Source organism: Calypte anna, chromosome 1 (assembly GCF_003957555.1).
Source record: "Calypte anna isolate BGI_N300 chromosome 1, bCalAnn1_v1.p, whole genome shotgun sequence".
Taxonomy (NCBI): domain Eukaryota; kingdom Metazoa; phylum Chordata; class Aves; order Apodiformes; family Trochilidae; genus Calypte; species Calypte anna.
In genome coordinates, this window is record NC_044244.1 from 184,443,048 (window position 1) to 184,515,136 (window position 72,089).

The 72,089-nt window shown below is 38.9% G+C and overlaps 1 protein-coding gene across 1 annotated transcript; it reads right to left on the reverse strand.

Moving 5' to 3' along the window:
- Nucleotides 1–10,730: 10,730 nt before the first annotated feature.
- CEP126 (centrosomal protein 126) lies at nucleotides 10,731–49,672 on the reverse strand. The gene is made up of 11 exons (XM_030463252.1): nucleotides 49,578–49,672; nucleotides 48,371–48,496; nucleotides 38,673–38,818; nucleotides 37,243–37,363; nucleotides 32,927–33,125; nucleotides 19,964–22,076; nucleotides 15,908–16,026; nucleotides 15,544–15,631; nucleotides 14,811–15,020; nucleotides 12,393–12,457; nucleotides 10,731–10,955 (listed from the first exon to the last, which is right to left on the reverse strand). The coding sequence occupies exons 1-11, from the start codon at nucleotides 49,670–49,672 to the stop codon at nucleotides 10,878–10,880; spliced, it is 3,360 nt and encodes a 1,119-aa protein (XP_030319112.1). The 3' UTR covers nucleotides 10,731–10,877.
- Between the last annotated feature and the right edge of the window lie 22,417 nt (nucleotides 49,673–72,089).

Sequence of the window (72,089 nt, forward strand, 5' to 3'; positions counted from 1 at the left end):
TTTTGGTCAGAGAAGTCCCTCAGAGGATGAATTTGCCATAAAAATTTGCCCTTACCAATAGAAGCCTTTCTGTCAAATTTATCGTTTTTAAAATCAAAGAACATGGATCTAATAATGCAGCTCTTATAATTCTGATTGAATGTGTGAATACCATATGCAATTAAAGAAAACACACTGAGAAGCTTGATTCCAAAGCTAACACCAGAAGCTTTTGCATAGCATCTGTCTGCATAAAACTCAGCTCTGCTTTTCCCACTCTGGGGCTAGGTCCTTTCTCAGAAATATGCAGTTTTTCAGAGGAGAGTCTGGATGATCCTGTTTGTAAATACTGCAGTAGGAAGGTGTGAGTGGTGCTGAGAGCTTTTCAAGAAGGGAAACATGGAAGACAATAGAAAATGTTTTTTTTGTGCAAAGATTTAACATGGGATTAATTTCTTTGAGCATTCATTTGAGCAAGATCACTGTGGTAGAGCTTTAGTAGCTGGAGTTGAGCAGACTCTCTGGATTGTCTCTTCCAGCTCTTCATAGAGCTCTTCATACTAAAGGAAGTTTAAAATGGTAGAAATGATTGCACTTGGATAGGAAACTTGTAAAGGAGAACTTCATTGATGGAAAACAAAATTTATGGGAAGTGTGGCTGTTGTGGGAGGTAAAGAACAGTTAATGCATTTAGGAGAAAAAAAAGGAAAAGTTCAAGTTTTTCTGTGGACTTAAAATCAAATGTTCAGACAAAGGAAAAAAAGGTACTAATTAAGTGGAAAGCTGCCAAAGTAGTTAAAGCTTATCATCCTCATTGCCTAAAAGATGTCATTCATTTCTAGCCTATTTATTCCATATTTGGGCTGTCTGGTATTCAGTGAACAAGTCATTAGCAAGATGGAAAAGCTGCTATTGCAGTGCAGTCTGAACTCTCAAATGCATGCAAAACAATGAATAGCAGAGAAAAAGTGAGCAAGATGTTCCTATTTTTCCAGGCTTACCACAGAGCAAAGGTACATGTTAGGCAGCTGAGATAACTTGAAAGCATTTCAAAATCTGTTTACAAAATAAAAGTTAAAAATACTCTTCTTAATCCCCTACTATAAACAGTGAGGACAGGAGCTGACTGAGAGGGTGTTGCATTGTTTCTTTTAATTTCTACCAGCAGTTCAGACAGAGCACATAAAAGGAAGGTCTAGCTACAATCCCACAATAGGATGGATGATCTCTGTTGGTAATCAACATGCAAAGACTCAGGGTTGTGTCTTCACAGGGAAGAAACATGTCCTATTTTCACAGCACAAGCTGAAGATACCAAAGATGTCACTGCTGATCTTCAAAGCTCCCACGTTCCTCCATGCCCCTGTGCTGCATAGTGTTATTTCCTTCTTCCTTTGTGTGGTGTGGCTGATCCATGTTCTTTGCAACAGCAAAAGCTATTTAGCAGCAGTTTTCCATGATGTGAAGCTGGCTGCCTTCTGAAGATTCACCTGACGTATTTCTGTTCCTTGTCTCCCCACCTACTTTCATCTGTTCAGTATATGCAAACTTCGTCCTTGAATTAGGATTTGAGTGGGCCTCTCATCTGACATGTTCCTCAGCTGTCTGGGAGAATACAGCTTATAGGAGTGTTACTACACTTGTAGGAGTGTGCCAGGGCTGTGGATGATGGGCTAATTGCACTCTGTGCTGTACCAGCAGCAGCACAGAAGTCAGTGGAGGTGGAATTGGGAAGTCACATGTCTCGATAATGATAAACTGTCGGTGTTTCACAGGAGTATGAAAAAATTGGCACTGTGTGGGCACTTTATTACTTTTGAAGCCAGGATGCCTGCCTGTATTTCCAGATTTCACTGTCCTTTAATCTCTTTAAGAGCCGTGCTGGATTCTCTGTGCTCTGTGTTGACTTCATCCCTTGCTGTGACACTCCGAGACAGCCCTCCTGCTGAGCTGGCAGAATTGGTTTGCAGACTTTGAGCTGTGCTGTCAACACCACAAGGCTGGGGCAGGCTATTTTCTGTCTTGGGAGACTGGAAAAGGACTTCCATTTTTCTCCTTACTGGTGGCCAGGGCAAACTGCCTGTCAGCATTATTGAAATATTAATTAATGTGCTCTGCATCCTCTTCTCCATGCACAATGACTACTTGACTGTCAGCAAGAGCAGGTTCCGGGCCATGTCTTTATGACCTTCCCATTTAGCAGAAAGGCTCTGGGGGTGGCAGGAGGGAATGTAGCTCTCGGGATATTGTTGTTATTCCACCTCCTAATGGTTCTTTCTGCACTGGAAGAACATTCTTTTGGTGATTATGTATGATTTGCAAATAATAAGCTATCTTAGAGTGACTCAACTGTGAACAAACATAAATATGTGAAAAGGCACTTTAAGCCATGTCTCCACAAATTTTTACATGTAATAAGCTTCAGTGTGACGTTTGATCCAGTAATCATTCTGAGACTTATTAAGGCCAGAAACTAAGCCCATAATAAGTGCAGATTGAGGCCACTCTGTGTTGACTAGCTATTTCCTGGGAATTTTTCTGACCGAAGTGTGTGACAGAAGCTTTTTTTTTAATATATATAACTTCATTGAATGCTTGCTGGCATGGCAAACCCAAAGAAGAAGACACAATAGCTCTTGGTATAAATCTCTGTTAATGAGATCAGGGACTAGAAATCTCATTGTTCAGCTCACATTCTGTCTGAACACAATCTGCTTCTCAAATTATTAAATCAGAGGCAAGACACGTGTACCATTGTGTAACCCTACACCCTGGCTCTGGAATGTTTCCTAGTCACAAGAGGATTGTCATCATTTCATTTACAAGGGAACTATCAAACAGGCTTGGACCATACTTTGGTCTACAACTTCCCCCTCAATGGAAGGGCAAATCTCGTCCCCTGCAGGCAGGGTATTTTTGTAGCAGCAGCAGCACAGAAACATGCATGTAGTTGTGCCACGTTTTGAAATCTAAGAACAAAAGTTATTGTCTGTCCACTCTCAGAAGCAGTGCTCATTACTAAGGATAAAGAATTTATTTACATATGCTCTATATCTCTCCATCCCTCTAGAAAACCGACACAGAGATGTGTAATAAAGATCGTTGAATTGGAAAGTTTAGTTCTGTCTGCAAAGCACATTGGTGTGTGCAAAGCCTCTGCCATCCCACACACCTTAAAGCACATTCTGCTGCAGAAAGCAGAAACCTTCTGGCAGTCTCAGTCAGAGAGAGGGACTTCATCATGAGTGCAGGTGGTGCAGCACTTTTGAAAGGTCTGAAGGACAAAATTATTCTCACCTTTTCATCCAGCTTTCTAATAACCCAAGAACAAGAGGAAAGACTTTTATATTTTTTACTGGTTTAGGAGATGTCTGGGAAATCCTGAGCTAACTCTTCAGCTCCACCAAATGTAGCTCCTTATGCACTAAGCTAAACATACAGTGTCTCTGGTCAGCCTTCTGCTCCTGGTAAGACTCAGTCTTCAGGAAGGGAAAGAGGTCTTAGCAACCTGTGGTCTTTTTTTACTAGTTTTCTGCTGCTAAGAGCAATATCATGAAAGGTATTAAATATTTATTCCTTCCCCTGGCTATCTGAAAGCTCCCTGTGCTCTTTAGTTACTTAGTGTTGGTGCTGCCACAGCAGCCATGCAGAGCAGCACCACAAAGCTCTGCTCTCCAGAGGGAGATGGTGGCCTTGGGATGGCTACAAAAACAGAGATAAGTGAAGCATGGGAATAAACTCCAGCAAACTCACCATATGATCTCTGAAGTCTGTGTTCAGTGCCAAACCCTGTGCCTGCAGTTGAGAACAGGGTTCAGATGTCTTTAATAGATGGTGCAAATAATTTTTGCTTTTTATTAGGTGGCCAAAGTGAGAAATCAGAAGGGCAAATAATTTCCACTGGCAAGAAATTACCAAAATATTCAAATAGATCTGGAACTAAACATTTCACATAACTTTTGACTAATCTTATTAAGATAAATGCAGCCTCAAAACCTTATCTTGAAGAGAAAAGCCATACTTTTAAATATAAGTAGAAGTATTTCAACTGTAGTGATTTTTTTTCTTTGATCAAAACACTGTGCTGAATAAGAAATATTTCAGGATCATTTCATTCTTTAGTAAAAAATGTTTTAATTAATTTTCAGTTTTTTCTCTTCTCCTCATTCCCCTTTTTCTTCCTGCTGCTCCTGCTCCTGCTCCTGCTCCTGCTCCTGCTCCTGCTCCTGCTCCTGCTCCTGCTCCTCCTGCTCCTGCTCCTGCTCCTGCTCCTGCTCCTGCTCCTGCTCCTGCTCCTGCTCCTCCTCCTCCTCCTGCTCCTGCTCCTCCTCCTCCTCCTCCTCCTCCTCCTCCCTTCCTCTCTCCTCACCTCTCCTCTGTGCCCGCTTTCTGCTGCTTCTGCTGCTTCTGCTGCTTCTTCTTTTCCTGCCACTCTGAAAGAGCATGAACTGCTGGATACAGATTAAATAAAAATGTTGAACAATTCCTTCCTTCTCAAAATGAACACAAAATTAATATACAATAATAGACACTTTATATGTAGATTTGTGTCATCCACAGCCACTTCTGTGACCTGGATCATTGCCACCATTGTTGCTGGCTTGGGATTTATATTCAATATTGAAAGAATCCTGCGGCTATGATTTGAAATACAATTCCAAAACCACTGTGGAGTCATCTCTAGTTATATGGGGTCAAATTCAGTCTGAGTGAATTCTCTTGTATAAAAGCAGTGGTATTAGAGCAGGAATCATTCTGAGCCAGACTACTATGAGTATTATGATGAAGATGATTAAAGGATATGGGACTGTCTGCTCGATTGAGCAGATTTCAGTGTTTCAGAGTATCTGATGACAAGTGAGTCTGATTAATCCCACACACCAACAGCCATGTTTTAGGAGCCACTCCATGTAATCACTCTGCCTGTATTTTGCTGATTTCTTTTCTAATGTGCATTGTCATTCCTGCTTTGTCTGCAGAATTTGACAGCATCAGAAGCTTGTGGACCAAAAGCTTAAGATGAGCTGTCAGTGTGCACTTGCAGCCCAGAAATCCAGCCAGGTCCTGGGCTGCATGAAAAGAAGCACAGACTGCTTCTGGGAGGTGAATCTGCCTCTCTACTCTGCTCTTGTGAGACCTCACCTGGAGTACTGTGTCCAGTTCTGGAGTGTCCCAACATGTCCGGGGAGAGGCACTAAAATGATCAGAGGGCTGGAGCACCTCCCTTTTGAAGACAGGCTGAAGAACTTGGGGTTGTTGAGCCTAGAGAAGAGGCTCTGAAGGGGGGGCCTCTATCTGAAGGGGGCCTACAAGAAAACTGTGGTAGGGCTTTTTACATGGGTGTGTAGTGAGAGAACAAGGGGAAATGGTTTAAAAGTTGAAAAGGGGAGATTTAGATTAAACATTAGGAAGAAATTCTTTCCTGTGATGGTAGTGAGACACTGGCACAGGTTGCCCAAGGAAGTTGTGGATGCCCCCTCCCTGGAAGTCTTCAAGACCAGGTTGGGTGGGGCCTTGAGCAACCTGGTCTGGTGAGAGGTGTCCCTGCCCATGCAGGGGGGTTGAACTATGTGATCTTTAAGGTCCCTTCCGACCCAAACCTTTCTATAATTCTATGATCAGTGAGATTCTCCTCCCACCAGGATTTTTACCATAGTTTCTGCCACACAACACAAGACTCATGTACTAAATACTAATAGAGGTAAATCCATATTTCAAGGGTGCCTTTTAGTCTCAAATGCTTAGAGGTACCCTCAGTCCCAATGGGCTGTGGCTGTGTAGAACAACAGTGTTCACTGCTGCCATTGTGCAAACATTAGCTTCCCCAAAGCCCTGCCATAAAGGTTTGGTTGTGCCACTTCTGGCTGCAGAACACAGTGTTCAGACATTGGAGACATGGAGTCCAGCTGTCAGTAGTGGCTCAGTAGAGCCTTTCAACCCTTCACCAGGCTGCAGTTATCCTGTAAATCAGGTAGCTACGGAAAATACTTTTTCCCCATGAAAGCAAATTGCCCAAGAACAGTGCCTTGAGGAGGAAGGTCCCTGGTCTCTCCCAGTTTTGCTTTTCCCTCCCAGTACCACACAGCTCTTGGCACCACGAAGAATTTATCAACCAGAATTATCAAGGACCCTGCTGCCTGATGTCCCTGATTGGCAGAAAGCTCTAGAAGAGGATAGATAGTTAGTCTTGCCAGCACTGAGGACATGGCAGAGTCCCCATGTGGCTACAGCTTCACCCATCCCTCACATCCAGAGCATCTTCATGCCTGTCACTGCTGCTTGCAGTGCCAAGAGCAGGCAAGGGCCCTTTTTGCCCTGGTTAGGAGACCTCAGGTCCTTCTGCTACCGTGAGCCCCACCTGCAGGTGCTGGAGTGGGTGGAGGCTCTTGGCCTGTGCTGCCCTCCCAGATGCAGAGGTAGGTAATATTCTTCCTGGCATTGGAGACAAGCATAGGAGATTGAGAAGGAGGTTGACCTTGGCAGAGGTGCTTTCACACCCTGCAAACCCCTGATGAGCCCATAAGGATTTTGTAAACATTATCCCTTTCTAAACTCAGCCTTCTGGCCATGACTGGGCTTGGCAGAGCCACCCTTATCTGGCTCTGCTCCACTGCTCTTTGCAGCCCATTTGTGACCTTCCTGGCTGCTGCCTTGTATTTGTTGATGGGCTAAAGACAATTGCTGTGTCTACACCATTATTGTTACTTTTCCTGAGTAAAGCTGTAACAGCATTACACACCCTCTACTGCCACAGAGGGCTTGCAGAGATGCCATCTCAGGAGAAAATCTTGCCTTCATTTGAGCCTGGACTCTTACTGCTTGTTTGCAGGCATCACATTTCTAGTGTTGCAATCAAGTTTGCCTGGGCATTGCAGTAATATGAGTAAAATATTATGCCATTGTAATATTAAGTAAAATAGTATTTAAAAAATTTATTTTATAAAGCATGATTTATAGATGGGCCAGTTTGCTCAGAGTGTTGCAGCTCAAGTAGCAAATTAGACTATGGGTGAAGCTAAGTGTTCAGCAGCAAATTTCCTTCCAAGAAGAACACATTTCTTCTCCTGAAATATGAAAGTTAGTATTATAAATGAAAATTAATTTTGTGTGCTGGCTCATGCAACTTGTGACAACTTCATGCAACATGTGACAACCTCATGGTCTTTAACCTTTTGCTTAAGGTATACTGCATCACATGGGAAAGAACATGTGAGGACATGTGGCTACTTTTGGGACCATTTGGATGTCATTCTCTTCAAAAGTACTGAAACCATACGTGTGGATGTTCAATCAAATGAAAATCAGGAACATAGGTGCACATTTAAAAATTTTGTGGGTGTTTTGTATTTAGGCTTGTACTGGGTACTAAATTTAACCTGGCTTTCATGTTTTCTTTTCATACCAAAATTTTTTTGTAAAATATAGACTAGTTTTCTTTAAAAAGCATAAAAAAAAAAAAAAAAAGTAGGCAGAGTGAAGAGTTTTTTAAAGATTCTAAGGGACACAAATTTTAGTGTGTTCTTGTCTGAGCCAAACCTGTTGATTTTATCATAGCTACCTTGCTCCATACTTGAAAAATAAAATTAAGCCTTTTTAATTTTTCTTTTATTTCTGCAGTGAGGAGAATAACCACCAACTCATGGGAACAAAAGACCTTGTTGGCTATTCAGGAGTGCTCAGAATCCAGCAACTGCCTCTAGGTCCACTCACTCCAGCAGTACCGCACATTCCTGGTGCCTGAAAGTCACACTGTTAAGACACTTAAAAAACCTCCTATACTTTAGTATTGTCAAAAGAGCCAAAGTGATCTAGAAGCCAGTGTTACTCTTAGGAGCTGAAGTTGTAACCCTAAATCAAATGACTTGTTTGAAAATACTTTCCTAGAAACGTAAATGCAGGCACTTGTTTTTGAAAAAATTCTCTCCCTGTAATTAAGAGAGGAAGCTGACTCATGGACTTTGCTCTTGCCATCTAAACCGATTAATAGGAGAAGAAACCTGGTTCAGCTGGTGCTCTGGTGTGCTGACTGGCTGGGTTGGTTTTGATCTACGGCCTCTGGTATTTTGAATTATTTGCTTTCCTCTCTCATAATCTCTGTGGGGAAACTTTCCCTCGTTATTTAAACATTAAATCCTCGCCATACTGGAATGTCACAGTGTACTGCATGCAAACAGAGATGGAAGGGCTCAGTCTTCTCAGTGCAAACTAATTTGGAGTTCCAACTCAGAAGGCCTTTGTTCATTTTCTCTGAGGATACGTGCATGTCTTTTGCTGGGAATTCTATATGTGTTTGAGCACCAGAGAGCCAGAAGGTCCTGACACACATCAGAACCCTGTGGACTGCAGCTATACCTTCCCCCATCTGTCAGAACAGGGGACAACAGCAACTATAAAACATCAAATTTCTACACTTTTGATGTTTAAATACACTTTGTCTTAACATGCTGAAGTCAGCCCCTTTAAGCCTACCAGATTATTCCTACAAAGGTGCTGCAATGCCTAGCCAAGAGAAGAAAGGTAGCAGTATTCCATTCTTCAAAATTACTGTTTTGATAAAATTAATCTCCTTAAACCTCTTTTGTAAGACTGCAGTTGCTGACTTGCTGACTCCATTTTGCAGCTCCCCTTGGTCTTGGCTGACACCAAGCACCAGCAGGTAGCTCTAATCCCCTGATAAATTGTTGTGATGGGCATGTTTCTTCTCTTCTCTTCTCTTCTCTTCTCTTCTCTTCTCTTCTCTTCTCTTCTCTTCTCTTCTCTTCTCTCTTCTCTTCTCTTCTCTTCTCTTCTCTTCTCTTCTCTTCTCTTCTCTTCTCTCTTCTCTTCTCTTCTCTTCTCTTCTCTTCTCTCTTCTCTCTTCTCTCTTCTCTCTTCTCTTCTCTCTTCTCTTCTCTCTTCTCTTCTCTTCTCTTCTCTTCTCTTCTCTTCTCTTCTCTTCTCTTCTCTTCTCTTCTCTTCTCTTCTCTTCTCTTCTCTCTTCTCTTTCTCTTCTCTCTTTCTCTTCTCTTCTCTTCTCTTCTTTCTTCTTCTCTTCTCTTCTCTTCTCTCCTTTTTACAGGCTGGTTCTCTGCTAAGCAGTAACAGCACTTACAAAAGATAAAGGTATGATGGAGATCATACAAAATTTTAAAAATACTTTTCCAAAATACTGATTTCTTCTTTTGGGAAGATGCATTCCAAAGAATGGAATCCCTCTGGGCTGCACTTGTACAGCATTGGGCCTGCTCCTGACATACAGCTCTCCTAAACTCCCGTACACATTAGCAACAATACTTTGTGGGGTTCAGACATATCTCTGGTGGAAATGCCATAGTGTTTAAATCCTCAGACTATCTCCACGATTCTTTCTGTATTGATACGAACATGTATCTAACAGGGATTGTTATCTAAACAGGGATTGAATCTAATCCAGAGACTTAATATATTCATTTATTGCTTCTTGCACTTATTTGCCATACTAGACTTGTTGTCAGATTCTGGGCATTGTCTATACCTTCCACAGCTTTTTTCAGTATTTGTGTACCTTTCACTGAAACAGCAGAGGAAAAGCAAAGAGAGAAGTTAAAAAGTTACCACCCTTAGTAATTAACTAACTTCCCAGATTTTAGGTATCATGCTAATTAACTAACAAAAGGCCTTTAAACTGCCATAACAATTGCAGATAGTTTTATCACCACATATGTCAAATCTGTTAACATGTTAATCATCATGATACAGATGAATTTAAGTGTATAGAATGTATTAGCTGCCCAATCCAAGGTTGCAAAACCCAACCTGCCTCTCCAAAACAAGCACTTGTAAAGTGGCAAGTGCACCTACCCCATGCAGAAAGACACTTAGACATCTACTTAGACTATATATGCCCCTAGGCAGAATATACTAATATTTGGCTCCATCTGGGCCCCTTAAAAAAGGAAATTGAATCCTCATCTCCAGGTCTGTTGTTCCCACTTTGCTTCCTTTCATGTAGAGGTTCTGCAATATGGATTACAAAGGTAAAACCAATCAGGAAAATTAGAACCAGCTTTTCTTTTGCTGAAGAGCTAGCTGAATGCTTATGGTTTTATGTTTCTGCAATAATTGTTTTAGCCTTAAGCTGATACTGATGTAGAAAGGTTTCCCCACATGCTTCAGTTAAAGTGCATCTACATACCATTACTTGTAGACTTCTCTCTGAAGCACCTTGCTTTCTATTTTCTGACAGTTTCAGCCTGAGGTTCTTTACATGAGGAAATGAGGAAGGATTGCTCTTCAAGTGAAAGTGCTGATAAACAATGTTGGGAACATCTGGACTGAAGGAATCTCCAACAAATTGAACAAGACCTGCAGGAGTGTGTGCTAGAAATATGATGTTGAGAGCACAGTCAGTTTTAGAGCCATCAGATGTAGCTACTGAATAAGGGTACCACATAGTCTGCAATAATTCATAATACATCTACCACTATGAAGGTAAAAGGTGAAACTCTGTTTATTATTTCCTGATAATCAAATAACTTTTAAAATATATCTTTCACAATCATAGTAAAATCTAGTAGTGAATCTTAAAAAAACTGAAGAAGTTAGGAAAGTTTGCATGTAATCTAAGTAGCAAATATTCATTTTCCTTTCATTTTAATCATAGGTACAGGAAATATACACAACCAATACAAACATTAAAAATGTGAAACATTTAAAATCTTTTGATTTTACAATACAGAGCATAATAAAATTAACTTAATTCTTCTAAAAAATTTTTCTTACAAGTCAAATGGCATTAATTGTTTGAGCTATTGCTTTAATCTTTAGTTTGTTGCTGATTTTATAGTGTCAAGTGGTAGACACATTACTTGTAAAGTCATAAGGCTGTAATATCCTGGAGCAGATAATGTCAGTATCTCCTGTACAACTGCAAAGGCTTTTTAGCTGAGGCATTCTGGTGCAGGTGGGAGGCAACTGTACTGTTTCCCCAAAGGTGAGGATACACACTGCTGAATACTCTGTAATAAAATTGAGGAATAATGAGATGTACGTGTGTATAAAAAGAAATGTGATTACGTATATTATAACATCCAAGAAACGTGATTTAATGATATAATGTGATCTGTTTTCCATTACATAAACAACTATGCACCTTCACCTGGATTTAGAGATTGGTATTACAGGGTACATTGTAATTTACATGAATTACTGAGAGAATATCCAGACTTGATTTAAATGTTCTGAACTAGGAGACCTGAAACAGGTTGTTCTCTTGTTAATTAAAAAATTAAAATCCCATTGCTTGGGATTTTATATATAACAGAGAAGTAACAAAGGAGCAGAGGCAAAGGTAAATGCAGAAGATTGTGATTAAATCTCAGTCATCTGTACTTCTTCTGTAGCTGGGAACTTGCATGACAATTGTTCATTCTTTATAATCAAGAATTCCTAAGCTACTGCCTGAGATCTGAAGGGTACTCCTACAGCTGGACACATGTATAAATATTTAAGTATATACTTGTAGGGAAAGAAGGTTCAGGAGAAGACAGGAGGCAGAAGAGAGGAATCTGAGGCTCCAAGTCACACCTACTGTTCACAAGAATAGAGTTAGTGATGTGCTCTGGGTTCTTTTCATATCTTGACTTGGAGAACAGGCAATCATTTCTGTGTTTTTCCAGTCTACACTCAACAAGCAGCAGAAGACTTCTGACTAAATAGAGTACTTTCCCTAAAATTCCTAGTAACAGTTTATCCAGTAAAGTATATGAAGTAGGTGGAAGTATGTAAAGTATGTGAGGTATATGGAAACTTGTCTATATTTTTTCCTCAGTACAAATATATAGTAAAGTAGGAGAATGATAATACAGAATAATAAATACTTAACTGGTACTAACATATGATATGTAAATTTTGTACTTAGGATACTCATCTGCCCATTCAGTTATTTATATTCCAGGTATCATTGTTATTTTGTTTTAAACTGACAAGATCTAGAATATATGAAACAAAACACACTTACTGAGGAAAGCTAATAGCTGGCATTTATAGAACATGGCATATTTGCAGGCCAAAGTAAGAATTCATTACTTTATGCACTAGCAGGCATAATTCCCACTTTCATCTCTATGTTATTAAGAAATACAAATTAATTAAGAGCTATATATAGTTCAGTTGCTAAACTACTGTTCTTGGAACTTCCTAAACTTTGCAAGTGTCTTCAGATTCCAAAGGAAAAATGAAGCCAGAGGATGAGTCAGTCTGATATAAACTTTTAAAATCTGTTTACAGTACTATGAAGTTCATATGTGTATTTTTTTTATATAAACAGAAATCTGAAAATCTGGCAAGACAGTTAAATGCATTTATGTAAATGTTTTAAATTATATTTTTGCTATAAAATAAGCTACAAGGTCAGTTTTTAGGAATGAAAGCTGAACTTAAAATTAAATACTTACTAAAGGGGTGATTATCTGCAAAACATCTGAAGCAGCTGGGTTTCTGGTAATGGCTTCTTGAACATCTAAAAGTAGCATCAAAGTATATAATAAATATTATGGAAACCAAATACTACAATAGGAATGTGATTCACAATAAAACACAAGGCTTCTCAAAGACTGTGCAAACACAGTTTAGTAGCAGTGTTCTTTTTCCCCCTATCCACAGCTGCTGAAGTATAACTGTACCTGTCTTTCTAAAATTTGCAGCTAGATATTATTATCTGGTAAAAAAATAGTGTCAATAAGGAAATCTAAAGCTGAGGAAAAGAATGCCAGCTACTCTAACCTGGAAACAAAAATTCCAATCCTAGTGACTAACAATCTTTAAAAAGCTGGCAAGGAAGGTACACAGTTTTAGTCACTTAATTTGGTAACACGTGAAAAGAAAGCCAAGAAAAAGGGTTCAGAGAGGTCACAGTTTAAAAAAGCAATGCCCTTACATGACATTGAAGTACTTACAACATTTCCCTTACTTCTTTACTTACTTATTGGTACATACTTACATGTACTTGCATGTCCTGTAAGTCTACCTGTAAAATTTTGCAGTTTCTTATTACCATTTTAATCCCCAGATAATTAGGCATGCTAATTACAGTTTAAAGATATATTTATGTACTACATTAATTTTCAGTTCCTTCATTTACAATCAATTAACTCCTATGATTCTTCCATTGTTTCTATCATATTCCTTATGTACTTTACATACAGTTTTCACACTTGGCAATGTTCAGCTTTCTTGCTCTCCATTTCTTTGCTGCATTTACCTTTGCCTCTGTTCCTTTGTTACTTCTCTGTTATATATAAAGCAATGTTTTTTTCTCTTTTCTTGTATTTCTCTTTTCATATTTACTTCCTTAGCCTGAGCACATGGTACTAAAACTCCTCTCTGGCAAAAGACAGAATTCTTCACTCTCTTGGCCTGGAAGCAATAGCCATGAGGTTTACATGTAATGAAATTCTCAGCCACTGTTTGTTTGATGGGAGCAGGAATTGTAAACTACAATTGCAGGTAGTGTGGAAGTGGTTGTGAAGACCTTTTTTTTTTTTTTTTTTTCCTATTGCAATTTACAAGAAATGGAAACATTTTTCCTCAAATTCAAGCAATCCACCATTTGATGTAGTAATACATGGACAGTGTGCAGAAGTTTAATAAGCCCTGGTTTCATTTGATTCTGGTCAATAGTGGTGCAGGTCACATGGAAAAGACAGAGAACAGTAAGATAAAATCAATGGACTTTGAGGAAGCAGAGTGTGATAAATCAGCAGCATGTAAAAAATTATATGAAAAAAGTCCAAGGAAAACATCAAATTCAGGAGAGCTGGCAGTCCCAAAAGCAGCAAAAATGGGAAGCAGAAGCCATTGCAATGACATGAAAAGCCAAGCAGTCCATTGAGCATGGAGCAAGGCTCAAGGTCCTCATTGATTTCAAATACAGGGCAGAGAACACAGAATGCAGGAATTATGGCAAACTAATGAGATTTTTTATGGTAGACCTGTATGATCATGTAGGTCAAAGCAAATATTAACCATTAGATACAGCAGCAAGAGCCCCAAAAGATAAGTTCGTTCTATGATTATATTAGTTATAATAGGATGACAAATGAAAGTGCTGGCTAACTAATCACTGGAGAGAAAAAAAAATCAAGAACAAATGCAGACTTTTTGCCTGCATTCTTTAATAAAATTTCTGTTGTGATGGGAAAAGTCATATGAAAAGCATCAGTATAAAGCAGGCAAGAAGTCAGCCTGGCAGAGAGAAAGAGTGGGATAGAGAACACAGATAAGTTTGAGATTAAAATACTTGTGCAAGTGATGTTCCCATAAACATTCAGATTTTGTTGCAGTCATCTCAGAATCATATTTGTGATTCTTTAAATATTGATGGAGAAGAGGAACATCCTAAAAGACTAGAAGAGGGGAAATTAAATGCCAATTAAAATAAAGGGTTATGTTTGCAAAATTGTAGGTTTTATAAAGAGTAATTATTTGCAAAAATAATTGCAAAAAAAAATTTAGATGAATAAACACTTCACAGATTCCTAAATAAGGACTGTGTCTGTCCACCTTAAATAACAGTTTTGAAAAACATCTGATAGAAACAACAGCTATAGATGGGCTGGGACAGTCCTGCAGGTGTCCTGCAGTCATAGTTTAAATGTTTTGGGTTTTTTTAAACCAAGGCAAAGTCACCATTATTTTTAATTATTTTCATTGACCCTAAGAAAGGTCTCATAATTTTGATCTCCTGTTTGCTACATTTAGTAAAGAAAACAAGACAATACAGATTTATGCCACAGGATTCATGTTTTTAATCCATGACAACAACATGTAAAGTTAATTATTTGATGAAGGATTCTGTTTATTATCCAACTTACTTTGTAGCCTTTGGTTGAGGTGATCAAGATACTGGAAGATCTTCTGTTCTTCTATTGAAAGTGCACTCCTGGGTAGCCCTGGAGCCCTGGAGGGCAGGGGGAGCTGGCAGGCTGGTTGCACTCTCTCCATAGCTGCCAGGATTTCATCCTCTGCAGCTGCTGTACTTGCTAGTTTTTCTGCCATAAGAAACTGAGCAGTGCTTTCTGAAACTGGAGAGATTACAAGGGTAACTTCAAAATGAGAAGATCTCATGATATTTAAATATGCTGCTTGCTTTCACTACTACAGGTCTGTGAAACACACCAGATTCACATTAAAAGGTAAAAACCATGTCAAAGTCAAGAAGCATGATACGTGATAAAATTACATAATTAAGATCACTAATGCATTGCACAGCTGGCACTGCAGCAAGTTCTAGTGACATCAAAAATATATGATAATAGCAAGCAATACCCACACATATCATAGTTACACATACAGCTGTCATGCAGTTAAATACAAACAGGAATGCAATGAAACCTGACTATATGTTGTAACGCATTTATAAAATCATCAGTATTACAACACATGATGCTATATCTTACATTTTTGTAAAAAAAATGAGGTCTACACAACGAACTACCCTTTCTTCCTTAGAATCACTGATGACAAAAGAGAGAAGTTATGTGGTGGATTTATTAAGCCATTACTTTTATGTATAATTAAGGATTGAAGTGAGATGTGTTACTGTACCTTCATCAGAGTTATAGGTGTTACTCATGCTTTGTACGGGATCAAACGCAGATTGAACAGGACTCAGCTGGACAGCACGTAACATACTCTATCAAAAACATTATAAGAATATTTTAAGTGTAATTTAAGGTAGCTAGTCTACTTCCTGAACATCTTTATTTATTATTTCATATTACTAAATGTTTCCAAGTGCAGAAATACTAGGGTATACGAATGCAGTAGATGTAGTCTATTTGATTTTATGAGTTTCATAAACAGTGACAGCAAGCTAGGAACAATGATTTAAAATTCTGTGACACTAAACTTTTTATATTCTTGAAACTCCATCTTGAGGTTTTTTTAAAAAACAGTACTTAGTATTTACCTGTGCATGATGAGCAGGCTTCCATCTTTTAGAGACTACAATTTGCCTTCTCTGTTCTGAGATGTGTTCATTTTCCCTGTTATCAAAAACCTGCTTTTGTCTTGTAACATGAACAACACCTTAAATTAAATGCATGAAAAAATAAATAAAAAATGTCAGAAAACATGATAAAGCTACTTGTTGCAAAACTAGTAATGCTGAGTAAATTCCTTTTTCTGAATTTACATGTTTACCTTGTGCATGCCTATATCTGGTCTCATTAAATATATTTTTTACAGTGAAAAGAGAGAAACAGGCACATACAGGGAATATTTGATTTCATGTTAGGACAGGATAATAAAATCCAGATATGGATTCATGTAGGTATTTATAAGCACACTAAGTGAAGCCCCAATTTGAATCCCAGTGGATGCACAAAGATACAAGGTGGTCTTACAAAGTAAGAGGGAGAATGAACAGACAGTAAACTGTGATATAACAAATACCAACTAATTTGCCAAAAAGTAATGTTTTAGAAAATCAGTTGCATTTAGAGAATAATCCCAAAGTCTAATTGCCCAGCACAGGAAATATCTGTTGCCAAGTTGCTATATCTTTCATCTTAATGGATTCAACATTTTTAAAGAGTATTGGAATAATAGAACAGTTTGGGTTGGAAGGGACCTTTAAAGGTTACCTGCTCCAAGCCCCTGCAGGAAGCAGGGACAGCTCAGAGCCCTGTCCAACCTGACCTTGAAGAGTTCATAGTGCCATACAAAAACCATGTAATAGTTCACAGGGTTTATTTGGTTGATGGAATCACAGAGCAGTTGAAGTTGGAAGGGACCTCCTGAGGTCATCTGGTCCACTCCCCATTCTACAGAAGGGCCACCTAGAGCTGGTTGCCCAGAATGACATCCAGATAACTTAAATATCTCCAAGGAGAGACTCCACAATCTCCCTGAGCAACCTGTTTATGTGCTCAGTATTTATATACATTGATGAGATCCCCCTGTGCCTTCTCTTCTCTAGGCTGAACAGTCCCAGCTCTCTCAGCCTTTCCTCAAAGGAGAGAGGCACCAATCCCTTCATCAGCTCCCTGGCCCTTTGTTGGACTCCCCAGTATGTCCATGTCTCCTACTGAGGAGCTCAAAAGTGGACACAGTCCTGCAGGTGTGGCCTCACAGGTGTGATTCAAATGTAAAGTCATGGGTCAAAAAGTTCTACAGTTTGAGATGCTGTAGTTAATCTTACTAATTTATACAAATATCTACTCATTTCAGTGAAGAGAGTACTGCTGGATAGTATTTTCCCTCTGCTAGAGTGGCCGAACCAGACATTGTACCTCAGATTTATCTCCGTTTTCTCTGGTGGAATAATAAATTTTCAAAATGAAAGCAACAAGTTTCATAAAGTAAGTTCTTAATTAAACTTTCATGCATACAAACTGGAGATGCAAATCAGAATTTTCATGTGCAAGTCAGGAATCTACATATCAGAGGATGAATTCTCTTTTGTAAACACAGTTACTTGATTTGTAAATGCAATTATGTGATTTATAATTGGGAAGATAAATTACTGATTGATTTATATAATGAGTATTTACACTGGAAGTTCATTATTGTGCCAAGAGGTCTTTTCATGATTTAACAGAATTTTATAACAGTTAATTAATAACAGTTGTTATTGCGGTGATATTTAACAAAGAAGAATTCTTCCTAATTGCAGAAAAAGAAAACAATTCATTGGTACTAGGAGATTTGTAACTACTCATCTGGCTGCTGCCCTCAGCAGTAACGGGGACATGTTGGCTTTAAAAGGTTGCCAGTTATATGAGAATTATTGTAATGTGACAGGTGCTGAATAGCACCTGAAAAGAAAAGGAAATGTTATAGTGTAATAGATGAAAAATTAAAAAGAAGCAGAGTAAAACCATTTTTTCTGTAGTAGTAGGCACATACCCCTTTTTGTGATTCTGAAAAATGAAATCCAAAGTTGCTCTGTCAAAATGCACCAACATCTAATTCAATTAGTTACAAAGACACACTAGATCTATAGCAAGGAAAAGACTCCTTTGGGAATTTTAAGAAAAAAAAAAAAAAAAAAAGAAACAATAATTTCTTTACAGGCATGAGATATTGAGCAATCTACCACTGTTTGAGCCTGTGAATGAGCCCTGTACCTGTCACAGGCTAAATGTTCCACACATTTTGAAGCATTTTACTGACTGAACATCAAAGGACTTAAAATAACTAAATTATCTAGCTAGGGAGAATAATATGAGTTGGCCAGAAGATAACACCACTTGAAGCCTGGAAGCCCAATTAAAGAATGATCCTCAGGGACCAAAATTTTATTTAATCATCTTGTTCTCACTTATTCTTCCTGTACCATACATTTGGCCAAACATGTCAACAGATCCCATTTTCTCAGTGTCCTCACAGACCTTCCTGAGCTCTGTACTAGTGCAGCAGGCACTTCACTCAAGAGCAATGCAGTATTTAGTGTCTCCCAGCAAGCACTGCAGAACAAAGACTGTGGTGATCTGAGTGCATTTGCAGGCAATAGAAAAATCAACAGCAAGTCAGGAAGACTTTATCTAGAGTACATAAAATAAAGGAGACAAAACACAAAATCTAAACAGATACAACAGATACTGAGCTGGTGACCCACCCAAATGATAAAAAGAGGACACAGCTTTTCACCTAAAAGATCTGGAGCTCTTTTGTGTGACACGGGGGATGTAGCATTTAAAGTTTTAGCATAATCAGGGCACACAACTTTGGACCAGCAAATTTCCTGATTCATTGATGTCATGTGCAAACAGGGACATCAAGAGGCAAGTATCTCTGCTGGAGGCAAGGGATGGTAATGCATTGTTTTCCCATGCAAAATAAAATAGGTGAACTTAAATCACACATATCTTTAGCTCATTTGTTTGACTTTGAACTGGGATGGACAAGCAGATAAGATTTCTCATTTCCCACCTCTGCTTTAGGCCAAGAATATTCACCTACCTCTGCTGTTACACAACAGGGCTGTTAGGAATCACTCCACAGTTAAAACTCAGTATTACTGTAGATATAACTAGAAATGTTGGGATTTTAAGTTATGGGAATTATTTTGTTTTGGAGCTGTGTAGCTGATCTTCGGGGTTATCCAGGTACCTTATAAGCTCTTTGGGTACTGCTTTTGTCTGGAGCAGGGTTTACACCTTCAGCAGCTTTGCCTCCAGATGCAGCCCTCAATAGGAAGCAAACCAGCATGCAGGATACAAATTAAAGCCCAAGGGTGCCAGCAGTGCTGAAGGCATAGAATATAGCCAGGTGGTGGAGGAGAAAAAAAATCAAAAAACATGGAACATATTTTGAAATGTAAAAAAGAGGAGATTGAAGTTGGTTTGGTTTTTTTTTTTTTCCTGCCTGAATTTCTTATGCATCTTTTATCTGTCTTACCAATCAATCTCTGCCTCATGTTGGCCCCAAGGTAAGTTTTTAATAGGATGTAGGATTGGTCCTAAAATTAAAATACTCTATAAATCAGCCATATTTTGCAGCACAGCAAATTTGTCTAGTAGAAGCTCTTTATTTGTAAATGTAAATTTAATTTATTGAATTCCCATATCTATAATAACATTACATATGTACAGCTTTGGCATTTTACAAACATGGGAGATCCAGATTTCACATTCCAGTGTCAATGTCTGTTGGACAACAATCTGGGACTCCCAGTTACCTTGCAAAATTTGCTCATATGAACTTAGTCATCTCTGATATCATTTTTTTGACCACCTTCCACATTTGCTCATCAATCAGGAGTATAATATCAGGGAAAAGACTTCCTTTTTATTTAATATTGTAGAGAGCAATTAAACATGAGGATCTGTGTATGAGAGGCCTCTGGGCACTGCTAGAGTAGAAACTAAAATGACAGATGGTGAAAACTTGGTAAAACTGGTTGTATTGTCTGAATGGATGAAAGGCTGAATGTTTTAACAGAAAATAAATTTGTGATGTAATAGAAAAATATTTTCTTCTGATCATCCCCCCACCCTAGACCCAGAAACATGCCTCTTACCAGTAGCAGAATCTTTTGGAGCTCGGGCAGTATGAGCTGCTGGCCACAAGGTATTTGTTTTTCCAGCTGTTGGGCTGTGATGGAGCTGTAATCTGTGTTCTGCCTTAGCAGCTCTTCTGTCAATGCAGGCTACTGAATCAGCTCCACAGCCACTTCTCTGAACACCGTTTACAGAACAAATATTTTTTTCCCAAGGTTCATACTTGGCCGTGCTGCAGCCAAGTGTAGGCCTTGCAGTGGCAAAGACTGAATGGCAAGTAATACTCTCACTGTTGTTTTCTGTACCATTTCTATTAAAAACCCAATCTGCTGCCAAACCAGGGCTTTCATTTACATCAGTCCTGCTCACAGTGGTAGCTTGAAGACTTGAAGGCAGCAGTGGCTGACACCCAGGCCTGGCTCTGCTTTTGTCACCTCTGTTTCCTGAAGGAGGTGTGGGTGGTGGGTGAGGTGCTAAGAATTTCCCTGGAGATTTTAGAGTGGCTTCAGTGGGCATCTGGGGTTGGGTTATAGCACCTATTCTCTTCTTGAGCATTACACTTGGCTGGGCTTTTACAGATCTTGGTCTTCTATTTATTTTTGTCTTGACTTCATTAACTTTAGAATTATTGCTACTTGCTGGAGATTTACTTTCTTCATCTTCAGAGACCACCCAAGCTTTTTTGGCAGAAGGAAATCTAGAAGACTTAAATATATTCAGAGACAGGCATTCTTTATTTGATTCTTCAGTATTAACATTTGGTTTTAACATATGAGGGTTTTCCTGATTATTTTTTATGAGCATGGGGCTTGAATGTTGAGTAATAATACTTAAATTAGTCTTAGGAACATTATCTGTAGTTTGAATATATTGCAGCTGTGAATAAGATATTTCACTGGTGTTTTGTTCATAGCATTTTTCATTATTTTCTACTATCTGGTTAATTTGATCACACCATCTTAGCTTTCTATTATATTTTTCATTTTCTGCACTTTTCTTTTTTCTTTTTGCCAGTTCTACACTGTCTCTGAAAGAACACACAGGCTGAGTGCCAAAACTGACCCCATGTTTCGTAACCACAGCTCTGAAATTATTTGCTTCACATTTTGATTCCTTTTTTAGGATACTTCTGAATAAACCTGCTCTTTTTCTTTCAATAATATTGTTTTTCAGAGTTTTGTACTGTGCAGGAGTGCCAGAATCTAACTCCACATCAGACATCAGTGACTTAGTCTCTACTGTATTTCCCTTTTCTTCCTCTTTGTTATTCTGTTGCTTAACATTGTAGAGAACTGAGGCATTTGGTAAGCCCTGAAATACAGATGATCCTAGATCAATGTTATCAATACATTTAATATTTTCTTTTTTTGTTTCAGTCATTTTTTCTGGGATATTTTTTAAAAACTCCACACTGCTGTTTTTGTCCTTTGGTAATGTATCAGCTGTGTTGGGAATGCCAATGGAACATCCCTGATTAGGAAATAAGATGATAGATGTTGCAATAGGTTGACTGGGGGTTTGCTCACATGCAGTTCTTTTTACTGGGGTCATTTTAAAACTCTGATCTTGCATCAGATCCTGAACTCTTTCTCCTGGAACAGAGTCAGAACTGGCCAAGGTTTTGCAAGGATTGAAAACAGGGTGACCAGTGGCTAATGTGCTAGATGTTGCAGAAGATGACTTGCTTCTTTCTTCTTTTATATTTTGCAGAAAACTGAATGCATTTATGACAGAACTTGCTTGCTCACCAGAGGTAAAGAACTCTGCAATTTTCTTTCCAGAGCTACAGGAAGCAGATGATTCCTCTTCTGTGTTGTTTACATGTTCAGCAGGAGTTAGAACATTATGTTTAGCTAAAAGATCATGAATAGGTAAGTTGTGGTTGTTTTGTGAATCTGTGTTTCTCAGACAATTATTTAGATGGATATTTTTAGAAGCACTTTGAGCTGTAAAAAGCAAGACATTATTCCTAGTCTGTAATTTTTCTGGACTGTACAGGGCACAGTCACACTGGGCAGTCAAAGGTGACTCATTTGGTGTTGTGTAATTTCCACTTTGTTCTCCAGCCTCAAGACTGTCAAGGCTTGACAAGCTTTCTGAATCTTCTGCTTTCTTGACTTCTTGATGAAAATTCTGAAATACAGGCATAAAACCGGACAGTTACATCTGAAATGGTTTTGTTTTGTTTTGTTTTGTTTTTTTCTGATACTAATTTTTCATAGATGACAGGCTAAAAGACAACCAATGTTGAGCCTGGTGTTTTCACAAGCTGGAGGCATAGCACCATGAGTCTTTCCATCAAATCAAAATTTACCTGTGTTCAATTGCAAAAGAAAAACACGTGGTTTGAGCATGAAGTTCAGAGGAAAGAGCTACAACAAACTTAATCCTAAACTTTATATCAATGCTAAAGTATCAGAAAAAGAACAAGATTTGTCTAAACAATGCTACTGTTTCTGGATTACTGTTTCCTATGGCATAGGATGATTTTTGTACTCTCAAGATGTGAATTCACAAAATGAAAAATAATCCACAAACTTACAGCTTTGATAGTGGATCTGGACCAAAGTAGAATTTTTTCATAATGCTAGACTGAATATGTTGGTTGTGGGTTTTTTTTTTCATACAAAGTGCCACAAGTGCTGTGGCTTGAAACCATCTCATGGTAAACCCTGAAAATATCTTCCAGCTTTCATAATCACAGTGAGTAACATCTTTCCCCTGGTGAAACCCCCTCTTCTCATCTTTTAGAAAGGAGAAAATATCATCTGATCTATGAGGACAGATCAGATCTAAGGGCATATGGGAGTCCCATCTACTCCCCCAAATCCTTCATCCAACATTTAATGTAGTGATGAGTAAGAGCATCACAGGAATCACCACTGGGACAATCAATGAGTTACAGAATGCCAGGTTGGGAGGGGTCTCAAGGATCACCTGGTCCAATGTTTCTAGATGGGAACATGGTCTGGATGTGATGGCCCAACACCTTGTTAAGCTGAGTCTTAAGAGTGTCCAGTGTTGGGAAATCCATCACTTTCCTGGGATGATTATTCCAGTGTATTTAATTATTTTTTCCAGTGTATCCCAATAGTATTTCATTATTTTCATAGTGAAATATTTTCTTCTGGTGTCCAATTGAGATGTCCCTACCAGTAACTTGCACTCACTATCCCTTGTCTTTTCCATGTGACTCCTTGTAAAAAGGGAGTCTCCATTTCCTTGGTAGCCACCCTTTAATTACTGGAACATGGTACTAAGGGCTCCCCTAAGCCTTCTTTTCTCCAGACTGAACAAATGCAATTCTCTCAGCCATTCCTTGAACAGCAAGTTTCCTAGTCCATTGATCATCTTTATGTGGGCACTGTACAGGTGTTTTCTTAATTACTTCTCCATCCAAACACTGAGATGCTTGATGTAGTTGAAAATTCATGCTTTTTTTAAGTATAAGATTTCAAAATACACATAAAGGAAAGCAAGCATATTAACTATTTTCACAATCTTGTACACTCTGCAGCAAAGTTCACTTCCACACAGCTCAGCAGCTAAGTGATTTTAAACTACGTGTTGGAAAAAAAATGTTGTGAAAAGCTAAGAGAAACTGCATGAGACAGTTGTATGATGAAACGAAGATTTTCTTTTCATTAGTGGCTTTAAATGGAAAATGTTTCAAGTAGCAAAATCTGTTAACCTAGGTAAGTGATTATCCATCCCCTGGCAATTACAATAGAATTAACATTTTGAAAACTTACCAAAGAATGCATAAAATTAATTAGTGAATAAGAATGTATTTTTTTAGAAAATCTTTTAAAAAAATTCTAATAAAACCGCTATACCATAATATTATATAGTTTATAGCTGTACAAGTATTTAAAATTGCAGAATAAAAGCTTAGTGAGTCCTGAAAGACCTTTATGATTGAATTAAATCATGCACTAAATGTTCATCAGTTGGTGCAATCTTCCATTAGAGTTATGATCTGAGATGAAACTAAGTAGAAGAACAAAGAATCCAGTATAGGGAAAGATCCTTTTAGGGAACGTTTTCAAACTAAAGATATACAAACTGGTGTCTTTCTTTGAATAATGCTCTCGTAGTTATTTATTAACTGTTTTTTTGGTTAAATGATATTGTTAACCTCTGCCTGAACAAGAAAAAGACAGATGCTCAGAGGTTCTGTATCAAGCCACATTTTAAGAAACAACTTTGAAATTTTCAGATGGGAAAAAAAACAATAAAAAGAAATCATAGGTATCAGGCTTACTTGTCTAATCTGGAAACTACACGTGTTTCTAAATGTGTTTCTAAAATTATGATGTTAAATTGGGCAAGTAGTTATGGGATGAAGGGTAATGATTTTGAAAAAGGGTAAATTTAGATTAGATGTTAGAAAGAAATTCTTTACTGTGAGCATGGTGAGACACTGGAAGAGGTTGCCCAGAAAACTTATGGATACCCCATCCCTGGAAGTGTTCAAGGCCAGGTTGGACTGGGCTTTGAGCAACCTGGTCTAGTGGAAGGTGTCCCTGATCATGCAGGGGGTTTGGAATTAGATGAATTTTAAGGTCCCTTTCAACCCACAAAATTCTGTGATTCTATGAAACAGGGAAAATTTAGCAAGGATTGATTTAAAAAACCACAACTGTTATGGCATCAGCTTAGTTTAAAATGGTGCATCTGGAGGGTGAAAGAACAGTTGCAACTTAAAAAATTATGACTACTCATTCTACTCAGTTGTGCTCCAGAGGTTGAAAATAAACTTGATCTCACTCTGCTTGTAAAAAAAAAAACCCATGGGAACACAAAATCTCAGTTGAGGCAACCTCCAGATACAAATTATGAACTAAAGAATAAAGGATTCCTCATTTAAACATTTATTCAATTTTACATAGTTCACTGAAATTTAATTCCTTTAAATTAAATTTTTTGCATTGTATAGTTTCATAATTTCCCACATAATATATATATTTCTTATTAAAATAATTCTTATTAAAATATATTCTTATATTCTTATTAAAATATGCGTATAATTGTTATTAATATATATGCATATTTTATTTCCCTTTCTATCTTACTCTGTAACAAAAGTGTAATGAATGTCAATTTTTGTAAATGTAAATATGCATCAGTAGAACTACTTGCAGTCCTCAAAAAGCATTCAACAATTATTAGTTCTTTTTTTAGTGGTCAATAGCTACAGGCTGGTGAACCTGGAAACCCCAATGATTTGATTTCATTTAATCTGTGAGAATCTATAGATTTATAAGGATACAAAAAATGCTCGCAGATATACTGTCTTTTTATTTTCTGGATTTGCATTTTTTTTTTCTATTATGTAAGTACAAGTAATTGTATTGCCTGTTGCCTGCATTATCCTACATCCTAATGTATAAAATCCAAGCCCAGCCAGTCCACATAGATGGTATTCCAGCAAAGGGAACACTCAGGAGGAGTTAAAGAGATCACTCATGTCTTAAGACTTAAAGAGCTGTGATAAGCAATTCCATTTCAGTAAAGCACTGAAACAAAGAAAAAACACTAGCCTAAGAAATTGTTCATGAGGCAAATGAAAGAACAGCTTTGCAACAAGTAAAATTTTAAAACAAGTGAATTCACTGGACAAGTGAATTTTCTGGCAATGAACTCTATCTGAATGTTACTACACTAAAGAGCTGCTATGTGTATATTTGACATTTTCTGCCCAAGAAGTGCTGACTGTTTGTAATTCCAAGAGGTGAATGGGAACATTCTTCTGAAGATAAATGCTGTAAAGACCTATCTGAAAGCCCAGGTCCCTCCTCTCTCACACTACTTGCTGTTTTTGATAAATTCAGCTGATTTACAGCAGTTTTTTGTCTGTTGTAATGTGTGTATATATAACATTGCACTTCACATTCATCATGAAGTAAAAGACATGAGTGTTCATGGAGATACAAAGCTACCTCTCAAAGCAGTACCTAAACACCTCTACTGGGTTTGAGCTGACCAACTGTGGAACGTACAACTCTGTTAGGAAATGGATTCTCTCTTTTCTCTGCAAGTTTGGAAAACATAATATTCATGGCACTACACAACACTGATCTCACAGAAGATTTGAGCAGATCCAAGAATGCAATTTAGGAACAAGTTCTTTACCATGAGGGCAGTGGAATAATGGAATAGGCTTCCCAGGGAGGTAGCTGAGTCCTCATCCCTGGGGATATTCAAGGTAAGGCCCAACAAGGCTCTGAGCAACCTGATCTAGCTGAGGATGTCCCTACTTACAGCAGGGAGGTTGGACTAGATGACCTTTAGAAGTTCCTTCCAACCCAAATTATTCTATAATGTTTCTATATAATGTCAGTGAGATAGGATTTTGGTTCTTACATTACCCAAGAGATCCATTATCATGTACCAAACCCATCAAAGAAGCTATGGAGGTGTACAATGCACAGAGAAAATCCTCCTATCAACATCTCTGTCCTTCCCAGGCTAACTCCTCGGTGTTTCATTTTCTCCCAAGCTATCTAAGATACAAAAACTTGCTACCTATGAATCCGAGTATTTAAAAGGACTTGATTTGTCTGTTTAGAAAAATCATCATGGGGTGCTAGAAACAGGGGCTCAAACTCCTTGGAATAAAAAGAAGTTAAGTTTCTAATTCTATAGGCATTCAGGCACTTCAGGAAACCATTCTGTAATGAAGGATTTTTCAAGAAAAGTGAACACTTCAGTGCCAGGATTTCAAGTTCTGACTTCCTGCTTTAATGAAGTCCTAAGGCAAATGTACATAACTGTGTAGGAAACAGATTTTCAGCTAAAAGTTGCTGTTACTCCCTATTAATTAATTAAGCAACTCAGTACTCAGGGGGCTGCTTCTTAGGATCCCTACTCTAGGTGGCTAAGTCACAGACTAACCTAGACATTCAGCTCCAGAAGTGGCATTCATAATGCTAGTTTTAAAATTATATTAAAATTATTAAATTATTAAATGTTGAGGCACAGGCAACCAAAAAGCATTAGTCCCTTTTTTTGTTTCTAACCCATTAATAAACTTATTTACTCATGGCACCATATATTCTGCAAAATTAAGAGATGAGGTCATGTAAAAATAGTATGGGACTGCATAATTGAAAAACTTCAAAAGGCAAAGAGACATGGAGAAAAACTGAGCATGCACAGGCAATATAAATTCTAGAATTTCTTAACTGCTTAATTAATAAAAATTTTAATTTACACATAAAATGTATTAAAGTAATTTAATGACCAAATTAATAATTTTCATAATCTGTTATATCCAATGTAATTTTGGTTATCAGCCAAAACATTAATTTTCACTTCTCTGGAATTTGCGTGTTGTAGGAGAAGTGATGTTTTAAAACGTATGGTGTAGATGAAGCTGTTTCTTGACAACACAGAAATGTAGGGGAAACCATTCTCAGAGATGTTTTTCTATTTTAAAGCAAAGAAATAATCCTCTCTCTCATTGATAGTTAAGGTCTTAATAATGAGACCCAAAGCCCTGAAACTATCCTTTTCAGAAAATCTTTCTACGTCTGACTTGTGGCAAAAGAAGAATAAGTGATGGAAGAAAGTATTTCATAATCTTAAAAACCCGAGAACTTGTCTTTCTGGATTATTCTTATTCAGAAATAAACAATAAGGCAAAGCCTTAGGGTTCACAGATTTGAATGAAGTGAAGCTGGAGTTCAGCTGAGGGACTATCCTACCAGATCACTCTGAAAAATTAATAAACATTTTTGCAGTCTATAAAGAGCATTACTTTTTCTTTCAGCAATGTAAATACACTGCAAAGTTTTTAAGGTTTCCACTTGTGCACTGCACAGCAATGACCAAGGCAGAAGGTGTATTTATATTAGGAAATCCTAAAGGTCAGATACAGAAATACTTTTAGAGTCACAGAGTATCCTGAGTTAGAAGGGACCCATGATATCATCAACTCCAAAGCCTGACTCCACAAAAGGCAACTTAAAAGTTAAGCCATTTACCTAAGAGTGTTTTCAAATCTATACCTATCTAGAAAGAGCTTTTTTTAAGGCAACAGCTTCATGTGATTGCCAGCATACACTGCATGCTTCATTAATGTAATCACTTATATTGAAAAAAATATTTAGTGACTGTTATGTGTTACCTGTTTTACAAATCAAATTTTTTCAATATTTTTCAATACATAAATTCTTCTTAACTTTACAGATATGATTTATAGGAACATGTATAAGATTTCAGCATTTAATTTCCCCTAAACAGTCTACTGAATTTAAAAGCTGATTTTAAAAAAAAATTTGCCACTCTTTGAAACAGTGTAATTATTTATTTGTTACAAGATCTTGCAGTTTCCTGGGTCCTAGTTATTCCCTGCTTATTCCTGTTCTGAGTCTCTTGTATCTGATTTAATACTTTATTTCCCTATTGGTGAACCATACTTCCTTACAGAGATTTGCCAGTATTAAGCATAAAGTGAATAGCAAAGCTCAAGCTACTACATAACACAGAAATGCTGCTGCAAGTTTATAATAATTAAAAAAAAAATAAAAAAAAATATTTTTTTTTGTAACCTTTCTTTGTAATTTCAGAGCACTGCAAGAATGCTCAGGGCAGAAGAATACTGTTAAATCAGTTATATTCCACTTTACTAAAGGTTTATCTCTTTAAAAAATGCAAAATACAGCTCTACTATCTTCAAAGTAAAATTTCTCTGGTATGAGAATTACTTTGGTATGAAAAACTAATAGATTTCCCAACATCCCCTTGAGAACTTAGTGTATTCTATCTCTGACATTACTATGTTATGACAATACAACAGAGTATCCTGGCAGGCCAGTATGCACAAACTTTTGTATCTTCCATTCTCTTACCATAACTGCAGTAAATGAAGATCAGACACTGCTATTTTTTCCTCTTTTAACTATATTGATGAGCTATTTATTCTGTTCCAGTAAAACAAATCATCTAAAAATACTTATGAAATGCGACAGAAATGTGTTTCATAGATACATATATATATATGGCTATATGGATATGGATGTAAACCCAAAAATAGAGTAATGTTAATAGGTATGGCCACTTCTATGAAAAAGCATATGATTGTAAAGGAGGAGCAGATACATGTCAGATGACAGGGCTTTGAACAGAGGCAAGACACTCTTCAAATATCTGAACATCCACATTTCCAGATAGGAAGATTGTATTGTAATGGCATTTTATATAGCACAATCTTGGAATAAACCCCTATTTTACATAAAACCCACTAATCTTGAGGAATGCACAATCAAAACAAGTTTGAGTATTTGGGTAAAGTAATTTAGTCTGGAGGTACATTTCAATTTGCTTTTATAGCAAATGTTAATTTTGGATTAGTTAAATACCATGGAAGATAGTGGTGTGTTGCAATATCAGTTGAAAGCCAATAAAAACTGACACTCCCTGATATAGCCACAAGGAAATTAGTAGGGAAATCACTTCAGGTTTTTGTGTTAACATTCACAGTTAAAAGTAAAAAATGGCCAACATTTCTAGATGTAAGGTGACCATAAAACCCTGTTTCAAACCTTTGCATGTTCTCTTAAAAATCAAATCTGACTTCAGTTCCATTGCCATTTTATCTTAACCTTCATGGGTCTGTTTTCCCTCCAGCCAGCCCTGAGCATTCTCTCAGTTCTTGATGCTGTCTAGGGAGAGGCTGTACCCAGCCACTCCTTTTTTCCATGCTGCTCTTCTCTGTGAAGAGTTAGACTGGGACAATACCCCTTGCAGAAGGAACCCTTGTTTAACTCATTCCAGTCATACTACAAATGCACTTGAAAACTAAGTCAGTTTTTCCATTAATTACCTGAAACATCTCAATTTCATGGACAATCTCAAAAATAGTAACACAAATGGGTAACAGCCATGCAGAGCAACTCTCTCTCATGCAAGGAAGGTGATGGCTGTAACTATCTGTTTGCAGCATCAGCTGCTTGCATTCAGTGCAACATCCCTGAGAAAATACACTCCATTATTTCTCAGAGACTTTTAAAATTTTATATGTAACACATATAAATACACACAGTATAATAGGATACACAACTGTATTGTATTAGAGATAACACAAGAGTAACCCTCTGACCTCCTGGGTTGGGTTGCAATTTCTGACAAATAATACTTGTGTTCTAATCCCTGTTTCAATAAATGTTGAAGTATTTTATGCCAAGGTGAACAGCATCTATAGAAAAACTCATACTGAGTACTTCAATGTCTGCACAACATGCTTAGAAAAACAGGATCACCGAGGTAAAATTCCTGCTTTGAATCAATCAGAAAGGGATTTACATTTGTATTTCAGAGATACTATTTGAGTAATTTTCTTATGGTAATATAAAGGAGGGTAGAGGAAAATGCAATCTCTGTGTCATAATCTATACCAGTTTTATCTGTGAATTAGCTCTTGCTTCCAAGTATTTTGTTTAAAAAGGGATACAATAGAGATGAAATGTTCTATCAATGAAGTAGTTTAATCTAAGCACAGTGTACTTGTCTGGAGCAGAAGAAAAATACTGTGCTGACAAACAACATTTTGTATGGACCAAATAAAAGACAAAAGATCCGTGAATAATACTATTTCATGTCACAGTAGATCAATTTTTATGGAAATTATCTAAATTACACAGATAAAGGCGATGCTTAAAACTGAAAATTTCAATATAAACAGTTAACATTTGCAAAAATAATGAACACTTGGGAGTAATGGCTTTCAGTGAAAAGCTGCACGCAGTTTTAGCTAAAGACTGAGCTACCAGCTTCACCTTAAAGGTTTTATTTAGGCCTGCAAGAAAATCAAGAAAGGGCTGCAAGAAAACCTTCAATTGTGAATGAAGTTAACAGTAATAATATTCTCAAAACAAAAGATTTTTTTTTACATATAACAACTAATACTTTGATGTACTGGCTCAGGTGTAATTGTTACACAGAGTGAAATCTACTAATTTCAGTATTTTAAGCAATATAATTTTAGAGAATGGTGGAAGGGTCACTAAAAGCCTTCGCTTACTGCTGAAACTATACAGATTTTTAGGGGTGGAAAGCAGAGAACACATCAAATCTACTGTTATGGAGCTACATGGAACTTTATTACCCTGAAGGAAAGTAAAGAATTTTAGGAATCTTTATAATCCTGCTGGGCCTGTAAAAACAGAAACAAAGAGAGAGGTCAAGGGATCTCAGTGGATGGTTAGACTGCAAAGCATGTGCAAAGAGAAATACTTTGACATCAGTTTCAGAAAGGCAAGCACTGCTGAAATTACTTTGGACAACAGACAGTAACAAGACCTCTGAAGCTTATTTATGTCGGCAAGAGTATTACAAATAATTATAAATTTTAGCAGAAAGAGCATTAGAAATACTATTTCACGTCACAGGAAGTCACAATGCACATGTACACCAGCACAATCCAGGCATTAAACTTCAAAAACTCAGGCCATAGAACAATGACAATGGATTTCTTGGCTGGTTTTCTAACCAGAGTCCAAAGCATGCAATGTCAAGAAAAACCAAATATTTGAAGTATAAATATTTGTAATTTAAAGTTATTTATGAGATGGAAGAAGCTGAGCAACCCCTAGTGGCAACAGCAAAATATATTTTGGACAAAAAAGCAATTTTTTTTCCAAAGCATTCTCAAAAGTATGTTCATTTGTAAGCATAAATTCCTGTATTAGGTCCAAAGCTGATGATTACATTAAAAAAAAAATTATAAGTGAAAAATCCTGCATGACTCATGGCAGTTTTTGCCTAGAATTCAATTAGAATCTGATAATTGTATTAGATAAAATAGTTCACAATATAATTGTCTTAAAATAGACAATGTGAGATTTAAAAAAAAAAAGAAAAGCTTGGATGTTTTTGCATTTCATTTGAAAGTGGTTACCTAGAGTCCAGTTATTCAGTTTTATCAGATGTCTTCCATAAACTGCCATTTGCTCTTCTGTCTTTTATGCTTGGAAATAAGACTGAACACTAATCAACAACCTTGCCAGTACAAACTGTACTTTCTGTCTCCTCAACCTTGTTGAAATTTACTCCAGCTGAGCAAGATTTTCTTAGTTAGACATCAGATTCTCAAGAGTCTCATGAACACCCATCACAATAAAGGAAGTGCAAAGACAGATGAACATGCCTGAAAACATCAATTTAAATGAAAAAACCCCACATCTGAATTGTATAGAGTGCTAACCCAAGCCAGCACCAATATAAAGGGAGAGTTCTTCATAGTGTCCAGGTAATTCCACACAACAGGATTCCAGATGCCAGCAGATAACATTATAAAATTTAAAAAATAAATACGAGATGATGTCTCTTGTTTCCAAAGAACTTAATATTGAAGACAAGGTTTCCAAAATGAAAGACAACATTGACCCAAAATCATACCTAAAAGTGCAGTCATAAGAAATTGCTTTGGAACTCAGTTCTTGATTTTCACTGGGTTTCTATGGCGACTTTTGAAACTGACTTCGGATCCAAAATAAGTTTAGATAGAAAGCTAATGTTTGTTGTTTTTTTTTCACTAGAACACCTGCATCTGCTCCAAAGATGACAAGAGACTTGACTGCTCTAGCATTTTGTGCAGAGCTTTTGTAATCAACAAAGCAGAAATGTAAGTGCATATTGCCAAGCACCAATTTAGCTCAAGACTTCTGTGATAGACTAATGGGAAGCCACTTCAGAGCCAAGTCTGAGATGCAAATTGTACGTTCATAGAAAGCAAGATAACATAACAGGTATCTTTGAAGAATTTGTGAAAATATTCTTACAAACATTTTTAAAGGTCTCTGATTTCTTAGTGAAAAACATTTAGAATTTTTACTATAAATAAAGCATAGTGCAGTGTGATCAAGGTGTTGTTTACTTGGTAAAGTGTGCTTAACAGACCTTGCCTTTTTATCATGTTCAAGAAAATTTCCATTACACTTAAGAAGCATCATTTAATGAATCACATTAAAATATCATACCTCCAAGTTGCTGAGATGCTGTTTTTCAAGGAGTTGTTGCATTTCGTTCAGATTTTTCTGGAAGAGAAGTTGGTTACTATCCATGTTTGTTCTACTGCTCTCTTGTATTGTTTTATCCCAGCCAACCACTGCTGAAATCTGCTTCTGCTGGAAAGAACCATTTCTAGATGCTGAGGAGGTTGAAGTGTCATCTGTGGTTCTTGATGCAAGCAAATAACTCATTACTTTGGCTTATTTCTATTTGTCAACACTTTTAAACATGTTCCTTTCCAAAAGTATACTTAAATAAATGCCTGGTAAGTGAAGGACAGCTAAACTATGTTACTACAGGTGCTGCTGTTATTACTATCGAAAACTGCCCAACACTTTCCATTTTAAACCTTCTCTTCTGTTATTTATAAATACTCAGACTTTTTTGATTGTGTTGTTGGGTGACTGCCTGAGGCTGAATAATCTGCAAAATGTCAGCCAACGGTTTGGTCATTTACAGAAATGGAACACAGATTTTTTTATTTTTTACTTTTTTTTTTTTTTAAATCAAAACTCTTCTGTAAGGTTGAGAGAATAAAAATATTCTGATGCTGTCAGAAATTCCCTTATTTCAACTAGTAAGAAAGACTGTAGTATCTAGGGAGCCCAACTCTACTTATGTCAGCAATGTGAAACATTTGCATTTGCTTCCTGAAAAAAACATCTTTGGAGTAGCTAAGTGTAGCCCTGTCCTGTGGCCAGGGTGAGCCTAAATTAAGACAGAGGAAACCACAGGTTTTTACTGCATGAGAATTAGCAAGAACCATGGGGCTCATTGACACTCCAGAGTTAAAGCCAAGAAGCATGTGAAGCCAAGTGACAAGGAAAATGTGAAGAGACTGGAAAGGCAGGGAGCGTGTAACGAGGTGTTCAAGAATAAAAAGGAGATAGAACTGGAAAAAGGCTGGGTAAGACCACTAGAAATAGGAACAGAGCTTTGGAAAACAAGAGGCAAGAACTAGGTAGGTATCAAGGATGACAAATGCAAGGTGCAGGTAGCTTTAACAAATAAGAAAGGTAGATATTAAAAACCCCACAACAAACAATGAAAATAACCAATACCCCAAAACCCATCAACTCATTGGTCAATCAAGCTTTAGTCTTCTGGGAATATAACTGTTACCACATTGCCAGCTACACTTGACTGCTCGACTTGATTTCTTGACTGCCAAGGTGGAACAGTTCAGCAATGGACACTGCTCCTCTCTGTTGGCTCCAAACTGCTCCTAGAGCTGTAAAAGCCCTAAGTCTGGCTTAACCAAAGTGGCACGCATCAGAGATCTCTCACCAGATCCATTCTTTGAAACCTCACATCTGTTCAGTGGAGCCATAATCCTTACAATTGGTTGGAAAGCCAATTTTATATCTCTTTTTATTTTTTTAGGATCAAATGTTTGTTGTACTCTACAATGCTTACATATGCTGGTAGAAGAAGAATAGATCTTGAAAACAGATTACCAGTATAAGCTTTTAGTGAAGTTTTTTGTAAAATGGGTATACCAAAAAGGGAGATTAAGATCAACTAAGTTGATCAGGTCCAGGATTGGTAATGATAGTTTGTCTCAGCAGTCACTGGATTTTGAATAATAAAGCAAACCTTATTATTTAATAAAGCAAACAACATTCCCAGAATACTTTTCTCATATATATATTTTCTTAGCAGCATCAACACAGTGCCTTAAATATTTCTAAATTGGGTGTAGTGTTTAGCTAAATTTCTGGCAAAAGTGAACTTTTAGTCTATATTCATTTTACCCCTTCTCATTTTCAGTGCAGGTGATGGTGCAGATGAAGGTTCCTTTTGGATACGGGCAGAATGCAGTGTAGGAATTTGTAAGAAGATCTGACCATTTCCTGCCACAGAAGGCTGTCTGAACACAGGTGTTTCAGAGAGACACTAAGGATTCTAGAACTGTATAAACTTCGCCTATAACCTGTTGGATCTGCACCCGCATTTGCCTTGAATAATTAATATTGAAACACAGCTAGAAAACCAGAAAGGGATCTACCATCTCATCCAAGTTACTTATTAGCTGTCCCAAAATTTTCAATTAAAAAACATTTTTAAAGTTTTATGGGTCAGAACTGGTGAGTTTTGAAGAACCTTCACCTTTAAGAACCTCCTTAAAATGCTCTTCTGTATCAAGGTTTTCTTTCCTACACCGATTTGCAAGAAATTTATTTGCCCTTTAAGAGAATGTTGCTTATCTTTTGCAACCAAGTCTGAAAACACAGAAATGCCACTTTTATGAACCAGATAAACTACATTTCCCAGAACAAACCTTGCAGGAACAACCCCACAGTAACATCTTCTGCAGCACACCGCAAGTATCTATGTTGTATAACATGCATAGTTTGAATCTCAGTGCTTATTAAGGGGTTGTGTGAGATGAAGACAAAAAAAAAATATTTTCTGTTACAAGGAATGAAGACAAATTGCTAGCATGACAATAAAGAAAGCTTTATTTCATTTTAATTTCTATGCCTTGCACCTTATACACAAGCCTGGACTGCAATAACTTAATTCTTTTTCACTTATTACCATACCCTTCATATTCTCTACACCCTCCTTTACCCAAGCCTCTCAGTTACCAGCTGAGGAAGAAGCAGCACATTTGTGGCAGGTACCAAGATATTTGTGTGCTGTCTTATCTGTACCAACTGGCTTATGACCTACCAATTGGTCAATGTAGACCCAACTTTTAAACCTTTTTCATGCTGGGGGTCACTTGTTTGAATATGACCTTTCTACTTTGCTTAATTGCCAATTTCAGACTTATAGAAATATGATTATCTTTGTGATTCTTAGAGCTCTCTCAAATTTTGTTACTAAGGGAGCAGAAACCGTAAAAGAATATGATGGTATAAATTTAATTTCCTTAGGAAATCAGGTTATAAAAATGAAAAAACAGAAAAAGAACACACTACCATTATTACAGGATAGTGAATTTTAAAAATTCAACAAAGACAGTCAGGAGTGTCAGCAATGCTATACTGAAAGAAATTAAGGAAATGTGGTTTGAAGATGTCCTGAGAGAAAGCTGTAAGCCCTTGAGGAACAACAAGCATTTTGAAGAAAGATTAAAAATAAAGAAATGATAAAGGCAGTGAAGAGGCACTGAGCTGCTGTCCTTAATTGAGCCTATGACAGAAATGACAGAAATGATCAGAAACTCAGAGACAGGTGTCAGAAACATCTATATTTTTTTCTCATAAAGTCAGCTTCTATTAAGCAGGTAGATTTTTTTTTGTTTGTTTGCTTATTTTAATGGTGGTAATCCTTCTTTATTATGTAAATCCAGCATAAAAGCTACAGAACAACATGGATGTTGACTGGAAGACAGCATAAGTATTAAACTCTGAGAGATATGAAATACTTTCTCAATTGCCCAGTTTATTACCTACAAATGTGCTTTAATCATCAGTAGAAATGTAATCAAACTGAATGTTAATATCACAATGAATAATACACTGAATCTCAAAAGAATTCTTTTTAGACAGAATTTATCTATATTCTGAACATCTGCACAATTTACAGTATGCAGAAAATAATTATAATCGTAATAACAAAAGAAGCAACAACAAAAATTAAATCTGAACTGATAAATAATAAAGAAATAAGAAATTAAGAAGAGAATAATCAAGAAAAGGTATCAAATACAGCAGAGAAACTATTAAAAGAGGAACATTTTGTGGTAAGTGAAGGCATCTTAGAAAAAATGCTTAAGTAAAGTGAGAAATATGCAATTCAAATTGTGTGTGATAAATTAAATAAATTGCAGGTAAAATTGTTATCAGGATGCTCCATAAGGATCCTTATGGAGCAATTTAAAGGAATTTAACAAAATGACAGCTGGAAAGAAGGAAAGCTAATGGGATGAATGTACAAACTAAATTGTGTTTAAATGTCAAAAAGAAAACCAAAACCAAACCACCTGTTTGAGAATAAGAAATCATTTAGACAGAATATTTAGTACTTCATAGAACAGCAGACTGTTGGATAACCATGGCAAGCTGAGTCAGGCTGTAACTGAGCATGGACAGGGGTTTGCCCTGACTATTTCCAGAATTCTGCTGAAGGGAAAAGGTTTGTGTCATCTCCTCTGTTGGACACAAACAACTCAGGAATATTTCATAATGTTTCACTGGAACAGTTAACAGAAATGCTTTCTTTGACATTGGAGAAATGTCCTGCTTCTTAAAGAATAATTGTCTGCTGTTTACTGAATAAGCTAAGCAATTTGTTTTCTTTGATCATCAGAGTAAACAGAAATGAAGTTACTTACCTGAAGCTGTTTTTGTTTCTGCTGGACAAACACAGTCCTGGTGTTAAAACTGGTCCTTTAATTTGTTCTAGAGCTTCTTCCAACTGAAAAGCTGTTTTTGTCTGGACTAGAGGTATGAGAGTAAAAAACACAATGGAAAAACTTTTAAAAATCAGACTGTTTTACCATAAATATTTTCATTAAGTTTGTTAAGTTTGGAAGCTTAAATCCAGACTGTAATATACTAATGTTTTAGCATCATTAGAGATGATGGAGCACCTCTAGTTTCCCTAACATAAACCCTCAGTCTATTGATGTGTTTACAGGAACACATATATTCAGTAATTGTGCTCTTTGTGTTTAGAGTGCTTTGTTGAAAAAGCAGACAGTTAAAAAATCCAGCATTAACTTGTTTTTACATCATGATTATTCTGCTCACGCAGGAAGACAAAGTTATGGCTTACAGCTCTTTTCTGGAGGCCAAAGTGTGACTTATGAACTAAATCCATACAGAAAGAAAGAGTCTGGACGGGCACAAGGTATTGGCTCTTTCAAGAAAGCAAAAGTACAGTAGAAAGTGGCAGAGGCAAAATTTCTGTAAAAGAAAACTAAAAGAATAAAATGTGATTCATTATATTGCTACATAGCCTGGGCTGTCAGTAGAGCTATGAAGAAGCCCTAGACCAGTACTGTTCTATTTTGTTATTTTAATTTGACATTTGATCTTGAAGTCAGAGACATTACCTCACAGTTGGCAAAACTGCAGTTGGGAGAGTAAATCCGTTAAAGAATACCTAAGTAATATAACATATCTTAAAAGTTTCAACACTGGAAAGTTGACTGGAAATCAGACTTGGCAAATGCCGTTAAAAACTCCTGCCAATCTGCACTGATTCCAAGAAAGCAGGAACTGATCATTACTTCTTCCTGGCAGCAAGAAAACAGCTTAAAAAGCTGACTAATTCAGCAAAAAGTTATGTAATGCATTAATATACACTAGGGCTGCCTTTACTTAATCATAAACACAATGCACATTCTTAATTTTTTCATATTCAAGGGTTCAAACAGGAGATCACTACACGTAACTTCCAGTGGCTTTGTAACACTTCACACCCATGTGTGGAAGCACAGTGCTCTAAGCCATAAGCAGACTGCAGTGGCAAGAGTGGGGAAAACCCAGGAAGCCACATTACCCAAGGAGGTACCCAATGTACTTACTGTGACCAGGGTACAATGAAATATTTCACAATACAATTTTTGGAAAAAAAAGGTTTTTTTAAAATTCCCTTTCCTCATTTGTGTCATATGTATCAGGTCTGAGCTTCTTGTTAGCTATCTTTTACTTGTACAATTAATTAAATTAATTTGAGTGAAGCTGTTTTTTCCTCCCTCAATTATATACTAGAAAAACACTTGTATTGTGAATGATGGTTAAATTTTAATTTACAGACCTATTTGCTTGTGGTGAAAAAAAGGCAGATGAGCACGTTGGAACTTATCAGTTGCTTCCTGAAGTTTAATTTTCCTCTGATGCAGAATTTGTTTTCTAAGTCTTTCTTCTTTTTCTTCTTCTTGCTTACGTTTTTCTTCAAAAGCCCTGCATTTAGAGAAGCAGAAGTAAGTGATCCTTATGCTTTCTAATTAATTTAGCAAAATACTAATCACTTACTTGCTTATTAATTTGCAATTTTAGTACAAAAGCCTGCTTATCCATAAATTAAATGCTATGAACTGCAGCACAGCTGGATTTTTATGTTTTGTCAGAACATAAACGAGACAGTAGGTGGTACATGGTGAAAAAGAGACAACACTATAATTTTTAATTGTTTTTAGACTCAAACAGATGTTTGAGTCTCTCTTATATGTGAATTAACATGCAGACTTCAGCAGTTCTTATCACCAGTATGACATTCACAGCAGTAATGGGCTGATCAATGGGAATGTGAACTGCCAATGCTGTATCTGTGTGCCTTTCATGAGCTGTCAGGGAAACAGTAACAGTTTAAAAGTTATTATTCAGAAATAACACAAAGGAGCCACAACTTTTACCTCTAAATATGTAAGAGTTAGTATCAACTTCTGTTTGCTGAGAAGCTTCTTGGAAGACAGATTAGTAGCACAAAATGGGATAAAACAGTAACGTGAAATTATGACTGACAGAATTGGCAGAATTGGTCATTGGTATCAAATATGTCAAATGTTTCCTTCTACTGCCTGGAAAGCAAAGCAGCTTCTAATAAAAACCAACCAGCAGCACAAAGCTTTCCTTCAGTAGACACAACCTTGATGAAGCTATGTGAAATTTGTATTCCTGCTGACAAGATCATCAGCTATTACTAACAGGCTTAAACTAGCTCCTTAGCTGAAATATACCCAGTAAATTGGTTGGCACAGTGCTCATGCAGGTCAGTCATATTTTAAGTCATATTTAAACACAGTAATATCATGGAAGTAGTATTCTTCATGTTAAACTTGCAAAGCCTGCCATGCAAGGATCACAACTGAAAAATAATTTGAAATAGGTACTCTTTATTTTAGCAAGTCTAAAGGCTGTAATTGCACAACAGTAAAAAGTAGGAAACCTGCCAACTAATTCCCAAGGACACACTTTTACAGGAATATCAACTTCAATCCACATGGAAGCCAAAGAGCAGCAGACAGAGACATAAGAACTTTTCCTATTTCAAAAACTCCTATGTGCATGGTTGTCAAAAAATACTGAAACTAATGACTGAGATTTCCCCATGTTATGGACAAATTACTGCATTTCTTTAATAAAACTGAAGACAAAAAAATATTTTTTAAAAAGCAGAAATGCATTGTAAACAGACTCCATGTAGCTATTCAAACCTTTAATCAAAAAGAGTGTGTATTCCTGCCCATATCATAAGGGGACACTGCAAGTTGTTTGCAGTTACATCTTTCTATCACCTCCAGTACTCCCACTGTTAAATTGGGGTGGAAAATATGAAAAACCAAAGTCAAGAAGAGAGACAAAACATGCAAAAGGATTCACTGCTTTTGCTAATGTGTGTGTAGCACTCTGGATTAATGTTCTGCAAGGTCAGAAATCAAAACGCCAGTGAACAACATAAGCACTCACTGCTTCTGTTCTGGAAGTCCATTCCTCTCAGAACGCAGATCTCCCAGCACTGGGATTCCTCACAATTATCTTGGATAATAAGAACTGCTGAGACTACACCCTGTAATGTATACAGGTGGTAGCTTATGCTGTATTTTAACAAACTGTGTATGGCAAATGACATTTAATAGTTAGACTTTCAACAATCCAGGTGAATTTCTACAATTCAAAGTAACTCTTCTTCTTGTGATCAAGTTTTAAACCTCTACAGCTTCACATGAAGGGCAAAGCAAAGGACTGACATGCAAAGAGAAACAACTAAAAGTATGATCTCCAGTTTGTCATCAAGCAGGAATGGCTTCACTTGAGGCATGAGGGGAAGCCAGATAAGCAGCTATCAAAAACCAGAAAAAAAACTGACAGAGAACTCTATCCACATAGACTGTCTTATTGTAATCTGGTTAGCATTACAAAGGAACTTTAATTTTCATAAAATCCAGAATTTAGAACAAATAAGTAGAACTACAGTTGATTGTCAACATTCAGTGTTGCTGTATTTCACTCACATTAAAATCTGAATCTGAAATCTGCAATATTTTATGTCTTTATCCTGACCAAAGAAATTGGAATATCACAACAGAGGAAAAAGACTTACTTATCCCAGCAAGTACTTCTAACACAGTCTTCTTGATCCTCTTAATATTTCTAGAAGCTGCTCAAGAAGACCTTTAGTTGAACTGTAGTTGTTAAACTCAGACATGTGGGAAATTCTACAACTTTGCACCTGGAGTAATTCCAGAGTATAACTCCAAAAAGGAAAGAGTAAAGTCTGACAGAGCCTTTATTTATTTATTTTTAAATGATTCTGGAGTATGAATTAGTTGCAGTCTTGCACATTCTTAAGAACTGGCATTAAAAAAAAAAAAAAAAATCTTGTTCCATATAGCTGGAAATAGGTAAGTTCGAATGCTGATGCAAGAAATCTTTTTCACCACAGCTCATCATGATCCCTGTTTGCTTTGGTTAAGACATGAGGGAGAAAAGAAACTTATTTTAAATGTAAGGCAATGCATTAAATATATCCAGTGAAGCCTTCATCATTAACTTCTTGACTTCCCAGTATTTAAATTGTAACACTCTGGTGCACTATGTAAAATAAATAATTTTACAAACACAGGTTGATACATTATAGAAAAACAGTTAAAACAAATGTTGGTTCATCCACTCTCCTTAAGCCACCAGCTCAGGTTCCTACCACAGATGTAACATTGGCAAAAGCATATGGCTTTAAGATGGAGAGTTAGCAGAAGAATTTCCTGAATGGTGTTTTTTTAACCCAGTTTTTCTGCCTTCTATAAACAATCCAGCAGTGCAGCAATTTTTGCAATGGCTGCCAAAATGTTCATAGTGCATTTGGAATACAAAACTTAAAATATTTAGCAGTTTCACATATACAGACATGATGTGGAAGGTATTTTTATGTTAAAAACAGTATTACCAGATGGCGGAACTATTTCCTGTCTAATTTTACTACATTATCTTCAGAGTGATGTGATAGATTCTACATTCCCAGGTGAACTAGATGCTTACTACAACCTTAGATAGAAAATAATAAAAAAGTAAAGTACAGAGTGCTTATGGAATGCTATGAAATTATACTGAACTGGTATTATTCAACTACTGCCATATCACATATAAGAAACAGCACACAGTAACTTTAAAACTGAGGTAGGAGGGTATTTGTATACTTAATGACTACAGCAAGATCAGGAAAATTTGAGAAGGGGCTGTCACACTCAAAATCCCCTTCATGGGCAACCAGGAAACATGCTGTATATCCTTCAAACCTGCAGAGGTTGCCCATAAACCAATTCTTTTCATTAAGCGAGATATTTACCAGGACCACAGAACACATTAACTCTATTACTTCATCTCTCTGGTTATCATACGATGAAGACAAAAGGGTAGATTCAACTGGCTGTAAGGGCTTCTGAAGGCCCAACCCTTATGATGCCATAAGGGCTCAGAAAGAGCTCCTCTAAAATGCCCCAAAGGTTCACAGGGGCTTCTGGCACTATGTGCTAATTGTTACACTCCAAATCTTATTTATGGGCAAAGAGTAAGTACACCACATATAAAGCTAAGATTATTTTGTTAGCATAATTAAAACCTTAAGAGTCTAATAATGATTAATCCAGATATAATTGTTACCAAAAGATAATAATAGATAGAATACATCCATACAGAGAAAGCCCCAATCATAGTGACGATTCAGCTTAAATTGGGATTCACATGCTGAGTTTCTACCCTTTTTCCTTTTGTTATGCTCATGCTTCCATTGTTCTCCTGCATCCCAATGCTGAGTGTTTCATTCTGGTGATGCTGGGGTGTTATGGTGAGCTGTCAGTATCTGAAGTCCTCTCACCAGGAGGTGTTCATGTTAATGCTTTCTTCTCCCTCACCTCTGGATCCACCCAGAGTGTTATTTTTTTTAATTTATAAACACCTTTGCTCTTTCTTAACTAATCTGCAGCTCCACAGTACCTCCAAATATTCCATGCATGGAATATGCCTTTTACATATATTACATACTATTGTTTTCTTCTCTTTGTTACCCCCCAAACCTGTTTTGTTAGGTCTAGGTCTTCATTTCTTTAACCAGTTATCATTGAGTTGTTTATGGCTTGGGGGTCTCATGTGACAAATCTGCGTACCACCTCTTATCATCCCCTCCTCTATGACACAGCCTGCACCTCCAGTTTGCAAGGCTTCTGTGATTGTACTAGCCTTGTATTTCCTACACACCATCATTACATTAGAGTCATAAATTCCTGTCCTGGTTTGGGCCAGGATAAAGGTGATTTTCTGTCTTGTACTTTTGCTTTTAGCTAAGTCTCTTGTAAGTAGTTGCATTTGCTGAAATTAACAGCAAGTTTCTCAGACAGTGTGTGCTTCTAGGACTGATAACAGTCGATGTTTATAGTTACTGTTAGAGACTGGTATGCAGAGCCAAGGACACTGCTCAGCTCTGAGGAAAACTTTTACCCTCCAGAAGGAAGAAAGAGGTCCCTACTGCAGTCCTCCTTTGGGGAGGAACAGACAAGATAGATGCCAGAATTGACCAAACAGAGTATTCCATCCCATACACATCATACTCAGTATAAATTTGAGGGATCACGAGGGCCAAGTCAGATTTCTTGATTTCCTGCTTCCAGCTGCCTGCCCTTCCTGCCTTTCCTGCTTCCCTTCCTTCACCCGGCATCCTGGAAGGATTCCGTCCGTCCACTTGCCTGTGGTCCTGATCCATGCCAGCTCGTATCTGTGTGTCCTGCCTCCAGTTCCCCACTGCTGCCGACTCCAGGAGTCCAGCCTGGACTTTCCCAGGGCTGCCCTGCAGCCTCAGTGGTGACGTGAGAGTTATGGAGGAGAAGGGGGGAGGAATGTGTTTCCATTTTCCTGTATATTTGTATATATTTAGTAATTTTTCCTATTTATCATTACTGTTTCATTAAATTTGTGTAGTTTAGTTTCCAACCCATAAGTTTCTCTCCCTTATTCTCTCTCCTTTCTTTATCAAGGAGGAGAGAGAGATTAATAGAGAGCGTCTTGGTTTAATTGCCGGACCAGTATTAAACCGTGACAATTCCCTACATTGAACAATGGCTTGTGACTGGTATCTATATAAAACTACAGTCATACCATAAAAAGATAAACAAAAGCAACATAAATTAACCACAGACACCTGGTCAATTAGAGAAATCACTGTTACAACTAAACCAAGAAAAACAAAGCTGTAGGTAGGTCAAGAAAAGTTCCAAGACAGAAAGCTTGGCAAGCATCTGTCCTGAGGCCTTGCAAATTCTGCAGTCTTGTGTCCAATTACCAGAAATGGCAATACTGAGATCTGAATGAGTATGGTGACCAATACTTTTCACACTTTCATTCTGATATAGAAAGTAAGACTAAATTCTTAACACTTTGCCCACTCTGTTAACCCAGTGCTACCATTTTTCTTTACTTTCTGGCACTAGATGGATTTTTGCTCTGCATCAATAACACTGATGAATTTACAGAGCTCTTATTAAATAATCAGTGATAACCAGCCAGTAGATGGAGCACAAAGCTTGTGCATCTGTTGAAAATAAAATACTTCTGAAAAAAACAGCAGTACTGGCAATAGATTGGAAACTGATATGAGCTGGGGAAAGTTTCCTTTCCCAATTACAGCAGGTGGATTAGCTATTCAGATTTCAAGGCAATTCAAAACACTGTGGTTGTTAGGTTTATTTAAAAATGCACAAAGACAATTGCATTTCCAGAATGAACCAACCACCTACAGCCAGTAATGTCACAGTAAAATGGATACACATTGTGCACTGAGCAGTAACAGTGGGGTGGCTGCAGTGACCACCAAATTGGCAGCTGGTATTTAAAAAATCTTAAAAAAATATTTATAAACTGTGGTATATAAACACGTATTTATAACATGTTTATATGATATCCCATTAGTTCACATCAAATATGTGTTTAGTCGGTACTTCTTATTTCTCGAATACTGTTATTTAAACTTATTATCTAGCAGATACTGCCCTAGAGCATATTTAATTCTTATGCTGATCTTGAAAGTTCTGGCATATCTTCTGTAGATCTGTTTGCTAAAGAAAAGTCACTATTGCTATTTTTCAGCAGAGGCTTTATAAATCAAAGCTTGATCTGGTAATATTTGACCAACTTGATAAAGTTTTCCAAAGAAACAACTGGCCTGGTAGATGAGAGATGTGGGTATTGTCTATAGGGACTTCAGTAAAGACATTAATACTGTCTCTGTTAAGGTCCTCATAGACAAGCTGTTGATGTACAGGCTGGGACCAGACAGGGAAGTAGACTGAAAATTGGGCTGACTGGCCAGGCCCAGAGTATGGGGATTGCTGACACTAAGTCTGGTTAGAGGCCAGTAACTACCAGTGTACCCCAGGGGTCATTACTGGGCCTGGTCATATTTAGCTTCTTCATTAATGATCACGGATGATGGGGCAGAGTGTAACCTCGTCCTGGTTTGGGCCAGGATAAAGGTGATTTTTTCCTTGTAATTTTTTCTTGTAATTTTGTTTTCAGCTCAGTCTCTTGTAAGTAGTTGCACTTGCTGAAATTAACAGCAAGTTTCTCAGACAGTGTGTGCTTCTAGGACTGATAACACTTGATGTTTATAGTTACTGCTAGAGACTGGTGTGCAGAGCCAAGGACACTGCTCAGCTCTGAGGAAAACTTTTACTCTCCAGAAGGAGTAAAGAGGTCCCACCTGCAGCCCTCCTTTAGGGAGGAACGGACAAGATAGATGTCAGTAAATTTGCAGATGACACAAAGCCAGGAGCAGTGGCTGATACATCAGAGGGACCTCAGCAGGCTGGAGAAATGGGCAGGAACTCCATGAAGTTTGTGGGGAAGTGCAAAGTCCTGCACCTGGGGAGGGACAACCCAGGGCACCAGAAGATGCTGAAAGCCACTCTGCTTGAAAGCAGCCTGTTGAAAAAGGACCTGGGGCTCCTGCTGGACACCAAATTGAACATGAACTAGCAATAGGCCCTTGCTACAAAAAAGACAAATGGCATTCTGGGCTGAATTAGGTAACATATTGCCAGAAGGTCAAGGGAGGTGAACCTTCCCCTGTACTCAGCACCAATGAGGCCAGACTTGGAGGACTGGTTCCACTTCTGGGCTCTCTAAAACGAAAGAGACATGGAGAAACTGGAGACAGTCCAACAAGGGACCATGGAAATGATGGAGGGACTGAGGTATCTCTCCTGTGGGCTGGGACTGTTCAGCCTAAGGAGAAGGCTCATGGGTGATCCTATCAATGTCTATAAATATCTGAAGAAAGGGTGCAAAGAGGACAGAGCCCAGCTCTTGTGGTGCCCAGTGACAGGACCAGAAGTAATGGACATAAACTAAAACACAGGTTCCCTCTGAAAATCAGGAAACCTTTATTTTTTTTTTTTTTCCTGTGAGAATAACTGAGCACTGCCACAAGTTGCCCAGAGAGTTCTAGAGTCTCCACCCTTGGAGATATTAAAAAACCAGCTAGATGAGGTCCTGGGCAACAAGCTCTAGGTGGTCTTTCTGTAGCAGGGAGGTTGGACCAGAGGTCCCTTCCAACCTTAACCATTCTCTGTGAAGGTTAGAAGTAGAAAACAGACTGTCATACTTCCCCGTGCACTCAAGTCTACTCTCTTTATGTTGAAAGGAAAAAAATGAAACAATTTCAGTTTTGAAATTATAAAACAGCATTGCCAATAATAAATTCTGATTGATGCCTCCAAGCCCTGTCAGGGAGAATTTAGGGTGCTGCCAGATAAGATTGTGGTAGGATTCCTGCTTAAGGAAGTCATGTTACCTGTGATAAACCATCATCATATCTAACACCTTTATTTGTGTTACAAAACCAGTGGATCTTGGCTCATACACAGATTTGGCTCATACACAGACCTGATCACTGACCTATTAGAAGATAAATCTCTTCCTGACTGCACAACTGCAGGAAAAAAGTATTTCATTTCATGGAACTTCTTATTTCCAAATATGCAATGACCCTTAATTTTAAATTATATTTCACAGCTTAATATTGTACACACTACCTTTCTAACATTAGACAACTAACTCCTTTTCAGTTATTAGGGGAAGACTTGTCACCACACTTCCATTTGAACTGCTTAGGATGGTTGCAGTTATGCCATTCTCAATTACTGCTCATGGAAACAATTTAATTTTATAAACATCCTACCAAATTTTTTAGCTGGTGTACCTGAGTAACTTGGGAGTTATACTGTGTTTCTTAAGGCTGCAATGACACTCATATGGAAATGTATTTATCTATCAATGAGTATTAGTTTAACTGTGCCAGTCTATCAAAAATACACAGGCTGGCTGTCTTTTATATTACAGTATAACATTTCAAGGCCAGTAATACAATAAACACTGTTCATCAGAGATGCATAGTAATACTGTTCCAGAAAACTAAATATGATATTTAATCTTTCATCTGAGACTCAGTTTATAATCTGCAAAGGGTTGCACACTGTCTTTAATCACTCCCAGGTGATTCTACTTCCTCCTCCATTTTTCTTTGTATTTTGAAACATATGCTTACAGCACATGCTTTCAAGATAAAGTGGCAGAGTAAACAGTATCTACTGCCTCTCTTATGGGGCATAAACATAAAACAGTAAGCAAACATTGTACAATGGAAATCATGTGAACCATGGGGGATGAGTGTTAACAACTTAACATGAGGTGAAAGAACCCAATCTGAGGCTGAGGGCTTGCAAGAAGGAACTCATCAGTCTCCCCAGCATGCACAGCTTGTATGTGTAAGCAGATATCAATGCTAAGGAAAAGCCCCCTCTGCCTATTAAAACTAACAGCACTCCACTGAAATATTTCCACGTATAACTTGCTTAATCCACTTGTCACAGAGTATTTCATGACTTGGCATTTTCATCTTTGCTGAAAGGTAGAATATTCAAAGCTCTGTTTAAAAGATCAGTTTGTCAAAATGTCAATAATCTTGCAGTAGAAAGACTTGGGTTTGTGTTTATTGAGAAGTGGGAGTGAAAAGCCCCGCTGTGTAGAGGGGGTTGTTCAGCTGTTTCACCATGCAGAAGAAAAAAACAGACTTCAGAAAGCAAGAGCACCAGTCTGCCTGCTGACCTGAACTGCACATCCCAACATGTTTTTCACACATTCATTGAAGCTAATAAAAACCAGAATAATACTAGAAACTCAGATCCATGAAATGAAAGCACTACTTACCTCTGCTTTACACAATAAGAGGTGACTGCAGTGTATCTCCAAAAAGCAGCAAGTAACTCAGAATACTGTTCTTTTTATGTTTTATTTGTCCTATAGCAAGAAACTGGATTGGTGAAACTTTTCAGCTTAGATTTCTCTAGAACAAAGCAGTGAGGCTATTTAACAATGTGAACATGCAAATAGTAGAAATACATTTAGCTGTTTCAAGGTTTTGACTTTTTGTTTTTACGGTCTCCCACCAAAGGAACCCTAGTTACTCACCTTCTTCTTCTGTTTGTCTCTATCAAATATCTCTGTGCCCTACTCCGACACATTTTTTGATGTTCTTTCAGTGCTTGACGTTCTTCTTCTAAATCCCATTCAAAATGAAACGTTAAAGCTCCATCCCTAGTACTGAGTTAAGGACAGTGGAAACTGTATCAGAGAGCTCATTAAAAGATTAAAAGCCTGTGTGATCGACTTTACACCTCTTTTTAGGAAAGGGCAGACTTTAACCACGAGATACAAAATGCTGATACTCCTGTTGATTATGAAAGTATGAAGCAGTTGGTCTCACAAATGTGTATTATGGTCATACACAAACTGATGTTTATCAAGAAAAAATGTAACTGCATTTTACTGTTTACAGTGATTTTGACAGAAGCATTGCACTTAATTTTTCATAGTACCACCAAACAAAAAATCTCACTTTTATAATGTCTACTTGACACATTTTTCTATCAAAATCTGTAACAAATGAAACATATGTAACTTATCACAGAGCAAATGTTTCAATAGTAAAAACAGCCCTTCCACTATATCTAAAGAATTAGTTGTTTACACTGTAATTCATTAATATGACTGGGCAAAAGCTCTCCACAGAGCAAGACGAGTTCTGTCTCACTTCAGTGAGGGTGTAAGTGGCATTGAGCAGGCAGAACTTAGAACTTGTGCCAGTATTTCTTCTTGAATTAAAAAAGGTAAAGATACCCAAGTTAGGATGGAAAATACAGTTCCCAGTGACAGTATATTTTAGATGGGGGAAAAAAGAAAACTCTGAAGTTGCTCGAGAAGTTAACGTTTCGACAGCAGCTTAGAAGGCCAACTCTGGGGGCTTGGCAGGTAGGGGACCGGGCAGGGAGGGAAGAGAGCCGGGCCGGGCAGGGCAGGGAGGGGACCGGGAAGGGAGGGGAGAGGGCCGGGCCGGGCCGGGCCGGGCAGGGCGGGGGCCGGGCCCCCACCGCCGCTGCCCCTCATGGCCCCATGCAGTCCCGCGGTCCCCTCCTCCCTTTGGAGGGCGCACGTTGTCTCCGGAAGACCCTCTCTGGGGGGCGGCCCTTGCCGCTGCAGGCCGCGGAGGGCCCTGAGCCTCTGCGGCGAGGCCTGTCCCCCTGGAGGCCGCCCCGCCAGCCGCTCCACCACCCGCCCCCGGAGCCCGCCCCAGTCCCCCGCCCCAGCGGAGCCCTCGGACGGCTCGACGGAAGGATACGCGGCCGCGTCCCGCCGCGCAGACGCGCAGCCCTGGAAGCCGCTGGAGGGGTTTTGCCCCGGCGCTGCCCCGCTTCCCGTCCGGCGGGGATCCATTCAGCGTCCCGGTACCGCCACCCCAGTACCGGAGCGCGTCGCGGTCAGTGCGGTCGCGGGGTGCTTAAGGAGGTGAGGCCTCCATCGTAGCAACAGGAGACGCCGTTTCCTTCGCAACGAGGCGGGGTTTGGGGTGAGGGGCGGGCGGGCAGCGGCTGAGGGAGTGGCGGGTCACAGTTGAAGGGGTGGCGGGGCGTGGGGGTTTGGCTGTTGCTGCTTTCACCGGCGCTGAGGGGAGGCGCCAGGGCCGGGCCGGGCCGGGCCGCGCAGGGAGCGGTGCCGGGAGGACTGCGCAGTCCTGGCCCGGGGTGGGAGCCGGGGGACGCAGTCGCAGGGCTCCGGGGCGGGATGGGGGGCTCCCAGCGAACCTTCCGTCCTCCCAGTAATTTTGTAAGTGGCAAAGAGGCTTGTTGGTGGGTGGGTTTGTTTTTTTTAAATCGACACCCTGGTACCCTCAGGAACTCCATTCTCACGAGTTTTTCAGGGCAAACGGAACCCACTGAGGACCGGCTGCCACTTAGGGATTTGCAGAGCTCTGCAGAACGAGAGAGATGATGTCTGCTCCGCGTGATGACGGTGGAGACCCGGAGCTATCAGAATAAACACTTTTTAAAACTGTAGAATTCGTAGTGCAAACAAATAAGAACAGATGTAAACCATGTAAAATTGTATAAAATGTTATAAAATATTAAAATCAACTAAAGTTATTATTATTATATTAAGTAAAAAAAAAATTGTTCTTAAGAGTGATTTTTTTTTCCAGGCAAAGCAGGGTGTGTTTTCTTGGATTATTGCCATGCCTCGGATGAGTTGTCAGCAGAAGGCTAAATGCCTTGGTGATTTCTTGGCAAGCCATTTCTTGGCTGATATATCTTGAGCTTAAACCAATTTGTCTCTTTTTCATTGTGCAGCTGTTCTGTGCCTTTAACTAGGAAGGTAAAAATAACACTGGGCATTTGTAAAATACTTTCCTCTGCAGAACCCCCCACATCTTTGTAGTGCAGCTTGTGAAGTAGATGTTACTATTAACATTTTACACTGAGACCACTGATGCCCAGGTTGTTCTTAATATTTGAATATCCCAGTTGCCACAGCTGAGATGATGACTCTAAAATGGAAGTCTGTCACCCCAGTCTAGTTCAGAATACTAGCCCCAAAGTCACCACCTACCTCCTTTGAACTCATCTGCATTACAGACTGTTTTCACTTTACCACTATGTACTTTTCATCCCAGGTACACTTTTAAAATCCCAGTTTTCCTGATAAAATGCAGTGTTTCATTTAGGATACAGTGAAAGGCTTTATCAGTATTGGGAATAGAGTTACCCAAACAGGACTGAAGCAGAGCTGGGAAATGACTGCTGAATTTTAGCCCATGTCACACTTAGGAAGATTCACACTTTAATCAGCTTTTAGGGACTTCACTAGTGGAATTCTTCCAAAATAATTTTTGGAATTGGTATTTAGAAACATCATATATTAATATGATTCCTAAAATTAGAAGTGTTTATAGCACTTAAGGACTCTGAGACACATCCTTTTTTAAAATGTCAAAACCTTGTGTAAATTAAGAATACAGTGTTTCTTAAAACTTGCCAAATGGAGATGGTTAGAAGGACAAGAAAAAAAAAAGTTCTTTAGCTTCAGTATTTGTTCCTACTTGTGTAAGCTTCAAAATGTATATGGAGAATGCTCTCACTAAGTCTCACCTATGAAGATAGAGCATACAAACCTACCTGGTAGAAAAAGGAACTAAAACTATGATGGGATTTGTCCCACTCTAACTTTTGTGTCTCTGTTTGCACTAGGTGTCTACACAGCCATTACTGTGAGTGTCTATCAAGGCCTTGATGCAGTAGCCTACCCATGGGCATCATTTTGGTATGATCTGAGATTCTCTAGGAATGTCCTCTGGCCTCCAGCTGTCCCCTCTGGAAGGGCAAGACTGTCCATAGGTCTGTGTCACATCTGTGGGGCTATAGGTGGCAGTTTCATTATGGCATTAAGGTGCCTGTGTGTAGGAATCTGAGCCCCTAGTCAGTACAGTTGGTTATGTCTAAAGGAGTCATAAAGTTGTCTCCTTTAGAAAGCAGAAATAACTTTTTCCTTCACTCACTGTAGTGGGATCTTAGCAACTTTGTGATGCAAATTCTGCAATATATTTAAAATCAGAGGAGCTGAGTCCTGGGTGTCCTGTGTTTGACTGAGTAGACTCAGCCTCAGCATCTCTGGCTAGCTCTTGAAGACATGTTTTTAGTACTCTGTTAGTTGTCAAGGCTGACCAGTAGTGTTCCAGACTAGGTCTTTCAGCTGTCATATGCAATGGGAAAGAGCAATGTTTTATGTGCAGAGCTGCATGGAGTGGGCTATGGCTGTACCTACTCAACTGTGACTGAAGTGCTTTTGAACAACTAGGGAGAAATTTAAATTTTTTAAGATTATTATAAAATCTTTGGTGCTGTCAAATTTCTAACTGAAGAAAACCATGATTTTCTAAGCAACTTCTTATACTTGGCAAAACTGTATTTACATCATGTTTCAGGTCACCATTTTCTATTGTGAATTTGGAACTTATCTACACAAGCTTTACTGTTACTGGTGCAGAATAGTAAGAGAGCATCACTGTTCAGGAGAGCCAAGCAGGCTGTTTAGGAGGGTTGGGCAGGGCAGGCAGGGTGGAGGAGTTGCACTGTCTGCAAGGGAGAGATTGGACTTTACAGGCCTTTCAGTTATGGATGATGTGTTTGAGAGCCTGTGTCCTTTCAAGGTCTTGGCTTGCTCAGAAAGATCAGGTATCAGGGAGAGCACACAGGCTACTGGGGAACAGAAACCCTGTATTGATCATCCTTTGTTTATCTCTACCTCCCCATTAGACCTGTGCTCAGCTGTTGAAGGTCCAGACTTGTGTCTGGGTTCTGACCATGATGGTGCCCTGCAAAGATACATGGTTTTGCAAATATATATTGCTTGAAGAGCTGGTTTTGCAATCCTGGAAACTCTTTCCTAGCTCTGCTTTTAGGTTCTTTAGATAGTTGCTCAATCAAGAAGGCAGACATGCTGCTGTTTCTATTGCAGACAGCAAAGCCAAACTAGTTTCCAGTTTTTCATGAGATTGCCAACATCACCTTCTACCTTGACATTATATGAAGAATAAAGCTGGAATGAAAAAGTTGGAGTTAAGGAAACTTCATCTCTGGACTGTGTCATCAGGACATCCTCTTTCTCTGTGTCCAGAAAAACATGGGAATGTGCTCTTAGAATCTTAGCATCTTAGAATACATTTGAAGTGTTTTCTGTGACAATTTCTCAACAGATAAATAAGAAATGGATTAAAACATTCAAATGTGCCTGCCAGTTTTCATATTCAGTTTGCAGAATAAACTTTCTGATGACAAAGTAAAAAGGATGAAATTAGGCATGAAATGCAGCAGTCATGCTTCTTATCACCACCTCTATTTTCTGCAATTTCTTGGAATTGTAGTGCTTATCTGTAAAGTGGATTGAGTATTACAAGGCTTCAAGAAAGAAAATAGCATAATTTGCAGCATAGAAAGGATTAAGAAACTTCACAGCAATGACTGTTTTTTGTGTATCTTATCTCATATTTTTTTCTTTTCTGGTGTGTATTTTGATGCTATATTTTATTGCCTGATGACTTTTCATGTAGAACCAAATCTGGTTCTTGCAAGAATTATCAGCACTTGCACTGGTATATATTGGACTGAAGACTGATGTTGTGACCAAGTGGACTCCTCTTTGTGTTTCTGACTCATAGTCAGAAGAGCAGCCAAGTATGGAATCATCTTCTCAAGACAGAGGATGAGGCAATGGGATTATTTTGAATGAGTCTGAGGTATTTACATCTAGATATTAATTTTGGAATCTTCTGTTTTTCTTATTATTGCAGTTCTATTCCCCTTGGATGACTGAAATAAGCATGTGATTGTCCAGGGAATAAAGCCCATAATTTTCTTGCATGCACATGACCCTTACTATGATTCATTCAGTATTTGTTTTGCAAGGATTGCTTAGAGCATACAATTGCACTGAGTAGCTTGGAGATCCAAGACTCCCCAGGCTGCACTAGATTCCATTGCAACTCTGTTCTGTTGCTTTCTTGTCATTCATAGAGAAGATGTTGTGAAGTCAGAGACATTCTGAATGTGGTGTTGATGTGTTCCTGCCAAGGACAGGTCTTTGGTTTCATGAAAGGTATCTATCTGGCAGTGGAGGTGACACATATTAAGCTTGTACTTCCACAATTTTTTTTGAGTGTTAAAGTGACTTCCTCCTAGACTTACTTCTAGCAACTAGCTACGATTGCAAATCTCTCTTTTCTGAAACATGTTCCACTGGGTATGTTCCTTGTAACACAAACAAAAAATTCTGACTTTACTCCCTCACTGCATCTGCTTACTGTTATGATTTACTGATAGCCAACATGATATTCTGAACTTTTGTTATTACAAGTAGTTTAATGGTTTCATAGCTAGAAGCATTTTCCCAGTTAAGTCCCCAGATATTGGTCACACTGGGAGACACACACAGATGAGGCTCTTTTTCAACACTAATTCAGTACAGTATCCACTTGTAACCCTTTGAAGAGCTTAGATGCTGCACTGTCTAATGTGCCATAGGCACCTGTCTATATTAGGATGCCCAAACTTTCTAATCCCTGTTAGAACTGGTCAAGATCTGGCACTGGGGACATACTCAAAAAATTCCCAGAGTAACCTGGATATATTCCACTACACTTTAGGCATCAGCTGAGGTACCAGAGAGCAGCAGGTCCAGGGGCTCTTTCTGTACACACTGGAGGTGACTGACATCTGCAGAAGGTGATTTACATCTCCTGCCCTCACACACCCACTCCATTGCATGACCCCACAGGGGAAAAGAGCATGACCCCTCCTTACCCTAATCCCATTCTTTCCTTCCCCTTACTTCTCGGGTATGGTTCCTTCCATACATATATTTGGCATCTCTTACCTCTCGTGAACCCTTGTCCCATAATTGGCTGTCCATCCCTAAATAAATCTTGCAGTGTTAATAAGGTCATAATTTGTAGTGTTAATAAGTGTCATAATTTGAGGGAGCTCTTGGTAGTGGCTAATTCTTCTCACCATACATAACCAACAACGTCTGGAAATAGTAAAAAAAAAAAAAAAAAGTAAAAAAAATACAACTAAAGGCATTTTACTTTCCACTTGGAAAATCCTCGGTTGGACAGTAAAACAGATCCTCTGAACTACTTCAATTTTTTTTTCCTTTTTTTTTTTTTTCTGAAAATTCAAGCACGGATTAAAAAATTTCTGATCAATAATGTTTCCTTAACATAAAGAGAAAACCCCAAACAACTTTCATTCAGGCTTCTATTAAGCTGGGAGAAAAAGCTTTTGTCCTTTATGATTTGTGTGTGTGTGCACATGACACTGCATATATTTCGATGCTTTAGCATGTATTTCCTGGGAACTTTCACTAAAGCCCTTATTCTCTTGCATCTACTCTAGCTGTTTTAGTTTTGTCATGGAGCCTGTAAAAAAAAATTAAATGTATTCATTATATGGAATTATAAGACAAAATAAAGCCCACAGAATCATAGATCTGAGTACTGTGAAAAAAGCTAACCTGGGTGCCATGGAATACTTCAACATGATTTTTAAGAAATGAGGCAAATCTTCTGTTGACTCTGTTGTTTATCATATTTAGATGTCCAACACAGTTCAAGACAAGTACATTTTGAATGGTGAATAAGATTTGCTTTGTATTTGCTAGATGCTGCAAAACAGACCATATACATAAACCACAAATGTTTAATGATGTACCCTTTCATAGGCAGGATTCTTTCTCTTACTGAAGGCATGCTCTAGACGCAGATGAACTATATGGCACTTGTATTCTCCTTGAATTATTTTGAAATTTAAGGTGAGACTAAAATAAAAAATAAAGGTTGAGGTTGTGTTGCAATGAAGAAAATTTAATAGAATACAAATTGTAGTGACTTGGTGTTATCATTTGTAGCTTTAGCTACAAAGCAGCATTTAGGAGAAACATACTAAACACAAAAGGACAAATTTTTCAAACCCATCACTACGAAGAAGCCTACCTAAGATTTCATGGGACTGAAAAACAATCTAGATATATGTGATGTGCTGCCTTCTTAAACACTGCATGCAGGTCTGGCCTCTTCACCTGTGAAAAGTCACAGTAGAAGTACGAGAAGTCTGACAAGAATGGCTAACATGTTGGATAAACTAAAGGGAAAGAAACTTTCTAGAGTTTCTCTAATAAGGAGATCTGTGCTTAACTGTTAATATCATAGAGAAGATGAACCATTGCTCATTAGTAAGTGCCTCCCAATGTAATCTGCAAGCAGCTGGCTTAATGCAGAGAAAATCTGTTTCACATATGGGATTATAATGTAGGATTGATTGCCATCATGTATTGTGATGGCCAAAAATATAGGTTAGTTCAACAAGGGACAAGACATAATCATAACACTTCAGGCATTGTTAAACATGATGCAAACTCCAAATTAAAGATCCAGTTGAGGAAGTTCCTAAATGTCAAAATTTTAGAATGTAGAAAGGTATGAAAGAGCACTCACTCTTCAATTGCTCTCATCTCACACTGATAGCTGGAGCATCTGAAACATTCACTTCAGGCCAAGTCCAACTTGTGATATGAATCCAGGTATGTCTCTGAGCTGTCTTTGGGGTCTGATGCTCAGTGTGTAACAGAGTGATGAAAGTTCTATCTTGCAGTGGGGGAAGGACCTCTTCATAACACAGAAGAATCAAATTCCAAAAGGAGATGTAGGTAGCAATGCTGCCAAGAACATCTTTGGAATAAGCAAAATTCCTGACCTGAAAGAATCTGTGTAGATGAGAAGAACACGTACTGTGAGGGAGCAGAGAAAGAGAAAACTAAAAGGTTTTTTGCTCAGGAACCAATGAATGTAGAGAGGATGGCAAGGGTAACTGTGCACACTGAGTAATTTATCATGAAATGCAAAGATGTGTAATCACCACATCTTTTGGCCTGACTGAAAGAGATGTGAAGGCAAAGGTGGAAGGTCCTTGTTTGATGGAAATAAAAACAAAGCCACTGCATGAATCTGGCATTTAGCACTGACAGGAGATTGCAGTGGGTAAGGAAGTTTTGGTGTTTGGAGTCCTTTGCCTTGTAGGCAAAATGTATTAATTAACTGATTAAGAAGAAATTTAATAGAATAAATGCATTCATTACATCTGAAGACCCCATGAAAAAAAGCATTAAAATTTTTGTGATATTAAAACAGACCAAAAGAATTACTTTTTTTCTCAAAACAGTGCTATGACCAGGTTAGACCTATCACTTGGTCTTTAACTGCATAAAAATTATATAGGAAATAGTAAGATAGTTCTCTTTTGAGTGGCTGCTACCCAGATATAAATAACAACAGGTACCATGTTTTACACTTGCCTTTAATTAGGCTAGTAGAAAATAAGATGACTTGGAAAACACTGCAGAGATGAAGTTGCAGAAGGGAAACAAACCAATACTTTCCACAAGCAAAGGTCAGAAAGCTGCCCTTTCTAAACCTGTATGCCTCAGGACAGGATAATATGTGTATTCAGGAAAGCTGAATTGCTTCTATCAATTACAAAGGGTGAAAAGGAAACCTGCACTTCTTCCCTGAGCTTCCCTGGAGTGTGTCTGGAGCTCAACAGGCCAAAACACACCATTAGTAAATGGAAAACTTTAAAAAGGGAATAATTTGCCTGCACAGAGTCATGAGAGCCCTTGGACATATCCTGGCACATCTAAGGTCTCACACAGGAGACACCGTATGCTCTGAAGCTCGCGTGAAGGCCAGAGAGGATGTCCAAGATGTCTCAGATGGATTGGGATGCCTGAATCTTTCCCAATAGGAGAGATCTATCTGCCTGCAATGGCAGCAAGGAGGTTAGAAATAGCTTTGATAATGATCTGTGATAGTGATATTGATCTGTGATCTTTTATAGGGATAGTGATCTGATCTTTGTTGGTAGGGCTGACCAGTATGAAACTATACCTCCCCCTGAGACTGTATGGGATACAGACTGATGGTATCTGTTCTCTTTTGATCTCTGCAGTGGTGGCTCACACCAGAAATGCTGCCACAGATGTATTTAATGTCATGACTGGAGATGAGCTTCCAGCTGGCAAACTGCATTGAGCCATATGTAATCAGGGAGTTACCAAGGTGTTGCGTGTATGCCAACCCTACTTATGACTTAAATCCTTTCTAAATGCAGCCACGGCAGCTAGGTTTATATTTACTAGATCTAACTGTGAAGAATAGGAGCTATTTTACGGTCAGTGAAAAAGAAACCTCTCTGGTGACTTTAGTTTTGTTTTGCACAGCTCCCTCTGGAGCATGCCCTGCAGGAGCCCCATTACTCACCCAGGAGCCAGCAGAGATAAATCATGGGCATGGAAGAGCTGTTTCGTGGGATTTCTGTTTGCGTGGCTGTACTGAGAATAGAATTTATTTAGAAAAGGATACTGGAAACACACACACCCGTTTACAGGCTGAGTATTTATCTGCCACATGTTCTAATCTATAAAGCCAGGCTGCACTTCATTTGGGAGCTCATTGTAAAATGAGTTCAGCTGTAAGGAAGGGATACTTGGCTTGCAGTGGATACTTTGCTGAGATGTTCAACATTCGTTGAACATAAGTTAAATTTTTACATTACCACATGCTCTAATAAATCCTTCCCATACAGAACAGTGCAAATGTCACTGTACCATGCAGTATTTCATGAAGATATAGCTCATGCAATGAAGAAAACAGTCCTTTCATTAAAGATGAATTTTTGCTTCATGCTTTCAAATTTCAGCTTTGTGCATGCGTATGTATGTGGGTGCATAGAGATCCCACATAAGCAGACATACCTGGGTATGTATTTCTAATGCCATTCCCAGTGAAAGAGAAGTCTGGTAAGACCAGTATAAAATAGGCTCACACACATTTCTTTTCTGTGGAAGATTGGGCCCTGCCACTACAAGGCCTGGATTTCACTAATGCTAAGTAAAAGCCACTGCAGGCCTGAGTTTCACTGATGCTAAGTAAGCTTAGCCAAAGTTTGCAAGGACTTGTGTCAGCACTCTGTCAGCACTGACCTTGATAAAATGTATCCACCCTGAGCTATCTGGAAAGCCCCGGAATGAAGAAAAACAGAAAAGAGCATTATGATCACTGAAGCAAGCATTGTGATCACTGTAGCAAGAAGCTCTGGGAAAAGAATAAGAAATTGCAAGAAGTAGAGAATAGCTAATATGTAACTAGTAATAGACTAAGCCTTTGTAATCACTTATCAATGATGTAATGTCATAGTTTAGTGTAAAAGGTATAAATAACCGCCTGATGCTCTAATAAAGTTGGACTTGATTGATCACATTGATTGTGTGTCAGTCCCCTTCTTGCAACACTTTTCCATGTGCTTTTCTCATTGCCTCAGCTTTTCCCCGGCTACAGACGGTCTGACATTCAGGGTCTTCACTTTTTCAGCACGCTGTCCGTGGTTTGTGGCTTTCAGACGGAACTGTGTAACAAAAACAACCCCTCAGAAGCAAACACCAAGCTCAGCTTTGAGGCCAGCAAAGCTTTGTTATAAAAAGCATTCAAAACTTTTGATATTAAAGCTAAGGAGAACTCCCTAAGCTCCACTCGATTTCAAAACCCGGCAGTGTGCCGGGAGAGGGGTGGAAGGCCCGGCTGCTTTTGACCCAGTGCTTTCGAATTTAACTTAAAACCGGACCGAGGGCCCGGCCCAGCTTGGGGGGCCGCCCCGCTGACAAGCCGTCCTTTTTCTCCCGCCGCTCGGCACCCGGGGTTTCACTCCTGCGAGCCTGGCGATTTTCGGCCTCCAGCAGGGCCCGGGTGCCCCGCGGGGCCCGAGGGGTTCGCTCCGCCGCCGCCGCGGCTCAGCGCGGACAGGGCTGCCGGGCTCGTTGCCATGGTAACGCGTGCCCCGCCGCAGCTGCCAGGGGCCGCCAGGGGCCGCCAAAGCCCCGAGTGCGGTTCTGTGTCCTGTAGGCGGCCCGGCCGGGACCGGGACCAGGACCGGCACCTATGGCACCCCCAGGAGGGCGGCCCCTCGCACTGCCGCTGCTCACAGCCGGGCTCTGCCCTGCTGCCAGTCCCCTGGGAAGGCGGGGACCCGCCGGGACTCTCGGGCACGGGAGGAGTCCCAGCCACCCTGGTTCTGCTTTCCAAGAAATGTTTCCTTTTAATTAAATTCAATTTTATTTATCAATCATGAAACACTTTAATTGCTAGTACCAGCAAACATCACTTTTAGTAAGTTGCTTCATGACTATTCTGCAAACTATGGCAAATCTGAATTTATAAAAGGACACAATGAGATGTTTTTTAACTGAAGTAATACCTTCCCGATTTGTTTTTCTATTTTCCCAGAAGCTTTTTTTTTTTTCTTCCAGATTGCAATTTCATCTTTCAACGCTCAGTTGACAGCAAACTTCTGACGAAGCTCTAAGACTGATGGGGATGGGGAAACTGTGATACACAGGGAAATGCAGTAGATGCTTTTGAGTCTTCGCTATTTTGTGGTATGTAGATTCAGATAAAAATTGTCAAAACCCAATTCATTTTCTACAAGAGCAGCTATAAGGTAGAAGGTTGTTTGGTTTTTTTTTTCGTGGTTGTTTTATTTTTTTGTTTTTGTTTTTTTTTTCTGTTGCAAAAGTAAATACAAAAGTTATGAAACAGGACTTGACACACACATACAGGCACAAAAATAAGTAATTAAAAAATGAAGTTTCATTTTGTAGGTCTGCTGCCTATGACAACAGATTCATTTTTATCTTTGGATGCATTTTTCCTCATTATGTTCAACAAGGTCCTGCACTGTTGCAAGGTTAAGTATTGTGCAAACCTATCTAGTGCTCTGATTTAATTCTGGTCCAACCATATAGATTGAGAGTCCACTAAAATGCAGAGAAGTGAACAGAGCAGAATTCAGGCAATAAGAGTATAAAAGCTGAAAAGATCCAAGTAATACAAAAGAATATTTTGATAAAAAGCCCATTAGATATTACAGCTTTAATAATCTTTTTCTTAATGGAGGATGGCTATAGGAAGAAAAAAGCACACTTTATTTTCTAGTGAAATATTTTCATAAATCCAGTTAAGTAATTTTTGGATTTTTGCATTACATTCTTTTGCTAATCTTTTTTTGTCTCTGCTTCCTTTTTGTCCTCTTAGTTAATAAATTGTCCTTAGTTAATAATTAAGAGGGGGAAGAAGAAATACTTCATTCTAATGAAAAGGAATGATTGATTAGTGCTTATAACTCTAAAACACATTTTATTTAGAGGATTCAAAAAAAATTTTGGTTGTGACCTACTGTATGATTTGCTGCTTTGCTGCAGTATTGAACAAGCACTTTAATTTCCTGGGAGGTACAGATACCTCCAAGGTGAAATACAGCACTTTGCTCAGTAGCCTGGTCCTGACTTTGGTAAATCAGGGAAGGTAGCAAGTGATGTGGACCCAACAGTGCACCAGAGGATTTCACAGCAGCTCAGAGCTGGGAATCAGCATGAGCAGTGTGGGGTTACAAATGTGTTCATCAGGGATCTGTCCTGTGATAGTGTTTCCTCCCTGGATTTCCTGCACACACTCCCTAGTTTAGAACTGACAGTGTGTGTAGACCGCTCCGCACTGGAAGAGCTGCTATGTACCAAAAATAACATTTTGTTTGGTGACTGAGCTGGTGCAGTGAAGTACTGGTGCTTAGTGGTGTAATGGTGCTGGAAAAAGGAGAGGCTGGCACTGCCCTTCAGGAGTGCTCCACAGGCCAAGTGGATGCTGTGGGTCCTGTGTTTGGATATCTCTGGTACAAAAGGCACAAAATACTGTGGTTTTGAGTAGGGTTTTGGAAGCCACATGCACATAGCAAACTTTTGGACAATACCCTGGAGGTCAGTGCTTAAACTGATCTAAAAGTAACAGTTGTATTTTTAATGACAGCAAATAGATGGAAGCTTGGCTAGCTATGGACCTAACAGGAAAAATGTATCAAAATTCCCATAGGAAACAATTTGTAGGCTCTGAGACTTCATGCAAAATTTTCAGGTTTTCCATTTTTTTGGACAAAAAGTCACAGTATTATTTTTTGGGAAACATCTTGCTTCTGTGCTCTTCCCACATGGCTGAGCAGATGAGCATCACAGGACCTCGCAGAGCCCCACAGGGCTGCTGCCCTGCAACCCTGCTGCCTCTGTACTGCCTTGGTGGGCTTGGGGGCAGTCATGTGAAGTTCAACATTTCTTTACCTTCAGGAGTCTGATCACTCCTGCCACAAAATCACAGTCTCTTTTGACTCATGTATTTCAGCAAAGCGAGGTACATGATGAGGCAGGAGTGTACCAGTGCCATAGCTTGGGCACAAACCCAGGGGAGAGGGAGGTCACAGGGGTGAGGAGTGGAAGTCTGGATGTCTTGAGCTTGTGGAAGTGTAAGTGATACATAGGATAAAAATTAATATGAGTGCATCCCCTGTGTTGTCTGGGTTTCAGTTGGATTGAAGAGACAAGCAAGCAGTGGGCTAATTAAGAATACAATGCATTACCCTGTAGGTTCTTGGCTTAAGGAAATAGCACCAACCCATTAGGCTTTGCTCATGAGCAAGTGTCTGGATCTGAATGATGGGTCAGTCCGTGCTGTGAACTGGGGTCTGGGTATGGCTTTGCCTTCAGGTCTGGCTGTGTGGAAGCTGAGAAATTCCCTGTGGTCTGTCCAGACAAAGATGGTAACAATGGGCATGTTGGGGTAGGGTGTGCTTAATTCACCCCCAAACACAGGAGAAGCTTGAGTTCTTGTATCTATATCCTTTTTTAAAAGTTTGGAACCCCTTAAAAATCAGTATGTATTAAATCATCTACATCTCTTTAACCACTTTGTTGTCTTCTCAAGGAATTACTTTTCCTTTGGAGGTTTCTCTCATGCTCACATTCCTGCAAAAAGTTAGTGAGGTTGTGCCCCTGCAGCCCACACCAATCAGTTCCTACAGACTATCAAGACCCCTCTGTAGGGCAGGGAATCTGCATTTTCTGGGAATTTTAAAACAAAGGGGAGAGAGTCCATTAAATACTGAAAGGAGTAAATATCAGTAGCCAAATGCCTTTCTACTATTTAATATAATGCCACTGGCTTCAAATGAAAGATGACTATGGTCAAAACATTTAAGGAGAATTTTTTAGTGTTTGTAAGCACTAGAGAGTGAGGTCTGCTTTCAGATTGTCCACTGGAATAAGCTGGGTAAATTCAGGAGGTCAAAGTCCATTCTTAACTGTAATAGGATTTAAAAATTATCTTTAAAACACAAAACTGAGAGGAGCCAGAGAAATACTAATTAAATTTAGGTATTCCCTGTGTAAATCCCCATTAAGCCTGATAGATATTTTTTTAATGAGAGGTTTTCTCAGAAGTGTTCCCAATTAGCCTGTCTTAATTCCTCTTAGCATCTTTCTCATTACCTTGTGATTATGGAGAGGATTTATGGCCATTTTGTGCTGGCCTAAGTGGGGAAATCCCACCAGTTTGTTTTTCCATGCAATACTTACTCTGATTGCCAAAGAAAGATGTAGCACAATGAGACAAATAGGTTTTATGAAACCATCCTTGTTGAATTATTTTGTTTCTTGGCAGTGTTTGTCCTCATCACACACTGGGAGTGGGAGGGGGGATGGAGGCTCTGCAAAGGGGAGTCTATCTCAGACCTGAAAAGCTCTTGTCTTCTGCTGTGGTGGGATGCAGGCCCATAAATAAATAATTATTCCTAGGCTAGATCTTAAGATATCAACCCAGAAGAGGTAGAGGGGCACACTCTTAGGATACAAATTTGTAGGATATTAATACCTAAATGTTAGTTAGATTTTTGAAGTGAATAAAAAAGTAGCTCCAGGCTCAGGACTTGTTTTCCATACAACTAAGAAATCCCAACATGAATATGAAATGCTTGGAAATGACAGATAAATAGTAAAAAGAGAGCTAGTTTGAAAATCTTTGTCTCCTAGTTAATGTGTTATGACTGCAAGTGGAAATTTAGCCATGTTACCTCAGCTTCATTTCTGTGACAAATGTGGTTTAGCCATATAAAGTAGTCAAAGTATGCAACCAGCTGCACTGAGAACATAACTCCTTGATTTACATATATAAAGATTCTTTGGAGAGATTTATAAATATCACTGTTAAATGTTTTTATCTTGAGTCAAGATACTGACACTTTTACATTTTAATTTATCTTGCTCATTGTTAAGTTCTCTGATTGAGCTAAGCTTTTTTCTTTGTCTTTAGTGTGGCAAAACAATAGAAGTTGTGAATTTGTGGCATGAGAATTGTTGAGTCTTTTTGCCACATTGCAGTTGCAAGATCCTAAAAAATGGGTGAAATTAAGAGATTAAACACAGCCAGTAAAGCAGAGCCAGGCTTCTGATGTCCTCTGGGCTCTGACATACGTAGTGTATGTCTAGCTGGGAAGAAGTTCTTTCTCTGCACTGGGTACATTTTTATTGGGAATCTGGGGACACCTGAACTTTCAAACCTTGTTTTTTTCCCCAACTCAGTCCTGGAAATGGACCTTGCTTCCACACAGCCAAACTCTCAGTGGGTCCTGAGCGTAGGAGTGCCTGACCCCCTCCCAGGGCTTCCTGGTCCTCCTGTAGCTTGGTCACCCCAACACTAAACTGACTGCAGGTTGAGTTAATTACTGGATTTAGTATCTGACATTTTTCTAGCAGCTGAATTCTCAGTTTAGGACCCAAGGTTAGTCAATGGAGGCAAAAGATCTTTAGCTGAACTCTTTAATTAAATTTAGTATCAGACCTATTGGTGTGAGGTGTTCCTTTGAGTTGCATTTATAGAGTGTACTTCAGCTCTGTTATAGAGTGAAATTTCTGTTGAATTGAATTAACTGTGATGAAGCTCCTTCACAGAAGTAGCTATGCAATATCTTTAAATCTAGAAGGCTTTATGTTCATGCTGAATTTGAAGAATGTGTATTTTTTATTTACTGAGTTTGTGGATAACTTTTAAATTGTTACCTGAAGAAAACTTTGACTTAATTTGTTTTCTGAGCTGTAATGAAAGAACATTTAAAAGGACAGGAAAATTCCACAGTTAATTTGGAGACAATCAAATATACCTGTATTGACTTTCTGTTGCTGTTCATTGTAAAACCTCTGTCTTTTCCAACAGCACTACTTACAGAGTTACTGAAGACAGTGTATACATGACTACATTCACAGATACAGTTAATGTTATCAACAGCAGATTTAGTCCAATTATTTACAAACTTGCTGTCTCAAATTACATCAGAAAAGGAAGTGCTACATATCTGGATTCAACTTTTTTAGAAGCCACTTGGGAGCAAGGAAAGCTCACAAATATGCATCACTACCTCAAGAGAAGTATGTAACATTCCTTATTAGAGTTAGGGGAAAAAAATTCTGTGGAATTCAGACTTGCTCTATAAGGAATTTTTCTGAGGCAGGGATAAGAAGGAGGGAATATGTAAGTCTGCTCTAGGCTTGCTCCATGGTGCCTGGCAAAAGTCAGGTATGTGAGTGTGGCATCCAAAAAACAGTAGCTACTGTAGAAATGCTCCCAAACTGGGTAGGGACCACCTCACTCCCTGACCCTTCTTGCAGGTCTCCCAGGGAAGCCAGTCCTGAGTGGACAGTGGAGAATGAGGACACATCTTCAGGATTAGGAGGGCAGCCCAGAGGAGGGGTAGGTTTCAAGCATGCCTTCTTAGCAGGGTTCCCTTGACTAGCTCCTGCTTTCTGGTCAAATCGCCTCCCAGTGCTGCAGCTTCTCCCTGGCAGGGTACCGAGAGCTGTGGGATTGTAGAGGGGGACCTGAAACTTACAAAACAAGCATGTGGCTGTAGTGAAATGAGGCAACTAGGTGCCAGTAATTGCCAGGTAGTGGGAGTGAGCTTGTGTTAAGCCCACCTGTGCCTGATTAGGGCGGGCCCCCACTGCGCATGAGCAGGACCAGGGGGCCAATAAAAGGTAAGGCTCAAACTCACAAACTCAGCTCATGCTGGAACTCACAACCTCAGCATGCTTGGCTTTAACTGCTTCTTTCAGCACTGCACTACCTTCATTGCTCCACTAGAGCTCAGTGCCGTCAGGGTGAGGCTTGAGTGGCTTTATTGGCCCCCTGGTCCTGCTCATGCGCAGTGGGGGCCCGCCCTAATCAGGCACAGGTAGGCTTAACACAAGCTCACGCCCACTACCTGGCAATTAGTGGCACCTCGTTGCCTCATTTCACTACATGTGGCACTTGTGCTGTGCCCAAGCCACATGTGCCCAAGCCTGTGCCCAGCAAGCCCAGGACCTGGTGTCTGGACTTGGTGCTGGATGGAGCAGGTGAGCAGTGGCAGGATTTGTTTGGCAGTTCCAGACTGGCACCTCGTCAGAGAGAGGAAAGAACCCACAAAGCAACATGCTGGTGGGGTGATAGAAGGAAAACACTGCTCACTGCCCAACCCCCTGCTGCAGAGCTTGTTTTTCTCTTTAAGTAAGCATCTGAATCTAGATTGCTTCAGGAATGCACTGGAGCAGCCTGCACCTACACCACCCCAAACCTTCATATGTCATTGGGATATGGGTAGAGGTTTGTCATCTCCCTTTCCTGTTAGTCTTAGTTTAAAGCTCTCATCTCACAGGTAACTCCTGAAGACTTGTAATTATGGACAAGTGAAGCAGAGCAATGCAGATCTTTTCCCAAAATCCTATTTTGAAAGAGAGCAGAAAAATGTTATGCTTCCCAAATGGAAAAGTAGGGAGCCTTGCAGTGCACTGGAACATGTAACCTTAGAATAGGAAATGGTGGGTTTTTTTCAAGAAAACCTTCAGAAAACATTTTAACTGAGAGTAGACTATGTTTTTCTGTACTCCATAATGGTCATGATTATTCTAGAATCAGGTCTGCTGAAGAAATATTTGATTATTCTTCTTGTTAGATAGGCAGACCTCAGCTGACCCATTTGGACCAGGTACATTTGTAAATTGTATAAGGCCTTTTTGAAGAGGCTGATCTTGCAAGATTTTGAGGTCCATAAATAGAAAGAAAACACAAAAAAGACTGTGCAAGTTTTTGAAGGCACTTCTATGCAATATCCATTGAGTTCTTCACATCTGTGAGTATAATGAGTTGATTAAATTCTTGAAGTAGCAAGATATTGCCTTGTTTCTCAGTTTGCACATATATGCAACAATTGTCTTCAAGAAGTGCTGAAAGCATTTTATGGTATATGCTTGTTAGCTGAATCTCCCTGCATTCTTACAGAAATAAGACCAAACATCTCCTTTGCAGATGGTGAAACATAAGTAAGGAAATTTAGTGGAGCTTGTTTTTCCTGACCAAAAAGTTTCCATTGGAAAATGCCATTTTAGAGTTTTTAGAGGCTCATTTTCTGTCTTGATTTCTATTTATTTGCTATTTTTTTTGTCTGGGTCCTTCAGTTGCTCTTAAGAAGCTTGGTGCAGCTTGGGTGCTTCCACAGAACTTAAAATCTCCTCTGGTACATGATGTGGGAGCTTGCAGTTGTGTGAGGGGTGGCAAAAGCACAGCAGTAGCAAGCAGGCCCTGCATCTTCTGCTCCAGGGAAATGAGCTGTAGCTATGTAGTAATCATCTGAGAGCTGAGACTGAACATCTCTGCTGCCCTGTGCCAAGGCCAAGCCCTCTGTGCCCCCACTCCCTGGCTGCCCTGGAGCTGTGGGCTTTGGGAGCTGCCACTCCTCTGTGCCTTCCCTGCTCCAGAAATAGCTTCCCATGCTCCCAGGATATTCTGCAATATTGACTTTGAAGTAGTTTTCCAAATTTTAATGTGCCTTCCACCCCCAGGATTTTATGTGGAAAGAGGATATGGGGAGGAGAGGCTGAACTAGGGGAGGATAAAATTTGCTGGAGTCTGGAGGGGAAGGGAAGGAAAACTGATGGCATTTTCTTGATTCAGACAGGGGCAGGGAACTCTGCTTTCTCACACATGTCCTACTTATCTTGGCCAAGAACACTCCCTTACAATGTCTGCATTGGTGTGAAACTAAGAGTATTCACTAGCTACCTAGCATGTGATATTCCAGGATTCTTCTTTCATCTTTCTGTCCATTCAGCTCTTTACCAAATGTTGAAGCCATCTGATCCACATCAGGAGGATGCAAGTGCAAGTGGTGTCTGGAGAAACAAAGTGCAGGAGAAATATATTTATTTGTGTCAGTGAGGTTCCTTCTGAGACTATTGGCCTGTTCTTAATATCAATACTGAGATACTCTCCAGTATCCTCTCAGAATGAGTAGCCCAGAAATTGGATGATGTCCACTTTGGGATTAACATCATGACAGAAAAAATCCATGCTCTGAGCTGTTAAGGTTCTCCTTTAAACAGGTAGATGTCCAAGCATTGTAAGGGGCTTATCATGAACTTGGGAAAAGAAGTTTCCCCTTTTCAAAGGGAAAGAAGGCAAGACATTGAGTTTTAAGGAACTCATCTGGAGAAACAGAAAATTACCTAATGGAGAAGGGTGAGAAATCTTCCCAATGTTGAAAAACAGGTACAATGCAGAAACAGGTACAAAGGACAGGAGAATGTGCAGAGGTAGTAGAGAAGACTGAGAAGAAGGTAGAGATGGAGACAGGTGGAGGATCAGGCAGAGCCAGAGACTATACTAAACAGCAGAACCATCCTTGAAGAAGTAAGATTGTGAGGTCAAGAAGTTTGAATCTGTCTCACAAATGGAGAGGATGCCAGTGCAGGCATGGAAAAAGGAAGGAGAAGTATTTCTTTTTAGCTGTGGCAAGATAGCTGCAGGATGCTGTTTTGAATTCTAAACTGAAGTTTTCATGGAGCTTCAGATAAGAGAGAAACAAATTTTGACTTTGTCAACAAAGCTTATCTGGCAAGAATGCATTGCCCTGAAGATGGATAAGTAACACAGTAGTGTCAGTTATACACATACTGAGTTAGATGGTCTCCCATTAGGCTTTCCTTATCATGTATGATAAACAAGTTGCCATTTTCAAAATTATTGAGGCTGGAAAAATATTCCTCATGAGTTCTCATTTGACTGCAAAAATGGGAGTGAGTTTGCTGCTGCTGTCATTTTCCCCTGAGGGATTGTCCTGCCTGTCCACCAGATTTATGCCTGCTGTGATTAAAAGCTTTTATACGTTCACTCATTTACTTGAACAAAACCTGTCATCAAATCCCAGAACCCCCCAGACAGCAGGATCATGTGAAAAGAAGTCTTGTTAGACTTCCCAACTAATGCTGGTTTGTTGACTTGTAAGTGCTGACCTGAAGGTACCTCTGCCTTATGTGAGTCATCCCTAAGTGAAGCAAGTAGTGCAACAACAGGAGCATTAGTGAAACATAAGAGCAGCAGGTGCCTGAAGCAAAGTTAAAAAATAAATTTAATTTTAATTGCATTTAAAAATTACTACACAAATACAAATAATTCACCTTTGCTTTAATAAAATATTATCTCAACATATTATGTGTCATTAAACAGCAAAATTTTGAGGTTTATTTCTCATCATTTGACTGTTAAAATGCTCTAAGAAAAAGAAAAGAAGTGGTTACATAGCTCCATGATAGAAAGCAGGGCTGATGCAAAAACCAGAAATGCTACTGCATAAACAAGATCCATTAGAGGAAGCTTTTGATATAGTAATAGCAATATAGGACAGGGAAAAGAGCAGGTATTTTTAATGTTAATGTTTAATGTAATCACAAAGATGTTGTGAAGTGTCCCTAGATGTATGTCTAGATAGATATATTTGTATGTGTAGGGCTGCACACTTCTCTATACAGTTAATCATGGATATGCATAGATAAATGTTCATCAAAGAGTTGGAAAGTTGTAGAGCAAAGTGCTTGAAAATACACAAGTCCCTGTTGAATTTTTCAGTGGTATGATCACATATTCTCTTTGCAGAGGTAAGCAGCCTTATTCAGTGCAGAAGACTGACTGTGTTATACTGGCCAGCATTTTGTTTTATATTTGTTGTTCAGGCTATGGCCTTGTCCTTTATTTACTATATGTTTCTCTGAAAATAAAACTAATCATTTCCTTGAGGTGTTTCCATGGCAATCACCAAGTGGAAGGTAAGACTTTCTAACATACTAATTTAGTTTCACAAAAACACTGTTCGGTGAAGGACTTTTCATCCCGATTGCATATCCTGGGAACTGAAGCACATGGAGATGTCTGCTCGAGATGAAGCCTTTTCATAACACTTTGTGTTATATAAAACAGACAGAAATGTTCTGTGCTTCAGAAAAATACACCCTGGGGCTGCTTCTCAGGTATCTGGAAAACAAGAAACTTGCACTTTAGTTACACCTGAGAGAAGTCTTACCTTAAGTTAGTTATGCAAGATAAAATTGTCGTTCAGAGGCAGATTCAGGAACAAATCAGTCTTTCAGGGCAATCACTGAGCTGGTCTTTGAGACCAGCTTTACTTTTCCTTAGCATCTGCAGTGCATGAGACAAACTCTTAGAAACAGGAGGGGTTCTTACTTCACATCCCTGGCCCAGTCTTGGTGCCTTTTTCCTCCTGTGCATTTAGAGAGGGTGTCCCTTCTCTAGGGTACATATATGGCAGCCAGGACGGAGGGATATTGAACCTGGAGGTAGAAAGGGTACCTCTTTTTCTCACATTTTTTTCTTTCAAGCTCGAAACCCTATCCCTGATTTGGATGCTTTAAATGTCTTTTGACCTGTAGCCAGCTAGGTCATACTCTGTTTTCTGAATGGCAGCTGATTTTTATAGGATGAAACTAATGCACTAATGATTAAGTCTGATGACACACCCAAAGGCAATATTTTATATATCCTTAAAGCTTCTGTTTCAGCTTGATCTATGAGATTTCAATATCCGCTTTGAATATCTGCTGTGTATGGAAGTGATAATAATAATTATGGCTGTCATTCTCCCATTGAGTTATTTATTCAGACTGGATCTTGCTTTGTTGAAGGTAATATTTTCAACAAAAATGTTGAACAGCAGGGGGATTTCTGTAGAAGATAAGAGGAACACAAAATCCTCTAAGCCAAGTCTTGCAAGGAGGCTACAGCAGTCATGGCACTTCCAATAAAATGCCAGGGTTGAGTATGGTTGCAAGATGGTAGTCACAGAAGAAAGAAGCTTAATTTAAATTTCACCATCATAAGGTGTTCTTTGTAAAGAGAGCCATTATCTTAGCAAAATGGTCAGCCATCTACAGAGGCTTAGAGCAGGATTACAAAAGAGGGCTCTTTAACTGAACCTAATCATAAACAATTTATGCAAACTGCTTCAGCCTCATGATAGCAATGTGCAACACCCATGGACTGCAGATTCACAGTCAAGGAACAAGGCCAAGGACTGGTTATTCTTAATAATGTGCAATAATCCGTTCACTTTATCTGATACCTGTACAGGGATCCACCTCTGCAGGTCCTTCATCCTGCTCACAGCAGTAAATTGATGCAGGGATGCAACCACTGACCTCTTCTACTCTCTATGCAGGATCAGGCACCCTCTGTTCTAACATCAAATTGACTGATGTTACTGCAGCACTAATAAGCATCACCAAGCATGAATGAAGCCATCCAGGAACACTGGGAAGCATCCAGAGACAGTGGCTGTCCAGGTTCTTAGAGGTCCAAGTTATGGCCCCCCATCATTACCACCTAATACAGGAGCATGGATCCTTGTAAGATTTGTGATTAACTCTGTGTGGACCTTGCTATTTAAATAGTTTGGGGAATAACTTGCTATTGATTGCTATAACTTGCTTTTGATTGCTTTACTGTTGCTGCAGAATGGGGCAACACAGAGGATACTCAGTGGGGACAAACAATATTTAGTTTTTTGTTGCATCCTCTGTGAGTGAATTCACCCAGCCTGGTAACTTATTTACAGAAAAGCAGTAATAAACATACTTGGAAACCTGAATTTTTTGTTTGGTCAGCTGAATTAGCCCATCTGAAACTGAAATACCAGTTCCATGTTTTTGTAGGGATAGAGTATCAACTCCCCAGTAAGTAGCACATTTAGACCAATAAGATGATCAGTGAGAGAGCTTTAAGTAAAATTTCCATGAAAGAAATGAGTTATTCAGCTTTTGCCCTGCCTAACATTGTACTGTGAACTAGAAGGAGCAGACATCTGAGAGTAACCTATAGTGCGAAGATCTACTGTTTGCTGCTGTGCACTGTGGAAATACACAGAGCACGTTTCTGATCACAGTTGTTTTTACAGCAGTTTAAGTCCATGATTCTTAATGTTGCTCCACAATCTTCCGATGGTGTGAGTAGGAAATGAGAATTAAAAATACTTTAGAGATTTTATCCATTGCTTAGTCTTAA

Coding starts and splice junctions, on each gene's coding strand:
- CEP126 (XM_030463252.1), bottom strand. CDS start 49,672: ATGGATCCCCGCCGGACGGGAAGCGGGGCAGCGCCGGGGCAAAACCCC. Junction 33,126..37,242: donor AGAAACAAAAACAGCTTCAG/GTAAGTAACTTC, acceptor GCTTGCATCAAG/AACCACAGATGACACTTCAA. Junction 12,458..14,810: donor CCTCAACCAAAGGCTACAAA/GTAAGTTGGATA, acceptor TGCTACTTTTAG/ATGTTCAAGAAGCCATTACC.